Source organism: Eschrichtius robustus, chromosome 9 (assembly GCF_028021215.1).
Source record: "Eschrichtius robustus isolate mEscRob2 chromosome 9, mEscRob2.pri, whole genome shotgun sequence".
Classification (NCBI taxonomy): Eukaryota; Metazoa; Chordata; class Mammalia; order Artiodactyla; family Eschrichtiidae; genus Eschrichtius; species Eschrichtius robustus.
The window spans coordinates 86,770,820-86,842,908 of record NC_090832.1 but is presented as its reverse complement, the minus strand read 5'-3'; positions in this window follow the sequence as shown (position 1 = coordinate 86,842,908).

The window sequence follows — 72,089 nt, the reverse complement described above, 5'->3', positions numbered from 1 at the left end:
TGGTTTTATGCATCACCCCACCTCACCTTTCCCGTTAAGCAGCCATAGTGTGTTTTCTAAACGTGTGACTCTCTTCTGTTTTGTAATTCAGTTCAAGTGTAGTGGTTTTTACTTTCCCTCTATAAGTGATAACTTATGATAAGTTTTTTTTTTTTTTCTGTGTGACTTATTTCACCTAGAATCGTCATACCTAAATCCACTCATCATGCTGCTACGAGCCTTATGACGTAGATTTCATGGCTGAGTGATATTCCATTGTACATAAGGACCACAACTTCTGTATCCATTTTTCTCTTTCCTGGGATATTTAAGGTGTAACGAAGTGGAGATTCTTGCCAACAGAGCAGCCCTAATCTTTGGGGTGCCTGTGTCTTGCTGATTTTTAATTTTCCCAATTTATACGCCCATGAGTGGAAGTGCCCTATGCTCTCTAAGCTGAGTTTTTTAGATGTCTCAGGACACACCGTACACCTCTCCAGAGTGGCTGTTGGCAATTTACATCCCGCCCATCAGCGTAGCAAGGCTCCCGTTTCTCCATGGCCTGTCCTGCATTTCTGGTTTTGACACTTTATTCAGCATGGCCCTTTTGACCGATGGGAAGCGAGACTTCTTTGTAGCGCTGATTTGCCTTTCCAGGTTGCTTGGTTGGCCAAAAAGGGCGTATGCGTTTTTTCCTGACTATATTCAGGAAAAAACGCATACGCGCTTTTTGGCCAAGGGCATCATTGTCGAGGTTTTGCCGCTTTTCCTGTGCTTTAAAGGCGATTCGAATCTCCCTCCTGAAATCTGTTTCCTGCAATTCTGCCTTGCTTTCAAATCCTCTTGGTTGCCTTCCCTCAATATATTTGTGGACGAGAGTTATCATTTATAACTCTGCAGGTTTGTGAATTGCAGTGCCCCTGAGCTCCATTTTTCAACTCGCTTTCTTGGGAGCTGGCCGCAAAAGCGCAGGATTGCTTCAGGCCCTATTCTGCTTCCGGTTGGCAGGCTGAGCCTGTGGTTAATTCTTCTTCCTGATGGGAAAATAGAGTGACCTGTGCCTGTCCCAAGACCTAGAGGTAGTCTGTCATTGGTTCCCCCTCTTCCCGTTCCTCCTCAGGACTAATTGCAACCTGTACGGAACAGGAGGTTAAAGGTGCTGATTCTCCAAGGAGGGAGATTGCTAGGAAAGCGGCTGGAATGGCGAACCCGAGCACAAGGAGATGAGAAATGAGGTGCGTTTTAGAAACCTTTCCTGATCACACGGTGTACCATTTTCTGGGTTTCTCATGCATGTTTTCGATGTAGGAAGATGCCCTTGAACCTGGAGATTTGGGACCCATGGGATGGGTACCACGCAGTATTACTTTCAAGGGTCTGCGTTTGCTCACCCAACCTCACCAAACCTCTCAGCCCCAAGAGTGTCCACCCTTATGTCTCAATCAGCTGTGGGTCTAGATATGGTCAACCCAGGTGGCATCACAGCCTCTGAACGAATTTTGTAAGAATTTCTCTCTCTTTCACTGTCTTTGTTTCACGGGATTTTAAAAGTAATTGATTTTTATAATGGGGTTTAGCTGCTTTTCAATGCTGTGTTTATGCCGCTTTACACCCACTTGACTCACTTACAGAGAGATTTCAATACATAGGTTTTAAGATTCTTACTAGTGAGATATATTCTTGGGCGGTGAATAGGGGGTGTTGAGTCCCGTTCACTGAGCAAGGAGTAGGTCTTGTCTATTACATGTTGGGTTTATGGAACGGTATCTGAGCTAATTTGAAACCCTGGTTTTATGCATCACCCCACCTCACCTTTCCCGTTAAGCAGCCAAAGTGTGTTTTCTAAACGTGTGACTCTCTTCTGTTTTGTAATTCAGTTCAAGTGTAGCGGTTTTTACATTCCCTCTATAAGTGATACCTTATGATAAGTGTCTTTTTCTGTGTGACTTATTTCACGTAGAATCGTCGTACCTAAATCCACTCATCATGCTGCTACGAGCCTTATGACGTAGATTTCATGGCTGAGTGATATTCCATTGTACATAAGGACCACAACTTCTTTATCCATTTTTCTCTTTCCTGGGATATTTAAGGTGTAACGAAGTGGAGGTTCTTGTCAACAGAGCAGCCCTAAAATTGGGGTGCCTGTGTCTTGCTGATTTTTAGTTTTCCCAATTTATACGCCCATGAGTGGAAGTGCCCTATGCTCTCTAAGCTGAGTTTTTTAGATGTTTCAAGACACACCGTACACCTCTCCAGAGTGGCTGTGGGCAATTTACATCCCGCCCATCAGCGTAGCAAGGCTCCCGTTTCTCCATGGCCTGTCCTGCATTTCTGGTTTTGACACTTTTTTCAGCATGGCCCTTTTGACCAATGGGAAGCGAGTCTTCTTTGTAGCGCTGATTTGCATTTCCAGGTTGCTTGCTTGGCCAAAAAGGGCGTATGCGTTTTTTCCTGAATATATTCAAGAAAAAACGCATACGCCCTTTTTGGCCAAGGACATCATTGTCGAGGTTTTGCCGCTTTTCCTGTGCTTTAAAGGCAATTCGAATCTCCCTCCTGAAATCTGTTTCCTGCAATTCTGCCTTGCTTTCAAATCCTCTTCGTTGCCTTCCCTCAGTATACTTGTGGACGAGAGTTATCATTTATAACTCTGCAGGTTTGTGAATTGCAGTGCCCCTGGGCTCCATTTTTCAACTCGCTTTCTTGGGAGCTGGCCGCAAAAGCGCAGGATTGCTTCAGGCCCTATTCTCCTTCCGGGCGGCAGGCTGAGCCTGTGGTTAATTCTTCTTCCTGATGGGAAAATAGAGTGAGCTGTGCCTGTCCCAAGACCTAGAGCTACTCTCTCATTGGTTCCCCCTCTTCCCGTTCCTCCTTTGGACAAATTGCAACCTGTACGGAACAGGAGGTTAAAGGTGCTGATTCTCCAAGGAGGGAGATTGCTAGGAAAGCGGCTGGAATGGCGAACCCGAGCACAAGGAGATGAGAAATGAGGTGCGTTTTAGAAACCTTTCCCGATCACACGGTGTACCATCTTCTGGGTTTCTCATGCATGTTTTCGATGTAGGAAGGTGCCCTTGAACCTGGAGATTTGGGACCCATGGGATGGGTACCACGCAGTATTACTATAAAGGGTCTGCGTTTGCTCACCCAACCTCACCAAACCTCTCAGCCCCAAAAGTGTCCACCCTTATGTCTCAATCAGCTGTGGGTCTAGATATGGTCAATCCAGGTGGCATCACAGCCCCTGAACGAATTTTGTAAGAATTTCTCTCTCTTTCACTGTCTTTGCTTCACGGGTTTTTAAAAGTAATTGATTTTTATAATGGGGTTTAGCTGCTTTTCACTGCTGTGTTTATGCCGTTTTACACCCACTTGACTCCCTTACAGAGAGATATCAACACATAGGTTTTAAGATTCTTACTAGTCAGATATATTCTTGGCCGGTGAATAGGGGGTGTTGAGTCCCGTTCACTGAGCAAGGAGTAGGTCTTGTCTATTACATATTGGGTTTATGGAACGGTATCTGAGCTAATTTGAAACCCTGGTTTTATGCATCACCCCACCTCACCTTTCCCGTTAAGCAGCCATAGTGTGTTTTCTAAACGTGTGACTCTCTTCTGTTTTGTAATTTAGTTCAGGTGTAGCGGTTTTTACATTCCCTCTATAAGTGATATCTTATGATAAGTGACTTTTTCTGTGTGACTTATTTCACGTAGAATCGTCGTACCTAAATCCACTCATCATGCTGCTATGAGCCTTATGACGTAGATTTCATGGCTGAGTGATATTCCATTGTACATAAGGGCCACAACTTCTTTATCCATTTTTCTCTTTCCTGGGATATTTAAGGTGTAACGAAGTGGAGGGTCTTGTCAACAGAGCAGCCCTAAACTTTGGGGTGCCTGTGTCTTGCTGATTTTTAGTTTTCCCAATTTATACGCCCATGAGTGGAAGTGCCCTATGCTCTCTAAGCTGAGTTTTTTAGATGTTTCAAGACAAACCGTACCCCTCTCCAGATTGGCTGTGGGCAATTTACATCCCGCCCATCAGCGTAGCAAGGCTCCCGTTTCTCCATGGCCTGTCCTGCATTTCTGGTTTTGACACTTTTTTCAGCATGGCCCTTTTGACCAATGGGAAGCGAGTCTTCTTTGTAGCGCTGATTTGCCTTTCCAGGTTGCTTGGTTGGCCAAAAAGGGCGTATGCGTTTTTTCCTGAATATATTCAGGAAAAAACGCATACGCCCTTTTTGGCCAAGGGCATCATTGTCGAGGTTTTGCCGCTTTTCCTGTGCTTTAAAGGCAATTCGAATCTCCCTCCTGAAATCTGTTTCCTGCAATTCTGCCTTGCTTTCAAATCCTCTTCGTTGCCTTTCCTCAGTATATTTGTGGACGAGAGTTATCATTTATAACTCTGCAGGTTTGTGAATTGCAGTGCCCCTGAGCTCCATTTTTCAACTCGCTTTCTTGGGAGCTGGCCGCAAAAGCGCAGGATTGCTTCAGGCCCTAATCTCCTTCCGGGCGGCAGGCTGAGCCTGTGGTTAATTCTTCTTCCTGTTGGGAAAATAGAGTGACCTGTGCCTGTCCCAAGACCTAGAGCTAGTCTCTCATTGGTTCCCCCTCTTCCCGTTCCTCCTCAGGACAAATTGCAACCTGTACGGAACAGGAGGTTAAAGGTGCTGATTCTCCAAGGAGGGAGATTGCTAGGAAAGCGGCTGGAATGGCGAACCCGAGCACAAGGAGATGAGAAATGAGGTGCGTTTTAGAAACCTTTCCCGATCACACGGTGTACCATCTTCTGGGTTTCTCATGCATGTTTTCGATGTAGGAAGATGCCTTTGAACCTGGAGATTTGGGACCCATGGGATGGGTACCACGCAGTATTACTTTAAAGGGTCTGCATTTGCTCACCCAACCTCACCAAACCTCTCAGCCCCAAGAGTGTCCAACCCTATGTCTCAATCAGCTGTGGGTCTAGATATGGTCAATCCTGGTGGCATCACAGCCTCTGAACGAATTTTGTAAGAATTTCTCTCTCTTTCACTGTCTTTGTTTCACGGGTGTTTAAAAGTAATTGATTTTTATAATGGGGTTTAGCTGCTTTTCAGTGCTGTGTTTATGCCGCTTTACACCCACTTGACTCACTTACAGAGAGATTGCAATACATAGGTTTTAAGATTCTTACTAGTCAGATATATTCTTGGGCGGTGAATAGGGGGTGTTGGGTCCCGTTCAATGAGCAAAGAGTAGGTCTTGTCTATTACATATTGGGTTTATGGAACGGTATCTGAGCTAATTTGTAACCCTTGTTTTATGCATCACCCCACCTCACCTTTCCCGTTAAGGAGCCATAGTGTGTTTTCTAAACGTGTGACTCTCTTCTGTTTTGTAATTCAGTTCAAGTGTAGCGGTTTTTACATTCCCTCTATAAGTGATATCTTATGATAAGTTTTTTTTTTCTGTGTGAATTATTTCACGTAGAATCGTCGTACCTAAATCCACTCATCATGCTGCTACGAGCCTTATGACGTAGATGTCATGGCTCAGTGATATTCCATTGTACATAAGGACCACAACTTCTTTATCCATTTTTCTCTTTCCTGGGATATTTAAGGTGTAACGAAGTGGATCTTCTTGTCAACAGAGCAGCCCTAAACTTTGGGGTGCCTGTGTCTTGCTGATTTTTAGTTTTCCCAATTTATACGCCCATGAGTGGAAGTGCCCTATGCTCTCTAAGCTGAGTTTTTTAGATGTTTCAAGACACACCGTACACCTCTCCAGAGTGGCTGTTGGCAATTTACATCTCGTCCATCAGCGTAGCAAGGCTCCCGTTTCTCCATGGCCTGTCCGGCATTTCTGGTTTTGACATTTTATTCAGCATGGCCCTTTTGACCGATGGGAAGCGAGACTTCTTTGTGGCGCTGATTTGCCTTTCCAGGTTGCTTGGTTGGCCAAAAAGGGCGTATGCGTTTTTTCCTGAATATATTCAGGAAAAAACGCATACGCCCTTTTTGGCCCAGGGCATCATTGTCGAGGTTTTGCCGCTTTTCCTGTGCTTTAAAGGCGATTCGAATCTCCCTCCTGAAATCTGTTTCCTGCAATTCTGCCTTGCTTTCAAATCCTCTTCGTTGCCTTCCCTCAATATATTTGTGGACGAGAGTTATCATTTATAACTCTGCAGGTTTGTGAATCGCAGTGCCCCTGAGCTCCATTTTTCAACTCGCTTTCTTGGGAGCTGGCCGCAAAAGCGCAGGATTGCTTCAGGCCCTATTCTGCTTCCGGGTGGCAGGCTGAGCCTGTGGTTAATTCTTCTTCCTGATGGGAAAATAGAGTGACCTGTGCCTGTCCCAAAACCTAGAGCTAGTCTCTCATTGATTCCCCCTCTTCCCTTTCATCCTCAGGACAAATTGCAACCTGTACGGAACAGGAGGTTAAAGGTGCTGATTCTCCAAGGGGGGAGATGGCTAGGAAAGCGGCTGGAATGGCGAACCCGAGAACAAGGAGATGAGAAATGAGGTGCGTTTTAGAAACCTTTTCCGATCACACGGTGTACCATTTTTTGGGTTTCTCATGCATGTTTTCGATGTAGGAAAATGCCCTTGAACCTGGAGATTTGGGACCCATGGGATGGGTACCACGCAGTATTACTTTAAAGGGTCTGCATTTGCTCACCCAACCTCAGCAAACCTCTCAGCCCCAAGAGTGTCCACCCTTATGTCTCAATCAGCTGTGGGTCTAGATATGGTCAACCCAGGTGGCATCACAGCCTCTGAACGAATTTTGTAAGAATTTCTCTCTCTTTCACTGTCTTTGTTTCACGGGTTTTTAAAAGTAATTGATTTTTATAATGGGGTTTAGCTGCTTTTCAGTGCTGTGTTTATGATGCTTTACACGCACTTGACTCACTTACAGAGAGATTTCAATACATAGGTTTTAAGATTGTTACTTGTCAGATATATTCTTGGTCGGTGAATAGGGGGTGTTGTGTCCCGTTCACTGAGTAAGGAGTAGGTCTTGTCTATTACATATTGGGTTTATGGAACGCTATCTGAGCTAATTTGTAACCCTGGTTTTATGCATCACCCCACCTCACCTTTCCCGTTAAGCAGCCATAGTGTGTTTTCTAAACGTGTGACTCTCTTCTGTTTTGTAATTCAGTTCAAGTGTAGTGGTTTTTACTTTCCCTCTATAAGTGATAACTTATGATAAGTTTTTTTTTTTTTCTGTGTGACTTATTTCACCTAGAATCGTCATACCTAAATCCACTCATCATGCTGCTACGAGCCTTATGACGTAGATTTCATGGCTGAGTGATATTCCATTGTACATAAGGACCACAACTTCTGTATCCATTTTTCTCTTTCCTGGGATATTTAAGGTGTAACGAAGTGGAGATTCTTGCCAACAGAGCAGCCCTAATCTTTGGGGTGCCTGTGTCTTGCTGATTTTTAATTTTCCCAATTTATACGCCCATGAGTGGAAGTGCCCTATGCTCTCTAAGCTGAGTTTTTTAGATGTCTCAGGACACACCGTACACCTCTCCAGAGTGGCTGTTGGCAATTTACATCCCGCCCATCAGCGTAGCAAGGCTCCCGTTTCTCCATGGCCTGTCCTGCATTTCTGGTTTTGACACTTTATTCAGCATGGCCCTTTTGACCGATGGGAAGCGAGACTTCTTTGTAGCGCTGATTTGCCTTTCCAGGTTGCTTGGTTGGCCAAAAAGGGCGTATGCGTTTTTTCCTGAATATATTCAGGAAAAAACGCATACGCGCTTTTTGGCCAAGGGCATCATTGTCGAGGTTTTGCCGCTTTTCCTGTGCTTTAAAGGCGATTCGAATCTCCCTCCTGAAATCTGTTTCCTGCAATTCTGCCTTGCTTTCAAATCCTCTTGGTTGCCTTCCCTCAATATATTTGTGGACGAGAGTTATCATTTATAACTCTGCAGGTTTGTGAATTGCAGTGCCCCTGAGCTCCATTTTTCAACTCGCTTTCTTGGGAGCTGGCCGCAAAAGCGCAGGATTGCTTCAGGACCTATTCTGCTTCCGGGTGGCAGGCTGAGCCTGTGGTTAATTCTTCTTCCTGACGGGAAAATAGAGTGACCTGTGCCTGTCCCAAGACCTAGAGCTAGTCTCTCATTGGTTCCCCCTCTTCCCGTTCCTCCTCAGGACTAATTGCAACCTGTACGGAACAGGAGGTTAAAGGTGCTGATTCTCCAAGGAGGGAGATTGCTAGGAAAGCGGCTGGAATGGCGAACCCGAGCACAAGGAGATGAGAAATGAGGTGCGTTTTAGAAACCTTTCCTGATCACACGGTGTACCATTTTCTGGGTTTCTCATGCATGTTTTCGATGTAGGAAGATGCCCTTGAACCTGGAGATTTCGGACCCATGGGATGGGTACCACGCAGTATTACTTTCAAGGGTCTGCGTTTGCTCACCCAACCTCACCAAACCTCTCAGCCCCAAGAGTGTCCACCCTTATGTCTCAATCAGCTGTGGGTCTAGATATGGTCAACCCAGGTGTCATCACAGCCTCTGAACGAATTTTGTAAGAATTTCTCTCTCTTTCACTGTCTTTGTTTCACGGGATTTTAAAAGTAATTGATTTTTATAATGGGGTTTAGCTGCTTTTCAATGCTGTGTTTATGCCGCTTTACACCCACTTGACTCACTTACAGAGAGATTTCAATACATAGGTTTTAAGATTCTTACTAGTGAGATATATTCTTGGGCGGTGAATAGGGGGTGTTGAGTCCCGTTCACTGAGCAAGGAGTAGGTCTTGTCTATTACATGTTGGGTTTATGGAACGGTATCTGAGCTAATTTGAAACCCTGGTTTTATGCATCACCCCACCTCACCTTTCCCGTTAAGCAGCCATAGTGTGTTTTCTAAACGTGTGACTCTCTTCTGTTTTGTAATTCAGTTCAAGTGTAGCGGTTTTTACATTCCCTCTATAAGTGATACCTTATGATAAGTGTCTTTTTCTGTGTGACTTATTTCACGTAGAATCGTCGTACCTAAATCCACTCATCATGCTGCTACGAGCCTTATGACGTAGATTTCATGGCTGAGTGATATTCCATTGTACATAAGGACCACAACTTCTTTATCCATTTTTCTCTTTCCTGGGATATTTAAGGTGTAACGAAGTGGAGGTTCTTGTCAACAGAGCAGCCCTAAAATTGGGGTGCCTGTGTCTTGCTGATTTTTAGTTTTCCCAATTTATACGCCCATGAGTGGAAGTGCCCTATGCTCTCTAAGCTGAGTTTTTTAGATGTTTCAAGACACACCGTACACCTCTCCAGAGTGGCTGTGGGCAATTTACATCCCGCCCATCAGCGTAGCAAGGCTCCCGTTTCTCCATGGCCTGTCCTGCATTTCTGGTTTTGACACTTTTTTCAGCATGGCCCTTTTGACCAATGGGAAGCGAGTCTTCTTTGTAGCGCTGATTTGCATTTCCAGGTTGCTTGCTTGGCCAAAAAGGGCGTATGCGTTTTTTCCTGAATATATTCAAGAAAAAACGCATACGCCCTTTTTGGCCAAGGACATCATTGTCGAGGTTTTGCCGCTTTTCCTGTGCTTTAAAGGCAATTCGAATCTCCCTCCTGAAATCTGTTTCCTGCAATTCTGCCTTGCTTTCAAATCCTCTTCGTTGCCTTCCCTCAGTATACTTGTGGACGAGAGTTATCATTTATAACTCTGCAGGTTTGTGAATTGCAGTGCCCCTGGGCTCCATTTTTCAACTCGCTTTCTTGGGAGCTGGCCGCAAAAGCGCAGGATTGCTTCAGGCCCTATTCTCCTTCCGGGCGGCAGGCTGAGCCTGTGGTTAATTCTTCTTCCTGATGGGAAAATAGAGTGAGCTGTGCCTGTCCCAAGACCTAGAGCTACTCTCTCATTGGTTCCCCCTCTTCCCGTTCCTCCTTTGGACAAATTGCAACCTGTACGGAACAGGAGGTTAAAGGTGCTGATTCTCCAAGGAGGGAGATTGCTAGGAAAGCGGCTGGAATGGCGAACCCGAGCACAAGGAGATGAGAAATGAGGTGCGTTTTAGAAACCTTTCCCGATCACACGGTGTACCATCTTCTGGGTTTCTCATGCATGTTTTCGATTTAGGAAGGTGCCCTTGAACCTGGAGATTTGGGACCCATGGGATGGGTACCACGCAGTATTACTATAAAGGGTCTGCGTTTGCTCACCCAACCTCACCAAACCTCTCAGCCCCAAAAGTGTCCACCCTTATGTCTCAATCAGCTGTGGGTCTAGATATGGTCAATCCAGGTGGCATCACAGCCCCTGAACGAATTTTGTAAGAATTTCTCTCTCTTTCACTGTCTTTGCTTCACGGGTTTTTAAAAGTAATTGATTTTTATAATGAGGTTTAGCTGCTTTTCACTGCTGTGTTTATGCCGTTTTACACCCACTTGACTCCCTTACAGAGAGATATCAACACATAGGTTTTAAGATTCTTACTAGTCAGATATATTCTTGGCCGGTGAATAGGGGGTGTTGAGTCCCGTTCACTGAGCAAGGAGTAGGTCTTGTCTATTACATATTGGGTTTATGGAACGGTATCTGAGCTAATTTGAAACCCTGGTTTTATGCATCACCCCACCTCACCTTTCCCGTTAAGCAGCCATAGTGTGTTTTCTAAACGTGTGACTCTCTTCTGTTTTGTAATTTAGTTCAGGTGTAGCGGTTTTTACATTCCCTCTATAAGTGATATCTTATGATAAGTGACTTTTTCTGTGTGACTTATTTCACGTAGAATCGTCGTACCTAAATCCACTCATCATGCTGCTACGAGCCTTATGACGTAGATGTCATGGCTCAGTGATATTCCATTGTACATAAGGACCACAACTTCTTTATCCATTTTTCTCTTTCCTGGGATATTTAAGGTGTAACGAAGTGGATCTTCTTGTCAACAGAGCAGCCCTAAACTTTGGGGTGCCTGTGTCTTGCTGATTTTTAGTTTTCCCAATTTATACGCCCATGAGTGGAAGTGCCCTATGCTCTCTAAGCTGAGTTTTTTAGATGTTTCAAGACACACCGTACACCTCTCCAGAGTGGCTGTTGGCAATTTACATCTCGTCCATCAGCGTAGCAAGGCTCCCGTTTCTCCATGGCCTGTCCGGCATTTCTGGTTTTGACACTTTATTCAGCATGGCCCTTTTGACCGATGGGAAGCGAGACTTCTTTGTGGCGCTGATTTGCCTTTCCAGGTTGCTTGGTTGGCCAAAAAGGGCGTATGCGTTTTTTCCTGAATATATTCAGGAAAAAACGCATACGCCCTTTTTGGCCCAGGGCATCATTGTCGAGGTTTTGCCGCTTTTCCTGTGCTTTAAAGGCGATTCGAATCTCCCTCCTGAAATCTGTTTCCTGCAATTCTGCCTTGCTTTCAAATCCTCTTCGTTGCCTTCCCTCAATATATTTGTGGACGAGAGTTATCATTTATAACTCTGCAGGTTTGTGAATCGCAGTGCCCCTGAGCTCCATTTTTCAACTCGCTTTCTTGGGAGCTGGCCGCAAAAGCGCAGGATTGCTTCAGGCCCTATTCTGCTTCCGGGTGGCAGGCTGAGCCTGTGGTTAATTCTTCTTCCTGATGGGAAAATAGAGTGACCTGTGCCTGTCCCAAAACCTAGAGCTAGTCTCTCATTGGTTCCCCCTCTTCCCTTTCATCCTCAGGACAAATTGCAACCTGTACGGAACAGGAGGTTAAAGGTGCTGATTCTCCAAGGGGGGAGATGGCTAGGAAAGCGGCTGGAATGGCGAACCCGAGAACAAGGAGATGAGAAATGAGGTGCGTTTTAGAAACCTTTTCCGATCACACGGTGTACCATTTTTTGGGTTTCTCATGCATGTTTTCGATGTAGGAAAATGCCCTTGAACCTGGAGATTTGGGACCCATGGGATGGGTACCACGCAGTATTACTTTAAAGGGTCTGCATTTGCTCACCCAACCTCAGCAAACCTCTCAGCCCCAAGAGTGTCCACCCTTATGTCTCAATCAGCTGTGGGTCTAGATATGGTCAACCCAGGTGGCATCACAGCCTCTGAACGAATTTTGTAAGAATTTCTCTCTCTTTCACTGTCTTTGTTTCACGGGTTTTTAAAAGTAATTGATTTTTATAATGGGGTTTAGCTGCTTTTCAGTGCTGTGTTTATGATGCTTTACACGCACTTGACTCACTTACAGAGAGATTTCAATACATAGGTTTTAAGATTGTTACTTGTCAGATATATTCTTGGTCGGTGAATAGGGGGTGTTGTGTCCCGTTCACTGAGTAAGGAGTAGGTCTTGTCTATTACATATTGGGTTTATGGAACGCTATCTGAGCTAATTTGTAACCCTGGTTTTATGCATCACCCCACCTCACCTTTCCCGTTAAGCAGCCATAGTGTGTTTTCTAAACGTGTGACTCTCTTCTGTTTTGTAATTCAGTTCAAGTGTAGTGGTTTTTACTTTCCCTCTATAAGTGATAACTTATGATAAGTTTTTTTTTTTTTTTCTGTGTGACTTATTTCACCTAGAATCGTCATACCTAAATCCACTCATCATGCTGCTATGAGCCTTATGACGTAGATTTCATGGCTGAGTGATATTCCATTGTACATAAGGACCACAACTTCTGTATCCATTTTTCTCTTTCCTGGGATATTTAAGGTGTAACGAAGTGGAGATTCTTGCCAACAGAGCAGCCCTAATCTTTGGGGTGCCTGTGTCTTGCTGATTTTTAATTTTCCCAATTTATACGCCCATGAGTGGAAGTGCCCTATGCTCTCTAAGCTGAGTTTTTTAGATGTCTCAGGACACACCGTACACCTCTCCAGAGTGGCTGTTGGCAATTTACATCCCGCCCATCAGCGTAGCAAGGCTCCCGTTTCTCCATGGCCTGTCCTGCATTTCTGGTTTTGACACTTTATTCAGCATGGCCCTTTTGACCGATGGGAAGCGAGACTTCTTTGTAGCGCTGATTTGCCTTTCCAGGTTGCTTGGTTGGCCAAAAAGGCCGTATGCGTTTTTTCCTGAATATATTCAGCAAAAAACGCATACAACCTTTTTGGCCAAGGGCATCATTGTCGAGGTTTTGCCGCTTTTCCTTTGCTTTAACGGCGATTCGAATCTCCCTCCTGAAATCTGTTTCCTGCAATTCTGCCTTGCTTTCAAATCCTCTTCGTTGCCTTCCCTCAATATATTTGTGGACGAGAGTTATCATTTATAACTCTGCAGGTTTGTGAATCGCAGTGCCCCTGAGCTCCATTTTTCAACTCGCTTTCTTGGGAGCTGGCCGCAAAAGCGCAGGATTGCTTCAGGCCCTATTCTGCTTCCGGGTGGCAGGCTGAGCCTGTGGTTAATTCTTCTTCCTGATGGGAAAATAGAGTGACCTGTGCCTGTCCCAAAACCTAGAGCTAGTCTCTCATTGGTTCCCCCTCTTCCCTTTCATCCTCAGGACAAATTGCAACCTGTACGGAACAGGAGGTTAAAGGTGCTGATTCTCCAATGGGGGAGATGGCTAGGAAAGCGGCTGGAATGGCGAACCCGAGAACAAGGAGATGAGAAATGAGGTGCGTTATAGAAACCTTTTCCGATCACACGGTGTACCATTTTTTGGGTTTCTCATGCATGTTTTCGATGTAGGAAAATGCCCTTGAACCTGGAGATTTGGGACCCATGGGATGGGTACCACGCAGTATTACTTTAAAGGGTCTGCATTTGCTCACCCAACCTCAGCAAACCTCTCAGCCCCAAGAGTGTCCACCCTTATGTCTCAATCAGCTGTGGGTCTAGATATGGTCAACCCAGGTGGCATCACAGCCTCTGAACGAATTTTGTAAGAATTTCTCTCTCTTTCACTGTCTTTGTTTCACGGGTTTTTAAAAGTAATTGATTTTTATAATGGGGTTTAGCTGCTTTTCAGTGCTGTGTTTATGATGCTTTACACGCACTTGACTCACTTACAGAGAGATTTCAATACATAGGTTTTAAGATTGTTACTTGTCAGATATATTCTTGGTCGGTGAATAGGGGGTGTTGTGTCCCGTTCACTGAGTAAGGAGTAGGTCTTGTCTATTACATATTGGGTTTATGGAACGCTATCTGAGCTAATTTGTAACCCTGGTTTTATGCATCACCCCACCTCACCTTTCCCGTTAAGCAGCCATAGTGTGTTTTCTAAACGTGTGACTCTCTTCTGTTTTGTAATTCAGTTCAAGTGTAGTGGTTTTTACTTTCCCTCTATAAGTGATAACTTATGATAAGTTTTTTTTTTTTTTTTCTGTGTGACTTATTTCACCTAGAATCGTCATACCTAAATCCACTCATCATGCTGCTACGAGCCTTATGACGTAGATTTCATGGCTGAGTGATATTCCATTGTACATAAGGACCACAACTTCTGTATCCATTTTTCTCTTTCCTGGGATATTTAAGGTGTAACGAAGTGGAGATTCTTGCCAACAGAGCAGCCCTAATCTTTGGGGTGCCTGTGTCTTGCTGATTTTTAATTTTCCCAATTTATACGCCCATGAGTGGAAGTGCCCTATGCTCTCTAAGCTGAGTTTTTTAGATGTCTCAGGACACACCGTACACCTCTCCAGAGTGGCTGTTGGCAATTTACATCCCGCCCATCAGCGTAGCAAGGCTCCCGTTTCTCCATGGCCTGTCCTGCATTTCTGGTTTTGACACTTTATTCAGCATGGCCCTTTTGACCGATGGGAAGCGAGACTTCTTTGTAGCGCTGATTTGCCTTTCCAGGTTGCTTGGTTGGCCAAAAAGGGCGTATGCGTTTTTTCCTGAATATATTCAGGAAAAAACGCATACGCGCTTTTTGGCCAAGGGCATCATTGTCGAGGTTTTGCCGCTTTTCCTGTGCTTTAAAGGCGATTCGAATCTCCCTCCTGAAATCTGTTTCCTGCAATTCTGCCTTGCTTTCAAATCCTCTTGGTTGCCTTCCCTCAATATATTTGTGGACGAGAGTTATCATTTATAACTCTGCAGGTTTGTGAATTGCAGTGCCCCTGAGCTCCATTTTTCAACTCGCTTTCTTGGGAGCTGGCCGCAAAAGCGCAGGATTGCTTCAGGCCCTATTCTGCTTCCGGGTGGCAGGCTGAGCCTGTGGTTAATTCTTCTTCCTGATGGGAAAATAGAGTGACCTGTGCCTGTCCCAAGACCTAGAGCTAGTCTCTCATTGGTTCCCCCTCTTCCCGTTCCTCCTCAGGACTAATTGCAACCTGTACGGAACAGGAGGTTAAAGGTGCTGATTCTCCAAGGAGGGAGATTGCTAGGAAAGCGGCTGGAATGGCGAACCCGAGCACAAGGAGATGAGAAATGAGGTGCGTTTTAGAAACCTTTCCTGATCACACGGTGTACCATTTTCTGGGTTTCTCATGCATGTTTTCGATGTAGGAAGATGCCCTTGAACCTGGAGATTTGGGACCCATGGGATGGGTACCACGCAGTATTACTTTCAAGGGTCTGCGTTTGCTCACCCAACCTCACCAAACCTCTCAGCCCCAAGAGTGTCCACCCTTATGTCTCAATCAGCTGTGGGTCTAGATATGGTCAACCCAGGTGTCATCACAGCCTCTGAACGAATTTTGTAAGAATTTCTCTCTCTTTCACTGTCTTTGTTTCACGGGATTTTAAAAGTAATTGATTTTTATAATGGGGTTTAGCTGCTTTTCAATGCTGTGTTTATGCCGCTTTACACCCACTTGACTCACTTACAGAGACATTTCAATACATAGGTTTTAAGATTCTTACTAGTGAGATATATTCTTGGGCGGTGAATAGGGGGTGTTGAGTCCCGTTCACTGAGCAAGGAGTAGGTCTTGTCTATTACATGTTGGGTTTATGGAACGGTATCTGAGCTAATTTGAAACCCTGGTTTTATGCATCACCCCACCTCACCTTTCCCGTTAAGCAGCCAAAGTGTGTTTTCTAAACGTGTGACTCTCTTCTGTTTTGTAATTCAGTTCAAGTGTAGCGGTTTTTACATTCCCTCTATAAGTGATACCTTATGATAAGTGTCTTTTTCTGTGTGACTTATTTCACGTAGAATCGTCGTACCTAAATCCACTCATCATGCTGCTAGGAGCCTTATGACGTAGATATCATGGCTGAGTGATATTCCATTGTACATAAGGGCCACAACTTCTTTATCCATTTTTCTCTTTCCTGGGATATTTAAGGTGTAACGAAGTGGACGTTCTTGTCAACAGAGCAGCCCTAATCTTTGGGGTGCCTGTGTCTTGCTGATATTTAGTTTTCCCAATTTATACGCCCATGAGTGGAAGTGCCCTATGCTCTCTAAGCTGAGTTTTTTAGATGTTTCAAGACACACTGTACACTTCTCCAGAGTGGCTGTGGGCAATTTACATCCCGCCCATCAGCGTAGCAAGGCTCCCATTTCTCCATGGCCTGTCCTGCATTTCTGGTTTTGACACTTTATTCAGCATGGTCCTTTTGACCGATGGGAAGCGAGACTTCTTTGTAGCGCTGATTTGCATTTGCAGGTTGCTTGGTTGGCCAAAAAGGGCGTATGCGTTTTTTCCTGAATATATTCAGGAAAAAATGCATACGCCCTTATTGGCCAAGGGCATCATTTTCGAAGTTTTGCCGCTTTTCCTGTGCTTTAAAGGCGATTCGAATGTCCCTCCTGAAACGTGTTTCCTGCAATTCTGCCTTGCTTTCAAATCCTCTTCGTTGCCTTCCCTCAGTATATTTGTGGACGAGAGTTATCATTTATAACTCTGCAGGTTTGTGAATTGCAGTGACCCTGAGCTCCATTTTTCAACTCGCTTCCTTGGGAGCTGGCCGCAAATGCGCAGGAATGCTTCAGGCCCTATTCGGCTTCCGGCTGGCAGGCTGAGCCTGTGGTTAATTCTTCTTCCTGATGGGAAAATAGTGTGACCTGTGCCTGTCCCAAGACCTAGAGCTAGTCTCCCATTGGTTCCCCCTCTTCCCATTCCTCCTCAGGACCAATTGCAACCTGTACGGAACAGGAGGTTAAAGGTGCTGATTCTCCAAGGAGGGAGATTGCTAGGAAAGCGGCTGGAATGGCGAACCCGAGCACAAGGAGATGAGAAATGAGGTGCGTTTTAGAAACCTTTCCCGATCACACGGTGTACCATCTTCTGGGTTTCTCATGCATGTTTTCGATGTAGGAAGGTGCCCTTGAACCTGGAGATTTGGGACCCATGGGATGGGTACCACGCAGTATTACTTGAAAGGGTCTGCGTTTGCTCACCCAACCTCACCAAATCTCTCAGCCCCAGGAGTGTCCACCCTTATGTCTCAATCAGCTGTGGGTCTAGATATGGTCAATCCAGGTGGCATCACAGCCCCTGAACGAATTTTGTAAGAATTTCTCTCTCTTTCACTGTCTTTGCTTCACGGGTTTTTAAAAGTAATTGATTTTTATAATGGGGTTTAGCTGCTTTTCAGAGCTGTGTGTATGCCGCTTTACACCTACTTGCCTCACTTACAGAGAGGTATCAACACATAGGTTTTAAGATTCTTACTAGTCAGATATATTCTTGGACGGTGAATAGGGGGTGCTGAGTCCCGTTCACTGAGCAAGGAGTAGGTCTTGTCTATTATATATTGGGTTTATGGGACGGTATCTGAGCTAATTTGAAACCCTTGTTTTATGCATCACCCCACCTCACCTTTCCCATTAAGCAGCCATAGTGTGTTTTCTAAACGTGTGACTCTCTTCTGTTTTGTAATTCATTCAAGTGTAGCGGTTTTTACATTCCCTCTATAAGTGATATCTTATGATAAGTGTCTTTTTCTGTGTGACTTATTTCATGTAGAATCGTCGTACCTAAATCCACTCATCATGCTGCTAGGAGCCTTATGACGTAGATTTCATGGCTGAGTGATATTCCATTGTACATAAGGGCCACAACTTCTTTATCCATTTTTCTCTTTCCTGGGATATTTAAGGTGTAACGAAGTGGAGGTTCTTGTCAACAGAGCAGCCCTAATCTTTGGGGTGCCTGTGTCTTGCTGATATTTAGTTTTCCCAATTTATACGCCCATGAGTGGACGTGCCCTATGCTCTCTAAGCTGAGTTTTTTAGATGTTTCAAGACACACCGTACACTTCTCCAGAGTGGCTGTGTGCAATTTACATCCCGCCCATCAGCATAGCAAGGCTCCCATTTCTCCATGGCCTGTCCTGCATTTCTGGTTTTGACACTTTATTCAGCATGGTCCTTTTGACCGATGGGAAGCGAGACTTCTTTGTAGCGCTGATTTGCCTTTGCAGGTTGCTTGGTTGGCCAAAAAGGGCGTATGCGTTTTTTCCTGAATATATTCAGGAAAAAACGCATACGCCCTTTTTGGCCAAGGGCATCATTTTCGAAGTTTTGTCGCTTTTCCTGTGCTTTAAAGGCGATTCGAATCTCCCTCCTGAAACCTGTTTCCTGCAATTCTGCCTTGCTTTCAAATCCTCTTCGTTGCCTTCCCTCAGTATATTTGTGGACGAGAGTTATCATTTATAACTCTGCAGGTTTGTGAATTGCAGTGCCCCTGAGCTCCATTTTTCAACTCGCTTCCTTGGGAGCTGGCCGCAAAAGCGCAGGATTGCTTCAGGCCCTATTCAGCTTCCGGCTGGCAGGCTGAGCCTGTGGTTAATTCTTCTTCCTGACGGGAAAATAGAGTGAGCTGTGCCTGTCCCAAGACCTAGAGCTAGTCTCCCATTGGTTCCCCCTCTTCCCATTCCTCCTCAGGACCAATTGCAACCTGTACGGAACAGGAGGTTAAAGGTGCTGATTCTCCAAGGAGGGAGATTGCTAGGAAAGCGGCTGGAATGGCGAACCCGAGCACAAGGAGATGAGAAATGAGGTGCGTTTTAGAAACCTTTCCCGATCACACGGTGTACCATCTTCTGGGTTTCTCATGCATGTTTTCCATGTAGGAAGGTGCCCTTGAACCTGGAGATTTGGGACCCATGGGATGGGTACCACGCAGTATTACTTGAAAGGGTCTGCGTTTGCTCACCCAACCTCACCAAATCTCTCAGCCCCAGGAGTGTCCACCCTTATGTCTCAATCAGCTGTGGGTCTAGATATGGTCAATCCAGGTGTCATCAGAGCCCCTGAACGAATTTTTTAAGAATTTCTCTCTCTTTCACTGTCTTTGCTTCACGGGTTTTTAAAAGTAATTGATTTTTATAATGGGGTTTAGCTGCTTTTCAGAGCTGTGTGTGTGCCGCTTTACACCCACTTGAGTCACTTACAGAGAGATATCAACACATAGGTTTTAAGATTCTTACTAGTCAGATATATTCTTGGGCGGTGAATAGGGGGTGCTGAGTCCCGTTCACTGAACAAGGAGTAGGTCTTGTCTATTATATATTGGGTTTATGGGACGGTATCTGAGCTAAATTGAAACCCTTGTTTTATGCATCACCCCACCTCACCTTTCCCGTTAAGCAGCCATAGTGTGTTTTCTAAACGTGTGACTCTCTTCTGTTTTGTAATTCATTCAAGTGTAGCGGTTTTTACATTCCCTCTATAAGTGATATCTTATGATAAGTGTCTTTTTCTGTGTGACTTATTTCTTGTAGAATCGTCGTACCTAAATCCACTCATCATGCTGCTACGAGCCTTATGACGTAGATTTCATGGCTGAGTGATATTCCATTGTACATAAGGACCACAACTTCTTTATCCATTTTTCTCTTTCCTGGGATATTTAAGGTGTAACGAAGTGGAGGTTCTTGTCAACAGAGCAGCCCTAAACTTTGGGGTGCCTGTGTCTTGCTGATTTTTAGTTTTCCCAATTTATACGCCCACGAGTGGAAGTTCCCTATGCTCTCTAAGCTGAGTTTTTTAGATGTTTCAAGACACACCGTACACCTCTCCAGAGTGGCTGTTGGCAATTTACATCCCGCCCAACAGCGTAGCAAGGCTCCCGTTTCTCCATGGCCTGTCCTGCATTTCTGGTTTTGACACTTTATTCAGCATGGCCCTTTTGACCGATGGGAAGCGAGACTTCTTTGTAGCGCTGATTTGCCTTTCCAGGTTGCTTGGTTGGCCAAAAAGGGCGTATTCGTTTTTTCCTGAATATATTCATGAAAAAACGCATACGCCCTTTTTGGCCAAGGGCATCATTGTCGAGGTTTTGCCGCTTTTCGTGTGCTTTAAAGGCGATTCGAATCTCCCTCCTGAAACCTGTTTCCTGCAATTCTGCCTTGCTTTCAAATCCTCTTCATTGCCTTTCCTCAGTATATTTGTGGACGAGAGTTATCATTTATAACTCTGCAGGTTTGTGAATTGCAGTGCCCCTGAGCTCCATTTTTCAACTCGCTTTCTTGGGAGCTGGCCGCAAAAGCGCAGGATTGCTTCAGGCCCTATTCTCCTTCCGGGCGGCAGGCTGAGCCTGTGGTTAATTCTTCTTCCTGATGGGAAAATAGAGTGACCTGTGCCTGTCCCAAGACCTAGAGCTAGTCTCTCATTGGTTCCCCCTCTTCCCTTTCATCCTCAGGACAAATTGCAACCTGTACGGAACAGGAGGTTAAAGGTGCTGATTCTCCAAGGAGGGAGATTGCTAGGAAAGCGGCTGGAATGGCGAATCCAAGCACAATTAGATGAGAAATGAGGTGCGTTTTAGAAACCTTTCCCGATCACACGGTGTACCATCTTCTGGGTTTCTCATGCATGTTTTCGATGTAGGAAGATGCCCTTGAACCTGGAGATTTGGGACCCATGGGATGGGTACCACGCAGTATTACTTTAAAGTGTCTGCGTTTGCTCACCCAACCTCACCAAACCTCTCAGCCTCAAAAGTGTCCACCCTTATGTCTCAATCAGCTGTGGGTCTAGATATGGTCAATCCAGGTGGCATCACAGCCCCTGAACGAATTTTGTAAGAATTTCTCTCTCTTTCACTGTCTTTGCTTCACGGGTTTTTAAAAGTAATTGATTTTTATAATGGGGTTTAGCTGCTTTTCAGTGCTGTGTTTATGATGCTTTACACGCACTTGACTCACTTACAGAGAGATTTCAATACATAGGTTATAAGATTGTTACTTGTCAGATATATTCTTGGTCGGTGAATAGGGGGTGTTGGGTCCCGTTCACTGAGTAAGGAGTAGGTCTTGTCTATTACATATTGGGTTTATGGAACGCTATCTGAGCTAATTTGTAACCCTGGTTTTATGCATCACCCCACCTCACCTTTCCCGTTAAGCAGCCATAGTGTGTTTTCTAAACGTGTGACTCTCTTCTGTTTTGTAATTCAGTTCAAGTGTAGTGGTTTTTACTTTCCCTCTATAAGTGATATCTTATGATAAGTTTTTTTTTTTTCTGTGTGACTTATTTCACCTAGAATCGTCATACCTAAATCCACTCATCATGCTGCTTCGAGCCTTATGACGTAGATTTCATGGCTGAGTGATATTCCATTGTACATAAGGACCACAACTTCTGTATCCATTTTTCTCTTTCCTGGGATATTTAAGGTGTAACGAAGTGGAGATTCTTGCCAACAGAGCAGCCCTAAACTTTGGGGTGCCTGTGTCTTGCTGATTTTTAGTTTTCCCAATTTATACGCCCATGAGTGGAAGTGCCCTATGCTCTCTAAGCTGAGTTTTTTAGATGTCTCAGGACACACCGTACACCTCTGCAGAGTGGCTGTTGGCAATTTACATCCCGCCCATCAGCGTAGCAAGGCTCCCGTTTCTCCATGGCCTGTCCTGCATTTCTGGTTTTGACACTTTATTCAGCATGGCCCTTTTGACCGATGGGAAGCGAGACTTCTTTGTAGCGCTGATTTGCCTTTCCAGGTTGGTTGGTTGGCCAAAAAGGGCGTATGCGTTTTTTCCTGAATATATTCAGGGAAAAACGCATACAACCTTTTTGGCCAAGGGCATCATTGTCGAGGTTTTGCCGCTTTTCCTGTGCTTTAACGGCGATTCGAATCTCCCTCCTGAAATCTGTTTCCTGCAATTCTGCCTTGCTTTCAAATCCTCTTCGTTGCCTTCCCTCAATATATTTGTGGACGAGAGTTATCATTTATAACTCTGCAGGTTTGTGAATTGCAGTGCCCCTGAGCTCCATTTCTCAACTCGCTTTCTTGGGAGCTGGCCGCAAAAGCGCAGGATTGCTTCAGGCCCTATTCTGTTTCCGGGCGGTAGGCTGAGCCTTTGGTTAATTCTTCTTTCTGATGGGAAAATAGCGTGACCTGTTCTTGTCCCAACACCTAGAGCTAGTCTCTCATTGGTTCCCCGTCTTCCCGTTCATCCTCAGGACCAATTGCAACCTGTACGGAACAGGAGGTTAAAGGTGCTGATACTCCAAGGAGGGAGATTGCTAGGAAAGCGGCTGGAATGGCGAACCCAAGCAGAAGGAGATGAGAAATGGGGTGCGTTTTAGAAACCTTTCCCGATCACATGGTGTACCATCTTCTGGGTTTCTCATGCATGTTTTCGATGTAGGAAGATGCCCTTGAACCTGGAGATTTGGGACCCATGGGATGGGTACCACGCAGTATTACTTTAAAGGGTCTGCATTTGCTCACCCAACCTCACCAAACCTCTCAGCCCCAAGAGTGTCCACCCCTATGTCTCAATCAGCTGTGGGTCTAGTTATGGTCAATCCTGGTGGCATCACAGCCTCTGAACGAATTTTGTAAGAATTTCTCTCTCTTTCACTGTCTTTGTTTCACGGGTTTTTAAAAGTAATTGATTTTTATAATGGGGTATAGCTGCTTTTCAATGCTGTGTTTATGCCGCTTTACACCCACTTGACTCACTTACAGAGAGATTTCAATACATAGGTTTTAAGATTCTTACTGGTCAGATATATTCTTGGGCGGTAAATAGGGGGTGTTGAGTCCCGTTCACTGAGCAAGGAGTAGGTCTTGTCTGTTACATGTTGGGTTTATGGAACGGTATCTGAGCTAATTTGAAACCCTGGTTTTATGCATCACCCCACCTCACATTTCCCGTTAAGCAGCCATAGTGTGTTTTCTAAACGTGTGACTCTCTTCTGTTTTGTAATTCAGTTCAAGTGTAGCGGTTTTTACATTCCCTCTATAAGTGATATCTTATGATAAGTTTTTTTTTTTCTGTGTGACTTATTTCACGTAGAATCGTCGTATCTAAATCCACTCATCATGCTGCTACGAGCCTTATGACGTAGATTTCGTGGCTGAGTGATATTCCATTGTACATAAGGACCACAACTTCTGTATCCATTTTTCACTTTCCTGGGATATTTAAGGTGTAACGAAGTGGAGATTCTTGCCAACAGAGCAGCCCTAAACTTTGGGGTGCCTGTGTCTTGCTGATTTTTAGTTTTCCCAATTTATACGCCCATGAGTGGAAGTGCCCTATGCTCTCTAAGCTGAGTTTTTTAGATGTCTCAGGACACACCGTACACCTCTCCAGAGTGGCTGTTGGCAATTTACATCCCACCCATCAGCGTAGCAAGGCTCCCGTATCTCCATGGCCTGTCCTGCATTTCTGGTTTTGACACTTTATTCAGCATGGCCCTTTTGACCGATGGGAAGCGAGACTTCTTTGTAGCGCTGATTTGCCTTTGCAGGTTGCTTGGTTGGCCAAAAAGGGCGTATGCGTTTTTTCTGAATATATTCAGGAAAAAACGCATACAACCTTTTTGGCCAAGGGCATCATTGTCGAGGTTTTGCCGCTTTTCCTGTGCTTTAACGGCGATTCGAATCTCCCTCCTGAAATCTGTTTCCTGCAATTCTGCCTTGCTTTCAAATCCTCTTCGTTGCCTTCCCTCAGTATATTTGTGGACGAGAGTTATCATTTATAACTCTGCAGGTTTGTGAATTGCAGTGCCCCTGAGCTCCATTTTTCAACTCGCTTCCTTGGGAGCTGGCCGCAAAAGCGCAGGAATGCTTCAGGCCCTATTCGGCTTCCGGCTGGCAGGCTGAGCCTGTGGTTAATTCTTCTTCCTGACGGGAAAATAGAGTGAGCTGTGCCTGTCCCAAGCCCTAGAGCTAGTCTCCCATTGGTTCCCCCTCTTCCCGTTCCTCCTCAGGACAAATTGCAACCTGTACGGAACAGGAGGTTAAAGGTGCTGATTCTCCAAGGAGGGAGATTTCTAGGAAAGCGGCTGGAATGGCGAACCCGAGCACAAGGAGATGAGAAATGAGGTGCGTTTTAGAAACCTTTCCCGATCACACGGTGTACCATCTTCTGGGTTTCTCATGCATGTTTTCGATGTAGGAAGGTGCCCTTGAACCTGGAGATTTGGGACCCATGGGATGGGTACCACGCAGTATTACTTGAAAGGGTCTGCGTTTGCTCACCCAACCTCACCAAACCTCTCAGCCCCAGGAGTGTCCACCCTTATGTCTCAATCAGCTGTGGGTCTAGATATGGTCAACCCAGGTGGCATCACAGCCCCTGAACGAATTTTGTAAGAATTTCTCTCTCTTTCACTGTCTTTGCTTCACGGGTTTTTAAAAGTAATTGATTTTTATAATGGGGTTTAGCTGCTTTTCAGAGCTGTGTGTATGCCGCTTTACACCCACTTGCCTCACTTACAGAGAGATATCAACACATAGGTTTTAAGATTCTTACTAGTCAGATATATTCTTGGGCGGTGAATAGGTGGTGTTGAGTCCCGTTCACTGAGCAAGGAGTAGGTCTTGTCTATTACATATTGGGTTTATGGAACGGTATCTGAGCTAATTTGAAACCCTGGTTTTATGCATCACCCCAACTCACCTTTCCCGTTAAGCAGCCATAGTGTGTTTTATAAACGTGTGACTCTCTTCTGTTTTGTAATTCAGTTCAAGTGTAGCGGTTTTTACATTTCCTCTATAAGTGATATCTTATGATAAGTGTCTTTTTCTGTGTGACTGATTTCACGTAGAATCGTCGTACCTAAATCCACTCATCATGCTGCTAGGAGCCTTATGACCTAGATTTCATGGCTGAGTGATATTCCATTGTACATAAGGACCACAGCTTCTGTATCCATTTTTCTCTTTCCTGGGATATTTAAGGTGTAACGAAGTGGAGATTCTTGCCAACAGAGCAGCCCTAAACTTTGGGGTGCCTGTATCTTGCTGATTTTTAGTTTTCCCAATTTATACGCCCATGAGTGGAAGTGCCCTATGCTCTCTAAGCTGAGTTTTTTAGATGTTTCAAGACACACCGTACACCTCTCCAGAGTGGCTGTTGGCAATTTACATCCCGCCCATCAGCGTAGCAAGGCTCCCGTTTCTCCATGGCCTGTCCTGCATTTCTGGTTTTGACACTTTATTCAGCATGGCCCTTTTGACCAATGGGAAGCGAGACTTCTTTGTAGCGCTGATTTGCATTTGCAGGTTGCTTGGTTGGCCAAAAAGGGCGTATGCGTTTTTTCCTGAATATATTCAGGAAAAACGCATACGCCCTTTTTGGCCAAGGGCATCATTGTCGAGGTTTTGCCGCTTTTCCTGTGCTCTAAAGGCGATTCGAATCTCCCTCCTGAAACCTGTTTCCTGCAATTTTGCCTTGCTTTCAAATCCTCTTCGTTGCCTTCCCACAGTATATTTGTGGACGAGAGTTATCATTTATAACTCTGCAGGTTTGTGAATTGCAGTCCCCCTGAAGTACATTTTTCAACTCGCTTTCTTGGGAGCTGGCCGCAAAAGCTCAGGATTGCTTCAGGCCCTATTCGGCTTCCGGCTGGCAGGCTGACCCTGTGGTTAATTCTTCTTCCTAATGGGAAAATAGAGTGAGCTGTGCCTGTCCCAAGACCTAGAGCTAGTCTCTCATTGGTTCCCCCTCTTCCCGTTCCTCCTCAGGACAAATAGCAACCTGTACGGGACAGGAGGTTAAAGGTGCTGATTCTCCAAGGAGGGAGATTGCTAGGAAAGCGGCTGGAATGGCGAACCCGAGCACTAGGAGATGAGAAATGAGGTGCGTTTTAGAAACCTTTCCCGATCACACGGTGTACCATCTTCTGGGTTTCTCATGCATGTTTTCAATGTAGGAAGGTGCCCTTGAACCTGGAGATTTGGGACCCATGGGATGGGTACCACGCAGTATTACTTTAAAGGGTCTGCGTTTGCTCACCCAACCTCACCAAACCTCTCAGCCCCAAAAGTGTCCACCCTTATGTCTCAATCAGCTGTGGGTCTAGATATGGTCAATCCAGGTGGCATCACAGCCCCTGAACGAATTTTGTAAGAATTTCTCTCTCTTTCACTGTCTTTGCTTCACGGGTTTTTAAAAGTAATTGATTTTTATAATGGGGTTTAGCTGCTTTTCAGAGCTGTGTGTATGCCGCTTTACACGCACTTGCCTCACTTACAGAGAGATATCAACACATAGGTTTTAAGATTCTTACTAGTCAGATATATTCTTGGGCGGTGAATAGGTGGTGTTGAGTCCCGTTCACTGAGCAAGGAGTAGGTCTTGTCTATTACATATTGGGTTTATGGAACGGTACCTGAGCTAATTTGAAACCCTTGTTTTATGCATCACCCCACCTCACCTTTCCCGTTAAGCAGCCATAGTGTGTTTTCTAAACGTGTGACTCTCTTCTGTTTTGTAATTCAGTTCAAGTGTAGCGGTTTTTACATTCACTCTATAAGTGATATCTTATGATAAGTGTCTTTTTCTGTGTGACTGATTTCACGTAGAATCGTCGTACCTAAATCCACTCATCATGCTGCTAAGAGCATTATGACCTAGATTTCATGGCTGAGTGATATTCCATTGTACATAAGGACCACAACTTCTTTATCCATTTTTCTCTTTCCTGGGATATTTAAGGTGTAACGAAGTGGAGGTTGTTGTCAACAGAGCAGCCCTAAACTTTGGGGTGCCTGTGTCTTGCTGATTTTTAGTTTTCCCAATTTATATGTCCACGAGTGGAAGGGCCCTATGCTCTCTAAGCTGAGTTTTTTAGGTGTTTCAAGACACACAGTACACCTCTCCAGAGTGGCTGTTGGCAATTTACATCCCGCCCATCAGCGTAGCAAGGCTCCCGTTTCTCCATGGCCTGTCCTGCATTTCTGGTTTTGACACTTTATTCAGAATGGCCCTTTTGACCGATGGGAAGCGAGACTTCTTTGTAGCGCTGATTTGCCTTTGCAAGTTGCTTGGTTGGCCAAAAAGGGCGTATGCGTTTTTTCCTGAATATATTCAGGAAAAACGCATACGCCCTTTTTAGCCAAGGGCATCATTGTCGAGGTTTTGCCGCTTTTCCTGTGCTTTAAAGGCAATTCGAATCTCCCTCCTGAAACCTGTTTCCTGCAATTCTGCCTTGCTTTCAAATCCTCTTCGTTGCCTTCCCACAGTATATTTGTGGACGAGAGTTATCATTTATAACTCTGCAGGTTTGTGAATTGCAGTGCCCCTGAGCTCCATTTTTCACCTCGCTTTCTTGGGAGCTGGCTTCAAAAGCGCAGGATTGCTTCAGGCCCTATTCGGCTTCCGGCTGGCAGGCTGAGTCTGTGGTTAATTCTTCTTCCTGATGGGAAAATAGACTGAGCTGTGCCTGTCCCAAGACCTAGAGCTAGTCTCTCATTGGTTCCCCCTCTTCCCGTTCCTCCTCAGGACAAATAGCAACCTGTACGGAACAGGAGGTTAAAGGTGCTGATTCTCCAAGGAGGGAGATTGCTAGGAAAGTGGCTGGAATGGCGAACCCGAGCACAAGGAGATGAGAAATGAGGTGCGTTTTAGAAACCTTTCCCGATCACACGGTGTACCATCTTCTGGGTTTCTCATGCATGTTTTCGATGTAGGAAGGTGCCCTTGAACCTGGAGATTTGGGACCCATGGGATGGGTACCACGCAGTATTACTTTAAAGGGTCTGCGTTTGCTCACCCAACCTCACCAAACCTCTCAGCCCCAGGAGTGTCCACCCTTATGTCTCAATCAGCTGTGGGTCTAGATATGGTCAACCCAGGTGGCATCACAGCCCCTGAACGAATTTTGTAAGAATTTCTCTCTCTTTCACTGTCTTTGCTTCACGGGTTTTTAAAAGTAATTGATTTTTATAATGGGGTTTAGCTGCTCTTCAGAGCTGTATGTATGCCGCTTTACACCCACTTGCCTCACTTACAGAGAGATATGAACACATAGGTTTTAAGTTTCTTACTAGTCAGATATATTCTTGGGCGGTGAATAGGTGGTGCTTAGTCCCGTTCACTGAGCAAGGAGTAGGTCTTGTCTATTACATATTGGGTTTATGGAACGGTATCTGAGCTAATTTGAAACCCTGGTTTTATGCATCACCCCAACTCACCTTTCCCGTTAAGCAGCCATAGTGTGTTTTCTAAACGTGTGACTCTCTTCTGTTTTGTAATTCAGTTCAAGTGTAGCGGTTTTTACATTCCCTCTATAAGTGATATCTTATGATAAGTGTCTTTTTCTGTGTGACTGATTTCACGTAGAATCGTCGTACCTAAATCCACTCATCATGCTGCTAAGAGCCTTATGACGTAGATTTCATGGCTGAGTGATATTCCATTGTACATAAGGACCACAACTTCTTTATCCATTTTTCTCTTTCCTGGGATATTTAAGGTGTAACGAAGTGGAGGTTCTTGTCAACAGAGCAGCCCTAAACTTTGGGGTGCCTGTGTCTTGCTGATTTTTAGTTTTCCCAATTTATAGGCCCACGAGTGGAAGTGCCCTATGCTCTCTAAGCTGAGTTTTTTAGATGTTTCAAGACACACCGTACACCTGTCCAGAGTGGCTGTTGGCAATTTACATCCCGCCCATCAGCGTAGCAAGGCTCCCGTTTCTCCATGGCCTGTCCTGCATTTCTGGTTTTGACACTTTATTCAGCATGGCCCTTTTGACCGATGGGAAGCGAGACTTCTTTGTAGCGCTGATTTGCCTTTGCAGGTTGCTTGGTTGGCCAAAAAGGGCGTATGCGTTTTTTCCTGAATATATTCAGGAAAAAACGCATACGCCCTTTTTGGCCAAGGGCATCATTGTCGAGGTTTTGCCGCTTTTCCTGTGCTTTAAAGGCGATTCGAATCTCCCTCCTGAAATCTGTTTCCTACAATTCTGCCTTGCTTTCAAATCCTCTTCGTTGCCTTCCCTCAATATATTTGTGGACGAGAGTTATCATTTATAACTCTGCAGGTTTGTGAATTGCAGTGCCCCTGAAGTCCATTTTTCAACTCGCTTTCTTGGGAGCTGGCCGCAAAAGCTCAGGATTGCTTCAGGCCCTATTCGGCTTCCGGCTGGCAGGCTGAGCCTGTGGTTAATTCTTCTTCCTAATGGGAAAATAGAGTGAGCTGTGCCTGTCCCAAGACCTAGAGCTAGTCTCTCATTGGTTCCCCCTCTTTCCGTTCCTCCTCAGGACAAATAGCAACCTGTACGGAACAGGAGGTTAAAGGTGCTGATTCTCCAAGGAGGGAGATTGCTAGGAAAGCGGCTGGAATGGCGAACCCGAGCACAAGGAGATGAGAAATGAGGTGCGTTTTAGAAACCTTTCCCGATCACACGGTGTACCATCTTCTGGGTTTCTCATGCATGTTTTCGATGTAGGAAGGTGCCCTTGAACCTGGAGATTTGGGACCCATGGGATGGGTACCACGCAGTATTACTTTAAAGGGTCTGCGTTTGCTCACCCAACCTCACCAAACCTCTCAGCCCCAGGAGTGTCCACCCTTATGTCTCAATCAGCTGTGGGTCTAGATATGGTCAACCCAGGTGGCATCACAGCACCTGAACGAATTTTGTAAGAATTTCTCTCTCTTTCACTGTCTTTGCTTCACGGGTTTTTAAAAGTAATTGATTTTTATAATGGGGTTTAGCTGCTCTTCAGAGCTGTGTGTATGCCGCTTTACACCCACTTGCCTCACTTACAGAGAGATATCAACACATAGGTTTTAAGTTTCTTACTAGTCAGATATATTCTTGGGCGGTGAATAGGTGGTGCTGAGTCCCGTTCACTGAGCAAGGAGTAGGTCTTGTCTATTACATATTGGGATTATGGAACGGTATCTGAGCTAATTTGAAACCCTGGTTTTATGCATCACCCCAACTCACCTTTCCCGTTAAGCAGCCATAGTGTGTTTTCTAAACGTGTGACTCTCTTCTGTTTTGTAATTCAGTTCAAGTGTAGCGGTTTTTACATTCCCTCTATAAGTGATATCTTATGATAAGTGTCTTTTTCTGTGTGACTTATTTCACGTAGAATCGTCGTACCTAAATCCACTCATCATGTTGCTAGGAGCCTTATGACCTAGATTTCATGGCTGAGTGATATTCCATTGTACATAAGGACCACAACTTCTTTATCCATTTTTCTCTTTCCTGGGATATTTAAGGTGTAACGAAGTGGAGGTTCTTGTCAACAAAGCAGCCCTAAACTTTGGGGTGCCAGTGTCTTGCTGATTTTTAGTTTTCCCAATTTATACGCCCACGAGTGGAAGTGCCCTATGCTCTCTAAGCTGAGTTTTTTAGATGTTTCAAGACACACCGTACACCTCTCCAGAGTGGCTGTTGGCAATTTACATCCCGCCCATCAGCGTAGCAAGGCTCCCGTTTCTCCATGGCCTGTCCTGCATTTCTGGTTTTGACACTTTATTCAGCATGGCCCTTTTGACCGATGGGAAGCGAGACTTCTTTGTAGCGCTGATTTGCCTTTGCAGGTTGCTTGGTTGGCCAAAAAGGGCGTATGCGTTTTTTCCTGAATATATTCAGGAAAAAACGCATACGCCCTTTTTGGCCAAGGGCATCATTGTCGAGGTTTTGCCGCTTTTCCTGTGCTTTAAAGGCGATTCGAATCTCCCTCCTGAAACCTGTTTCCTGCAATTCTGCCTTGCTTTCAAATCCTCTTCGTTGCCATCCCACAGTATATTTGTGGACGAGAGTTATCATTTATAACTCTGCAGGTTTGTGAATTGCAGTGCCCCTGAGGTCCATTTTTCAACTCGCTTTCTTGGGAGCTGGCCGCAAAAGCTCAGGATTGCTTCAGGCCCTATTCGGCTTCCGGCTGGCAGGCTGAGCCTGTGGTTAATTCTTCTTCCTGATGGGAAAATAGAGTGAGCTGTGCCTGTCCCAAGACCTAGAGCTAGTCTCTCATTGGTTCCCCCTCTTCCCGTTCCACCTCAGGACAAATAGCAACCTGTACGGGACAGGAGGTTAAAGGTGCTGATTCTCCAAGGAGGGAGATTGCTAGGAAAGCGGCTGGAATGGCGAACCCGAGCACTAGGAGATGAGAAATGAGGTGCGTTTTAGAAACCTTTCCCGATCACACGGTGTACCATCTTCTGGGTTTCTCATGCATGTTTTCAATGTAGGAAGGTGCCCTTGAACCTGGAGATTTGGGACCCATGGGATGGGTACCACGCAGTATTACTTTAAAGGGTCTGCGTTTGCTCACCCAACCTCACCAAACCTCTCAGCCCCAAAAGTGTCCACCCTTATGTCTCAATCAGCTGTGGGTCTAGATATGGTCAATCCAGGTGGCATCACAGCCCCTGAACGAATTTTGTAAGAATTTCTCTCTCTTTCACTGTCTTTGCTTCACGGGTTTTTAAAAGTAATTGATTTTTATAATGGGGTTTAGCTGCTTTTCAGAGCTGTGTGTATGCCGCTTTACACGCACTTGCCTCACTTACAGAGAGATATCAACACATAGGTTTTAAGATTCTTACTAGTCAGATATATTCTTGGGCGGTGAATAGGTGGTGTTGAGTCCCGTTCACTGAGCAAGGAGTAGGTCTTGTCTATTACATATTGGGTTTATGGAACGGTACCTGAGCTAATTTGAAACCCTTGTTTTATGCATCACCCCACCTCACCTTTCCCGTTAAGCAGCCATAGTGTGTTTTCTAAACGTGTGACTCTCTTCTGTTTTGTAATTCAGTTCAAGTGTAGCGGTTTTTACATTCACTCTATAAGTGATATCTTATGATAAGTGTCTTTTTCTGTGTGACTGATTTCACGTAGAATCGTCGTACCTAAATCCACTCATCATGCTGCTAAGAGCATTATGACCTAGATTTCATGGCTGAGTGATATTCCATTGTACATAAGGACCACAACTTCTTTATCCATTTTTCTCTTTCCTGGGATATTTAAGGTGTAACGAAGTGGAGGTTGTTGTCAACAGAGCAGCCCTAAACTTTGGGGTGCCTGTGTCTTGCTGATTTTTAGTTTTCCCAATTTATATGTCCACGAGTGGAAGGGCCCTATGCTCTCTAAGCTGAGTTTTTTAGGTGTTTCAAGACACACAGTACACCTCTCCAGAGTGGCTGTTGGCAATTTACATCCCGCCCATCAGCGTAGCAAGGCTCCCGTTTCTCCATGGCCTGTCCTGCATTTCTGGTTTTGACACTTTATTCAGAATGGCCCTTTTGACCGATGGGAAGCGAGACTTCTTTGTAGCGCTGATTTGCCTTTGCAAGTTGCTTGGTTGGCCAAAAAGGGCGTATGCGTTTTTTCCTGAATATATTCAGGAAAAACGCATACGCCCTTTTTAGCCAAGGGCATCATTGTCGAGGTTTTGCCGCTTTTCCTGTGCTTTAAAGGCAATTCGAATCTCCCTCCTGAAACCTGTTTCCTGCAATTCTGCCTTGCTTTCAAATCCTCTTCGTTGCCTTCCCACAGTATATTTGTGGACGAGAGTTATCATTTATAACTCTGCAGGTTTGTGAATTGCAGTGCCCCTGAGCTCCATTTTTCACCTCGCTTTCTTGGGAGCTGGCTTCAAAAGCGCAGGATTGCTTCAGGCCCTATTCGGCTTCCGGCTGGCAGGCTGAGTCTGTGGTTAATTCTTCTTCCTGATGGGAAAATAGACTGAGCTGTGCCTGTCCCAAGACCTAGAGCTAGTCTCTCATTGGTTCCCCCTCTTCCCGTTCCTCCTCAGGACAAATAGCAACCTGTACGGAACAGGAGGTTAAAGGTGCTGATTCTCCAAGGAGGGAGATTGCTAGGAAAGCGGCTGGAATGGCGAACCCTAGCACAAGGAGATGAGAAATGAGGTGCGTTTTAGAAACCTTTCCCGATCACACGGTGTACCATCTTCTGGGTTTCTCATGCATGTTTTCGATGTAGGAAGGTGCCCTTGAACCTGGAGATTTGGGACCCATGGGATGGGTACCACGCAGTATTACTTTAAAGGGTCTGCGTTTGCTCACCCAACCTCACCAAACCTCTCAGCCCCAGGAGTGTCCACCCTTATGTCTCAATCAGCTGTGGGTCTAGATATGGTCAACCCAGGTGGCATCACAGCCCCTGAACGAATTTTGTAAGAATTTCTCTCTCTTTCACTGTCTTTGCTTCACGGGTTTTTAAAAGTAATTGATTTTTATAATGGGGTTTAGCTGCTTTTCAGAGCTGTGTGTGTGCCGCTTTACACCCACTTGAGTCACTTACAGAGAGATATCAACACATAGGTTTTAAGATTCTTACTAGTCAGATATATTCTTGGACGGTGAATAGGGGGTGCTGAGTCCCGTTCACTGAGCAAGGAGTAGGTCTTGTCTATTATATATTGGGTTTATGGGACGGTATCTGAGCTAATTTGAAACCCTTGTTTTATGCATCACCCCACCTCACCTTTCCCATTAAGCAGCCATAGTGTGTTTTCTAAACGTGTGACTCTCTTCTGTTTTGTAATTCATTCAAGTGTAGCGGTTTTTACATTCCCTCTATAAGTGATATCTTATGATAAGTGTCTTTTTCTGTGTGACTTATTTCATGTAGAATCGTCGTACCTAAATCCACTCATCATGCTGCTAGGAGCCTTATGACGTAGATTTCATGGCTGAGTGATATTCCATTGTACATAAGGGCCACAACTTCTTTATCCATTTTTCTCTTTCCTGGGATATTTAAGGTGTAACGAAGTGGAGGTTCTTGTCAACAGAGCAGCCCTAATCTTTGGGGTGCCTGTGTCTTGCTGATATTTAGTTTTCCCAATTTATACGCCCATGAGTGGACGTGCCCTATGCTCTCTAAGCTGAGTTTTTTAGATGTTTCAAGACACACCGTACACTTCTCCAGAGTGGCTGTGTGCAATTTACATCCCGCCCATCAGCATAGCAAGGCTCCCATTTCTCCATGGCCTGTCCTGCATTTCTGGTTTTGACACTTTATTCAGCATGGTCCTTTTGACCGATGGGAAGCGAGACTTCTTTGTAGCGCTGATTTGCCTTTGCAGGTTGCTTGGTTGGCCAAAAAGGGCGTATGCGTTTTTTCCTGAATATATTCAGGAAAAAACGCATACGCCCTTTTTGGCCAAGGGCATCATTTTCGAGGTTTTGCCGCTTTTCCTGTGCTTTAAAGGCGATTCGAATCTCCCTCCTGAAACCTGTTTCCTGCAATTCTGCCTTGCTTTCAAATCCTCTTCGTTGCCTTCCCTCAGTATATTTGTGGACGAGAGTTATCATTTATAACTCTGCAGGTTTGTGAATTGCAGTGCCCCTGAGCTCCATTTTTCAACTCGCTTCCTTGGGAGCTGGCCGCAAAAGCGCAGGATTGCTTCAGGCCCTATTCGGCTTCCGGCTGGCAGGCTGAGCCTGTGGTTAATTCTTCTTCCTGACGGGAAAATAGAGTGAGCTGTGCCTGTCCCAAGACCTAGAGCTAGTCTCCCATTGGTTCCCCCTCTTCCCGTTCCTCCTCAGGACCAATTGCAACCTGTACGGAACAGGAGGTTAAAGGTGCTGATTCTCCAAGGAGGGAGATTGCTAGGAAAGCGGCTGGAATGGCGAACCCTAGCACAAGGAGATGAGAAATGAGGTGCGTTTTAGAAACCTTTCCCGATCACACGGTGTACCATCTTCTGGGTTTCTCATGCATGTTTTCCATGTAGGAAGGTGCCCTTGAACCTGGAGATTTGGGACCCATGGGATGGGTACCACGCAGTATTACTTGAAAGGGTCTGCGTTTGCTCACCCAACCTCACCAAATCTCTCAGCCCCAGGAGTGTCCACCCTTATGTCTCAATCAGCTGTGGGTCTAGATATGGTCAATCCAGGTGTCATCAGAGCCCCTGAACGAATTTTTTAAGAATTTCTCTCTCTTTCACTGTCTTTGCTTCACGGGTTTTTAAAAGTAATTGATTTTTATAATGGGGTTTAGCTGCTTTTCAGAGCTGTGTGTGTGCCGCTTTACACCCACTTGAGTCACTTACAGAGAGATATCAACACATAGGTTTTAAGATTCTTACTAGTCAGATATATTCTTGGGCGGTGAATAGGGGGTGCTGAGTCCCGTTCACTGAACAAGGAGTAGGTCTTGTCTATTATATATTGGGTTTATGGGACGGTATCTGAGCTAAATTGAAACCCTTGTTTTATGCATCACCCCACCTCACCTTTCCCGTTAAGCAGCCATAGTGTGTTTTCTAAACGTGTGACTCTCTTCTGTTTTGTAATTCATTCAAGTGTAGCGGTTTTTACATTCCCTCTATAAGTGATATCTTATGATAAGTGTCTTTTTCTGTGTGACTTATTTCTTGTAGAATCGTCGTACCTAAATCCACTCATCATGCTGCTACGAGCCTTATGACGTAGATTTCATGGCTGAGTGATATTCCATTGTACATAAGGACCACAACTTCTTTATCCATTTTTCTCTTTCCTGGGATATTTAAGGTGTAACGAAGTGGAGGTTCTTGTCAACAGAGCAGCCCTAAACTTTGGGGTGCCTGTGTCTTGCTGATTTTTAGTTTTCCCAATTTATACGCCCACGAGTGGAAGTTCCCTATGCTCTCTAAGCTGAGTTTTTTAGATGTTTCAAGACACACCGTACACCTCTCCAGAGTGGCTGTTGGCAATTTACATCCCGCCCAACAGCGTAGCAAGGCTCCCGTTTCTCCATGGCCTGTCCTGCATTTCTGGTTTTGACACTTTATTCAGCATGGCCCTTTTGACCGATGGGAAGCGAGACTTCTTTGTAGCGCTGATTTGCCTTTCCAGGTTGCTTGGTTGGCCAAAAAGGGCGTATTCGTTTTTTCCTGAATATATTCATGAAAAAACGCATACGCCCTTTTTGGCCAAGGGCATCATTGTCGAGGTTTTGCCGCTTTTCGTGTGCTTTAAAGGCGATTCGAATCTCCCTCCTGAAACCTGTTTCCTGCAATTCTGCCTTGCTTTCAAATCCTCTTCATTGCCTTTCCTCAGTATATTTGTGGACGAGAGTTATCATTTATAACTCTGCAGGTTTGTGAATTGCAGTGCCCCTGAGCTCCATTTTTCAACTCGCTTTCTTGGGAGCTGGCCGCAAAAGCGCAGGATTGCTTCAGGCCCTATTCTCCTTCCGGGCGGCAGGCTGAGCCTGTGGTTAATTCTTCTTCCTGATGGGAAAATAGAGTGACCTGTGCCTGTCCCAAGACCTAGAGCTAGTCTCTCATTGGTTCCCCCTCTTCCCTTTCATCCTCAGGACAAATTGCAACCTGTACGGAACAGGAGGTTAAAGGTGCTGATTCTCCAAGGAGGGAGATTGCTAGGAAAGCGGCTGGAATGGCGAATCCAAGCACAATTAGATGAGAAATGAGGTGCGTTTTAGAAACCTTTCCCGATCACACGGTGTACCATCTTCTGGGTTTCTCATGCATGTTTTCGATGTAGGAAGATGCCCTTGAACCTGGAGATTTGGGACCCATGGGATGGGTACCACGCAGTATTACTTTAAAGTGTCTGCGTTTGCTCACCCAACCTCACCAAACCTCTCAGCCTCAAAAGTGTCCACCCTTATGTCTCAATCAGCTGTGGGTCTAGATATGGTCAATCCAGGTGGCATCACAGCCCCTGAACGAATTTTGTAAGAATTTCTCTCTCTTTCACTGTCTTTGCTTCACGGGTTTTTAAACGTAATTGATTTTTATAATGGGGTTTAGCTGCTTTTCAGTGCTGTGTTTATGATGCTTTACACGCACTTGACTCACTTACAGAGAGATTTCAATACATAGGTTATAAGATTGTTACTTGTCAGATATATTCTTGGTCGGTGAATAGGGGGTGTTGGGTCCCGTTCACTGAGTAAGGAGTAGGTCTTGTCTATTACATATTGGGTTTATGGAACGCTATCTGAGCTAATTTGTAACCCTGGTTTTATGCATCACCCCACCTCACCTTTCCCGTTAAGCAGCCATAGTGTGTTTTCTAAACGTGTGACTCTCTTCTGTTTTGTAATTCAGTTCAAGTGTAGTGGTTTTTACTTTCCCTCTATAAGTGATATCTTATGATAAGTTTTTTTTTTTTTCTGTGTGACTTATTTCACCTAGAATCGTCATACCTAAATCCACTCATCATGCTGCTTCGAGCCTTATGACGTAGATTTCATGGCTGAGTGATATTCCATTGTACATAAGGACCACAACTTCTGTATCCATTTTTCTCTTTCCTGGGATATTTAAGGTGTAACGAAGTGGAGATTCTTGCCAACAGAGCAGCCCTAAACTTTGGGGTGCCTGTGTCTTGCTGATTTTTAGTTTTCCCAATTTATACGCCCATGAGTGGAAGTGCCCTATGCTCTCTAAGCTGAGTTTTTTAGATGTCTCAGGACACACCGTACACCTCTGCAGAGTGGCTGTTGGCAATTTACATCCCGCCCATCAGCGTAGCAAGGCTCCCGTTTCTCCATGGCCTGTCCTGCATTTCTGGTTTTGACAATTTATTCAGCATGGCCCTTTTGACCGATGGGAAGCGAGACTTCTTTGTAGCGCTGATTTGCCTTTCCAGGTTGGTTGGTTGGCCAAAAAGGGCGTATGCGTTTTTTCCTGAATATATTCAGGGAAAAACGCATACAACCTTTTTGGCCAAGGGCATCATTGTCGAGGTTTTGCCGCTTTTCCTGTGCTTTAACGGCGATTCGAATCTCCCTCCTGAAATCTGTTTCCTGCAATTCTGCCTTGCTTTCAAATCCTCTTCGTTGCCTTCCCTCAATATATTTGTGGACGAGAGTTATCATTTATAACTCTGCAGGTTTGTGAATTGCAGTGCCCCTGAGCTCCATTTCTCAACTCGCTTTCTTGGGAGCTGGCCGCAAAAGCGCAGGATTGCTTCAGGCCCTATTCTGTTTCCGGGCGGTAGGCTGAGCCTTTGGTTAATTCTTCTTTCTGATGGGAAAATAGCGTGACCTGTTCTTGTCCCAACACCTAGAGCTAGTCTCTCATTGGTTCCCCGTCTTCCCGTTCATCCTCAGGACCAATTGCAACCTGTACGGAACAGGAGGTTAAAGGTGCTGATACTCCAAGGAGGGAGATTGCTAGGAAAGCGGCTGGAATGGCGAACCCAAGCAGAAGGAGATGAGAAATGAGGTGCGTTTTAGAAACCTTTCCCGATCACATGGTGTACCATCTTCTGGGTTTCTCATGCATGTTTTCGATGTAGGAAGATGCCCTTGAACCTGGAGATTTGGGACCCATGGGATGGGTACCACGCAGTATTACTTTAAAGGGTCTGCATTTGCTCACCCAACCTCACCAAACCTCTCAGCCCCAAGAGTGTCCACCCCTATGTCTCAATCAGCTGTGGGTCTAGTTATGGTCAATCCTGGTGGCATCACAGCCTCTGAACGAATTTTGTAAGAATTTCTCTCTCTTTCACTGTCTTTGTTTCACGGGTTTTTAAAAGTAATTGATTTTTATAATGGGGTATAGCTGCTTTTCAATGCTGTGTTTATGCCGCTTTACACCCACTTGACTCACTTACAGAGAGATTTCAATACATAGGTTTTAAGATTCTTACTGGTCAGATATATTCTTGGGCGGTAAATAGGGGGTGTTGAGTCCCGTTCACTGAGCAAGGAGTAGGTCTTGTCTGTTACATGTTGGGTTTATGGAACGGTATCTGAGCTAATTTGAAACCCTGGTTTTATGCATCACCCCACCTCACATTTCCCGTTAAGCAGCCATAGTGTGTTTTCTAAACGTGTGACTCTCTTCTGTTTTGTAATTCAGTTCAAGTGTAGCGGTTTTTACATTCCCTCTATAAGTGATATCTTATGATAAGTTTTTTTTTTTCTGTGTGACTTATTTCACGTAGAATCGTCGTATCTAAATCCACTCATCATGCTGCTACGAGCCTTATGACGTAGATTTCGTGGCTGAGTGATATTCCATTGTACATAAGGACCACAACTTCTGTATCCATTTTTCACTTTCCTGGGATATTTAAGGTGTAACGAAGTGGAGATTCTTGCCAACAGAGCAGCCCTAAACTTTGGGGTGCCTGTGTCTTGCTGATTTTTAGTTTTCCCAATTTATACGCCCATGAGTGGAAGTGCCCTATGCTCTCTAAGCTGAGTTTTTTAGATGTCTCAGGACACACCGTACACCTCTCCAGAGTGGCTGTTGGCAATTTACATCCCACCCATCAGCGTAGCAAGGCTCCCGTATCTCCATGGCCTGTCCTGCATTTCTGGTTTTGACACTTTATTCAGCATGGCCCTTTTGACCGATGGGAAGCGAGACTTCTTTGTAGCGCTGATTTGCCTTTGCAGGTTGCTTGGTTGGCCAAAAAGGGCGTATGCGTTTTTTCTGAATATATTCAGGAAAAAACGCATACAACCTTTTTGGCCAAGGGCATCATTGTCGAGGTTTTGCCGCTTTTCCTGTGCTTTAACGGCGATTCGAATCTCCCTCCTGAAATCTGTTTCCTGCAATTCTGCCTTGCTTTCAAATCCTCTTCGTTGCCTTCCCTCAGTATATTTGTGGACGAGAGTTATCATTTATAACTCTGCAGGTTTGTGAATTGCAGTGCCCCTGAGCTCCATTTTTCAACTCGCTTCCTTGGGAGCTGGCCGCAAAAGCGCAGGAATGCTTCAGGCCCTATTCGGCTTCCGGCTGGCAGGCTGAGCCTGTGGTTAATTCTTCTTCCTGACGGGAAAATAGAGTGAGCTGTGCCTGTCCCAAGCCCTAGAGCTAGTCTCCCATTGGTTCCCCCTCTTCCCGTTCCTCCTCAGGACAAATTGCAACCTGTACGGAACAGGAGGTTAAAGGTGCTGATTCTCCAAGGAGGGAGATTTCTAGGAAAGCGGCTGGAATGGCGAACCCGAGCACAAGGAGATGAGAAATGAGGTGCGTTTTAGAAACCTTTCCCGATCACACGGTGTACCATCTTCTGGGTTTCTCATGCATGTTTTCGATGTAGGAAGGTGCCCTTGAACCTGGAGATTTGGGACCCATGGGATGGGTACCACGCAGTATTACTTTAAAGGGTCTGCGTTTGCTCACCCAACCTCACCAAACCTCTCAGCCCCAGGAGTGTCCACCCTTATGTCTCAATCAGCTGTGGGTCTAGATATGGTCAACCCAGGTGGCATCACAGCCCCTGAACGAATTTTGTAAGAATTTCTCTCTCTTTCACTGTCTTTGCTTCACGGGTTTTTAAAAGTAATTGATTTTTATAATGGGGTTTAGCTGCTTTTCAGAGCTGTGTGTATGCCGCTTTACACCCACTTGCCTCACTTACAGAGAGATATCAACACATAGGTTTTAAGATTCTTACTAGTCAGATATATTCTTGGGCGGTGAATAGGTGGTGTTGAGTCCCGTTCACTGAGCAAGGAGTAGGTCTTGTCTATTACATATTGGGTTTATGGAACGGTATCTGAGCTAATTTGAAACCCTGGTTTTATGCATCACCCCAACTCACCTTTCCCGTTAAGCAGCCATAGTGTGTTTTATAAACGTGTGACTCTCTTCTGTTTTGTAATTCAGTTCAAGTGTAGCGGTTTTTACATTTCCTCTATAAGTGATATCTTATGATAAGTGTCTTTTTCTGTGTGACTGATTTCACGTAGAATCGTCGTACCTAAATCCACTCATCATGCTGCTAGGAGCCTTATGACCTAGATTTCATGGCTGAGTGATATTCCATTGTACATAAGGACCACAGCTTCTGTATCCATTTTTCTCTTTCCTGGGATATTTAAGGTGTAACGAAGTGGAGATTCTTGCCAACAGAGCAGCCCTAAACTTTGGGGTGCCTGTATCTTGCTGATTTTTAGTTTTCCCAATTTATACGCCCATGAGTGGAAGTGCCCTATGCTCTCTAAGCTGAGTTTTTTAGATGTTTCAAGACACACCGTACACCTCTCCAGAGTGGCTGTTGGCAATTTACATCCCGCCCATCAGCGTAGCAAGGCTCCCGTTTCTCCATGGCCTGTCCTGCATTTCTGGTTTTGACACTTTATTCAGCATGGCCCTTTTGACCAATGGGAAGCGAGACTTCTTTGTAGCGCTGATTTGCATTTGCAGGTTGCTTGGTTGGCCAAAAAGGGCGTATGCGTTTTTTCCTGAATATATTCAGGAAAAACGCATACGCCCTTTTTGGCCAAGGGCATCATTGTCGAGGTTTTGCCGCTTTTCCTGTGCTTTAAAGGCGATTCGAATCTCCCTCCTGAAACCTGTTTCCTGCAATTTTGCCTTGCTTTCAAATCCTCTTCGTTGCCTTCCCACAGTATATTTGTGGACGAGAGTTATCATTTATAACTCTGCAGGTTTGTGAATTGCAGTCCCCCTGAAGTCCATTTTTCAACTCGCTTTCTTGGGAGCTGGCCGCAAAAGCTCAGGATTGCTTCAGGCCCTATTCGGCTTCCGGCTGGCAGGCTGACCCTGTGGTTAATTCTTCTTCCTAATGGGAAAATAGAGTGAGCTGTGCCTGTCCCAAGACCTAGAGCTAGTCTCTCATTGGTTCCCCCTCTTCCCGTTCCTCCTCAGGACAAATAGCAACCTGTACGGGACAGGAGGTTAAAGGTGCTGATTCTCCAAGGAGGGAGATTGCTAGGAAAGCGGCTGGAATGGCGAACCCGAGCACTAGGAGATGAGAAATGAGGTGCGTTTTAGAAACCTTTCCCGATCACACGGTGTACCATCTTCTGGGTTTCTCATGCATGTTTTCAATGTAGGAAGGTGCCCTTGAACCTGGAGATTTGGGACCCATGGGATGGGTACCACGCAGTATTACTTTAAAGGGTCTGCGTTTGCTCACCCAACCTCACCAAACCTCTCAGCCCCAAAAGTGTCCACCCTTATGTCTCAATCAGCTGTGGGTCTAGATATGGTCAATCCAGGTGGCATCACAGCCCCTGAACGAATTTTGTAAGAATTTCTCTCTCTTTCACTGTCTTTGCTTCACGGGTTTTTAAAAGTAATTGATTTTTATAATGGGGTTTAGCTGCTTTTCAGAGCTGTGTGTATGCCGCTTTACACGCACTTGCCTCACTTACAGAGAGATATCAACACATAGGTTTTAAGATTCTTACTAGTCAGATATATTCTTGGGCGGTGAATAGGTGGTGTTGAGTCCCGTTCACTGAGCAAGGAGTAGGTCTTGTCTATTACATATTGGGTTTATGGAACGGTACCTGAGCTAATTTGAAACCCTTGTTTTATGCATCACCCCACCTCACCTTTCCCGTTAAGCAGCCATAGTGTGTTTTCTAAACGTGTGACTCTCTTCTGTTTTGTAATTCAGTTCAAGTGTAGCGGTTTTTACATTCACTCTATAAGTGATATCTTATGATAAGTGTCTTTTTCTGTGTGACTGATTTCACGTAGAATCGTCGTACCTAAATCCACTCATCATGCTGCTAAGAGCATTATGACCTAGATTTCATGGCTGAGTGATATTCCATTGTACATAAGGACCACAACTTCTTTATCCATTTTTCTCTTTCCTGGGATATTTAAGGTGTAACGAAGTGGAGGTTGTTGTCAACAGAGCAGCCCTAAACTTTGGGGTGCCTGTGTCTTGCTGATTTTTAGTTTTCCCAATTTATATGTCCACGAGTGGAAGGGCCCTATGCTCTCTAAGCTGAGTTTTTTAGGTGTTTCAAGACACACAGTACACCTCTCCAGAGTGGCTGTTGGCAATTTACATCCCGCCCATCAGCGTAGCAAGGCTCCCGTTTCTCCATGGCCTGTCCTGCATTTCTGGTTTTGACACTTTATTCAGAATGGCCCTTTTGACCGATGGGAAGCGAGACTTCTTTGTAGCGCTGATTTGCCTTTGCAAGTTGCTTGGTTGGCCAAAAAGGGCGTATGCGTTTTTTCCTGAATATATTCAGGAAAAACGCATACGCCCTTTTTAGCCAAGGGCATCATTGTCGAGGTTTTGCCGCTTTTCCTGTGCTTTAAAGGCAATTCGAATCTCCCTCCTGAAACCTGTTTCCTGCAATTCTGCCTTGCTTTCAAATCCTCTTCGTTGCCTTCCCACAGTATATTTGTGGACGAGAGTTATCATTTATAACTCTGCAGGTTTGTGAATTGCAGTGCCCCTGAGCTCCATTTTTCACCTCGCTTTCTTGGGAGCTGGCTTCAAAAGCGCAGGATTGCTTCAGGCCCTATTCGGCTTCCGGCTGGCAGGCTGAGTCTGTGGTTAATTCTTCTTCCTGATGGGAAAATAGACTGAGCTGTGCCTGTCCCAAGACCTAGAGCTAGTCTCTCATTGGTTCCCCCTCTTCCCGTTCCTCCTCAGGACAAATAGCAACCTGTACGGAACAGGAGGTTAAAGGTGCTGATTCTCCAAGGAGGGAGATTGCTAGGAAAGCGGCTGGAATGGCGAACCCGAGCACAAGGAGATGAGAAATGAGGTGCGTTTTAGAAACCTTTCCCGATCACACGGTGTACCATCTTCTGGGTTTCTCATGCATGTTTTCGATGTAGGAAGGTGCCCTTGAACCTGGAGATTTGGGACCCATGGGATGGGTACCACGCAGTATTACTTTAAAGGGTCTGCGTTTGCTCACCCAACCTCACCAAACCTCTCAGCCCCAGGAGTGTCCACCCTTATGTCTCAATCAGCTGTGGGTCTAGATATGGTCAACCCAGGTGGCATCACAGCCCCTGAACGAATTTTGTAAGAATTTCTCTCTCTTTCACTGTCTTTGCTTCACGGGTTTTTAAAAGTAATTGATTTTTATAATGGGGTTTAGCTGCTCTTCAGAGCTGTATGTATGCCGCTTTACACCCACTTGCCTCACTTACAGAGAGATATGAACACATAGGTTTTAAGTTTCTTACTAGTCAGATATATTCTTGGGCGGTGAATAGGTGGTGCTTAGTCCCGTTCACTGAGCAAGGAGTAGGTCTTGTCTATTACATATTGGGTTTATGGAACGGTATCTGAGCTAATTTGAAACCCTGGTTTTATGCATCACCCCAACTCACCTTTCCCGTTAAGCAGCCATAGTGTGTTTTCTAAACGTGTGACTCTCTTCTGTTTTGTAATTCAGTTCAAGTGTAGCGGTTTTTACATTCCCTCTATAAGTGATATCTTATGATAAGTGTCTTTTTCTGTGTGACTGATTTCACGTAGAATCGTCGTACCTAAATCCACTCATCATGCTGCTAAGAGCCTTATGACGTAGATTTCATGGCTGAGTGATATTCCATTGTACATAAGGACCACAACTTCTTTATCCATTTTTCTCTTTCCTGGGATATTTAAGGTGTAACGAAGTGGAGGTTCTTGTCAACAGAGCAGCCCTAAACTTTGGGGTGCCTGTGTCTTGCTGATTTTTAGTTTTCCCAATTTATAGGCCCACGAGTGGAAGTGCCCTATGCTCTCTAAGCTGAGTTTTTTAGATGTTTCAAGACACACCGTACACCTGTCCAGAGTGGCTGTTGGCAATTTACATCCCGCCCATCAGCGTAGCAAGGCTCCCATTTCTCCATGGCCTGTCCTGCATTTCTGGTTTTGACACTTTATTCAGCATGGCCCTTTTGACCGATGGGAAGCGAGACTTCTTTGTAGCGCTGATTTGCCTTTGCAGGTTGCTTGGTTGGCCAAAAAGGGCGTATGCGTTTTTTCCTGAATATATTCAGGAAAAAACGCATACGCCCTTTTTGGCCAAGGGCATCATTGTCGAGGTTTTGCCGCTTTTCCTGTGCTTTAAAGGCGATTCGAATCTCCCTCCTGAAATCTGTTTCCTACAATTCTGCCTTGCTTTCAAATCCTCTTCGTTGCCTTCCCTCAATATATTTGTGGACGAGAGTTATCATTTATAACTCTGCAGGTTTGTGAATTGCAGTGCCCCTGAAGTCCATTTTTCAACTCGCTTTCTTGGGAGCTGGCCGCAAAAGCTCAGGATTGCTTCAGGCCCTATTCGGCTTCCGGCTGGCAGGCTGAGCCTGTGGTTAATTCTTCTTCCTAATGGGAAAATAGAGTGAGCTGTGCCTGTCCCAAGACCTAGAGCTAGTCTCTCATTGGTTCCCCCTCTTTCCGTTCCTCCTCAGGACAAATAGCAACCTGTACGGAACAGGAGGTTAAAGGTGCTGATTCTCCAAGGAGGGAGATTGCTAGGAAAGCGGCTGGAATGGCGAACCCGAGCACAAGGAGATGAGAAATGAGGTGCGTTTTAGAAACCTTTCCCGATCACACGGTGTACCATCTTCTGGGTTTCTCATGCATGTTTTCGATGTAGGAAGGTGCCCTTGAACCTGGAGATTTGGGACCCATGGGATGGGTACCACGCAGTATTACTTTAAAGGGTCTGCGTTTGCTCACCCAACCTCACCAAACCTCTCAGCCCCAGGAGTGTCCACCCTTATGTCTCAATCAGCTGTGGGTCTAGATATGGTCAACCCAGGTGGCATCACAGCACCTGAACGAATTTTGTAAGAATTTCTCTCTCTTTCACTGTCTTTGCTTCACGGGTTTTTAAAAGTAATTGATTTTTATAATGGGGTTTAGCTGCTCTTCAGAGCTGTGTGTATGCCGCTTTACACCCACTTGCCTCACTTACAGAGAGATATCAACACATAGGTTTTAAGTTTCTTACTAGTCAGATATATTCTTGGGCGGTGAATAGGTGGTGCTGAGTCCCGTTCACTGAGCAAGGAGTAGGTCTTGTCTATTACATATTGGGATTATGGAACGGTATCTGAGCTAATTTGAAACCCTGGTTTTATGCATCACCCCAACTCACCTTTCCCGTTAAGCAGCCATAGTGTGTTTTCTAAACGTGTGACTCTCTTCTGTTTTGTAATTCAGTTCAAGTGTAGCGGTTTTTACATTCCCTCTATAAGTGATATCTTATGATAAGTGTCTTTTTCTGTGTGACTTATTTCACGTAGAATCGTCGTACCTAAATCCACTCATCATGTTGCTAGGAGCCTTATGACCTAGATTTCATGGCTGAGTGATATTCCATTGTACATAAGGACCACAACTTCTTTATCCATTTTTCTCTTTCCTGGGATATTTAAGGTGTAACGAAGTGGAGGTTCTTGTCAACAAAGCAGCCCTAAACTTTGGGGTGCCAGTGTCTTGCTGATTTTTAGTTTTCCCAATTTATACGCCCACGAGTGGAAGTGCCCTATGCTCTCTAAGCTGAGTTTTTTAGATGTTTCAAGACACACCGTACACCTCTCCAGAGTGGCTGTTGGCAATTTACATCCCGCCCATCAGCGTAGCAAGGCTCCCGTTTCTCCATGGCCTGTCCTGCATTTCTGGTTTTGACACTTTATTCAGCATGGCCCTTTTGACCGATGGGAAGCGAGACTTCTTTGTAGCGCTGATTTGCCTTTGCAGGTTGCTTGGTTGGCCAAAAAGGGCGTATGCGTTTTTTCCTGAATATATTCAGGAAAAAACGCATACGCCCTTTTTGGCCAAGGGCATCATTGTCGAGGTTTTGCCGCTTTTCCTGTGCTTTAAAGGCGATTCGAATCTCCCTCCTGAAACCTGTTTCCTGCAATTCTGCCTTGCTTTCAAATCCTCTTCGTTGCCATCCCACAGTATATTTGTGGACGAGAGTTATCATTTATAACTCTGCAGGTTTGTGAATTGCAGTGCCCCTGAGGTCCATTTTTCAACTCGCTTTCTTGGGAGCTGGCCGCAAAAGCTCAGGATTGCTTCAGGCCCTATTCGGCTTCCGGCTGGCAGGCTGAGCCTGTGGTTAATTCTTCTTCCTGATGGGAAAATAGAGTGAGCTGTGCCTGTCCCAAGACCTAGAGCTAGTCTCTCATTGGTTCCCCCTCTTCCCGTTCCACCTCAGGACAAATAGCAACCTGTACGGGACAGGAGGTTAAAGGTGCTGATTCTCCAAGGAGGGAGATTGCTAGGAAAGCGGCTGGAATGGCGAACCCGAGCACTAGGAGATGAGAAATGAGGTGCGTTTTAGAAACCTTTCCCGATCACACGGTGTACCATCTTCTGGGTTTCTCATGCATGTTTTCAATGTAGGAAGGTGCCCTTGAACCTGGAGATTTGGGACCCATGGGATGGGTACCACGCAGTATTACTTTAAAGGGTCTGCGTTTGCTCACCCAACCTCACCAAACCTCTCAGCCCCAAAAGTGTCCACCCTTATGTCTCAATCAGCTGTGGGTCTAGATATGGTCAATCCAGGTGGCATCACAGCCCCTGAACGAATTTTGTAAGAATTTCTCTCTCTTTCACTGTCTTTGCTTCACGGGTTTTTAAAAGTAATTGATTTTTATAATGGGGTTTAGCTGCTTTTCAGAGCTGTGTGTATGCCGCTTTACACGCACTTGCCTCACTTACAGAGAGATATCAACACATAGGTTTTAAGATTCTTACTAGTCAGATATATTCTTGGGCGGTGAATAGGTGGTGTTGAGTCCCGTTCACTGAGCAAGGAGTAGGTCTTGTCTATTACATATTGGGTTTATGGAACGGTACCTGAGCTAATTTGAAACCCTTGTTTTATGCATCACCCCACCTCACCTTTCCCGTTAAGCAGCCATAGTGTGTTTTCTAAACGTGTGACTCTCTTCTGTTTTGTAATTCAGTTCAAGTGTAGCGGTTTTTACATTCACTCTATAAGTGATATCTTATGATAAGTGTCTTTTTCTGTGTGACTGATTTCACGTAGAATCGTCGTACCTAAATCCACTCATCATGCTGCTAAGAGCATTATGACCTAGATTTCATGGCTGAGTGATATTCCATTGTACATAAGGACCACAACTTCTTTATCCATTTTTCTCTTTCCTGGGATATTTAAGGTGTAACGAAGTGGAGGTTGTTGTCAACAGAGCAGCCCTAAACTTTGGGGTGCCTGTGTCTTGCTGATTTTTAGTTTTCCCAATTTATATGTCCACGAGTGGAAGGGCCCTATGCTCTCTAAGCTGAGTTTTTTAGGTGTTTCAAGACACACAGTACACCTCTCCAGAGTGGCTGTTGGCAATTTACATCCCGCCCATCAGCGTAGCAAGGCTCCCGTTTCTCCATGGCCTGTCCTGCATTTCTGGTTTTGACACTTTATTCAGCATGGCCCTTTTGACCGATGGGAAGCGAGACTTCTTTGTAGCGCTGATTTGCCTTTGCAAGTTGCTTGGTTGGCCAAAAAGGGCGTATGCGTTTTTTCCTGAATATATTCAGGAAAAACGCATACGCCCTTTTTAGCCAAGGGCATCATTGTCGAGGTTTTGCCGCTTTTCCTGTGCTTTAAAGGCAATTCGAATCTCCCTCCTGAAACCTGTTTCCTGCAATTCTGCCTTGCTTTCAAATCCTCTTCGTTGCCTTCCCACAGTATATTTGTGGACGAGAGTTATCATTTATAACTCTGCAGGTTTGTGAATTGCAGTGCCCCTGAGCTCCATTTTTCACCTCGCTTTCTTGGGAGCTGGCTTCAAAAGCGCAGGATTGCTTCAGGCCCTATTCGGCTTCCGGCTGGCAGGCTGAGTCTGTGGTTAATTCTTCTTCCTGATGGGAAAATAGACTGAGCTGTGCCTGTCCCAAGACCTAGAGCTAGTCTCTCATTGGTTCCCCCTCTTCCCGTTCCTCCTCAGGACAAATAGCAACCTGTACGGAACAGGAGGTTAAAGGTGCTGATTCTCCAAGGAGGGAGATTGCTAGGAAAGCGGCTGGAATGGCGAACCCGAGCACAAGGAGATGAGAAATGAGGTGCGTTTTAGAAACCTTTCCCGATCACACGGTGTACCATCTTCTGGGTTTCTCATGCATGTTTTCGATGTAGGAAGGTGCCCTTGAACCTGGAGATTTGGGACCCATGGGATGGGTACCACGCAGTATTACTTTAAAGGGTCTGCGTTTGCTCACCCAACCTCACCAAACCTCTCAGCCCCAGGAGTGTCCACCCTTATGTCTCAATCAGCTGTGGGTCTAGATATGGTCAACCCAGGTGGCATCACAGCCCCTGAACGAATTTTGTAAGAATTTCTCTCTCTTTCACTGTCTTTGCTTCACGGGTTTTTAAAAGTAATTGATTTTTATAATGGGGTTTAGCTGCTCTTCAGAGCTGTATGTATGCCGCTTTACACCCACTTGCCTCACTTACAGAGAGATATGAACACATAGGTTTTAAGTTTCTTACTAGTCAGATATATTCTTGGGCGGTGAATAGGTGGTGCTTAGTCCCGTTCACTGAGCAAGGAGTAGGTCTTGTCTATTACATATTGGGTTTATGGAACGGTATCTGAGCTAATTTGAAACCCTGGTTTTATGCATCACCCCAACTCACCTTTCCCGTTAAGCAGCCATAGTGTGTTTTCTAAACGTGTGACTCTCTTCTGTTTTGTAATTCAGTTCAAGTGTAGCGGTTTTTACATTCCCTCTATAAGTGATATCTTATGATAAGTGTCTTTTTCTGTGTGACTGATTTCACGTAGAATCGTCGTACCTAAATCCACTCATCATGCTGCTAAGAGCCTTATGACGTAGATTTCATGGCTGAGTGATATTCCATTGTACATAAGGACCACAACTTCTTTATCCATTTTTCTCTTTCCTGGGATATTTAAGGTGTAACGAAGTGGAGGTTCTTGTCAACAGAGCAGCCCTAAACTTTGGGGTGCCTGTGTCTTGCTGATTTTTAGTTTTCCCAATTTATAGGCCCACGAGTGGAAGTGCCCTATGCTCTCTAAGCTGAGTTTTTTAGATGTTTCAAGACACACCGTACACCTGTCCAGAGTGGCTGTTGGCAATTTACATCCCGCCCATCAGCGTAGCAAGGCTCCCGTTTCTCCATGGCCTGTCCTGCATTTCTGGTTTTGACACTTTATTCAGCATGGCCCTTTTGACCGATGGGAAGCGAGACTTCTTTGTAGCGCTGATTTGCCTTTGCAGGTTGCTTGGTTGGCCAAAAAGGGCGTATGCGTTTTTTCCTGAATATATTCAGGAAAAAACGCATACGCCCTTTTTGGCCAAGGGCATCATTGTCGAGGTTTTGCCGCTTTTCCTGTGCTTTAAAGGCGATTCGAATCTCCCTCCTGAAATCTGTTTCCTACAATTCTGCCTTGCTTTCAAATCCTCTTCGTTGCCTTCCCTCAATATATTTGTGGACGAGAGTTATCATTTATAACTCTGCAGGTTTGTGAATTGCAGTGCCCCTGAAGTCCATTTTTCAACTCGCTTTCTTGGGAGCTGGCCGCAAAAGCTCAGGATTGCTTCAGGCCCTATTCGGCTTCCGGCTGGCAGGCTGAGCCTGTGGTTAATTCTTCTTCCTAATGGGAAAATAGAGTGAGCTGTGCCTGTCCCAAGACCTAGAGCTAGTCTCTCATTGGTTCCCCCTCTTTCCGTTCCTCCTCAGGACAAATAGCAACCTGTACGGAACAGGAGGTTAAAGGTGCTGATTCTCCAAGGAGGGAGATTGCTAGGAAAGCGGCTGGAATGGCGAACCCGAGCACAAGGAGATGAGAAATGAGGTGCGTTTTAGAAAACTTTCCCGATCACACGGTGTACCATCTTCTGGGTTTCTCATGCATGTTTTCGATGTAGGAAGGTGCCCTTGAACCTGGAGATTTGGGACCCATGGGATGGGTACCACGCAGTATTACTTTAAAGGGTCTGCGTTTGCTCACCCAACCTCACCAAACCTCTCAGCCCCAGGAGTGTCCACCCTTATGTCTCAATCAGCTGTGGGTCTAGATATGGTCAACCCAGGTGGCATCACAGCACCTGAACGAATTTTGTAAGAATTTCTCTCTCTTTCACTGTCTTTGCTTCACGGGTTTTCAAAAGTAATTGATTTTTATAATGGGGTTTAGCTGCTCTTCAGAGCTGTGTGTATGCCGCTTTACACCCACTTGCCTCACTTACAGAGAGATATCAACACATAGGTTTTAAGTTTCTTACTAGTCAGATATATTCTTGGGCGGTGAATAGGTGGTGCTGAGTCCCGTTCACTGAGCAAGGAGTAGGTCTTGTCTATTACATATTGGGATTATGGAACGGTATCTGAGCTAATTTGAAACCCTGGTTTTATGCATCACCCCAACTCACCTTTCCCGTTAAGCAGCCATAGTGTGTTTTCTAAACGTGTGACTCTCTTCTGTTTTGTAATTCAGTTCAAGTGTAGCGGTTTTTACATTCCCTCTATAAGTGATATCTTATGATAAGTGTCTTTTTCTGTGTGACTTATTTCACGTAGAATCGTCGTACCTAAATCCACTCATCATGTTGCTAGGAGCCTTATGACCTAGATTTCATGGCTGAGTGATATTCCATTGTACATAAGGACCACAACTTCTTTATCCATTTTTCTCTTTCCTGGGATATTTAAGGTGTAACGAAGTGGAGGTTCTTGTCAACAAAGCAGCCCTAAACTTTGGGGTGCCAGTGTCTTGCTGATTTTTAGTTTTCCCAATTTATACGCCCACGAGTGGAAGTGCCCTATGCTCTCTAAGCTGAGTTTTTTAGATGTTTCAAGACACACCGTACACCTCTCCAGAGTGGCTGTTGGCAATTTACATCCCGCCCATCAGCGTAGCAAGGCTCCCGTTTCTCCATGGCCTGTCCTGCATTTCTGGTTTTGACACTTTATTCAGCATGGCCCTTTTGACCGATGGGAAGCGAGACTTCTTTGTAGCGCTGATTTGCCTTTGCAGGTTGCTTGGTTGGCCAAAAAGGGCGTATGCGTTTTTTCCTGAATATATTCAGGAAAAAACGCATACGCCCTTTTTGGCCAAGGGCATCATTGTCGAGGTTTTGCCGCTTTTCCTGTGCTTTAAAGGCGATTCGAATCTCCCTCCTGAAACCTGTTTCCTGCAATTCTGCCTTGCTTTCAAATCCTCTTCGTTGCCATCCCACAGTATATTTGTGGACGAGAGTTATCATTTATAACTCTGCAGGTTTGTGAATTGCAGTGCCCCTGAGGTCCATTTTTCAACTCGCTTTCTTGGGAGCTGGCCGCAAAAGCTCAGGATTGCTTCAGGCCCTATTCGGCTTCCGGCTGGCAGGCTGAGCCTGTGGTTAATTCTTCTTCCTGATGGGAAAATAGAGTGAGCTGTGCCTGTCCCAAGACCTAGAGCTAGTCTCTCATTGGTTCCCCCTCTTCCCGTTCCACCTCAGGACAAATAGCAACCTGTACGGAACAGGAGGTTAAAGGTGCTGATTCTCCAAGGAGGGAGATTGCTAGGAAAGCGGCTGGAATGGCGAACCCGAGCACAAGGAGATGAGAAATGAGGTGCGTTTTAGAAACCTTTCCCGATCACACGGTGTACCATCTTCTGGGTTTCTCATGCATGTTTTCGATGTAGGAAGGTGCCCTTGAACCTGGAGATTTGGGACCCATGGGATGGGTACCACGCAGTATTACTTTAAAGGGTCTGCGTTTGCTCACCCAACCTCACCAAACCTCTCAGCCCCAGGAGTGTCCACCCTTATGTCTCAATCAGCTGTGGGTCTAGATATGGTCAACCCAGGTGGCATCACAGCCCCTGAACGAATTTTGTAAGAATTTCTCTCTCTTTCACTGTCTTTGCTTCACGGGTTTATAAAAGTAATTGATTTTTATAATGTTGTTTAGCTGCTTTTCAGAGCTGTGTGTATGCCGCTTTACACCCACTTGCCTCACTTACAGAGAGATATCAACACATAGGTTTTAAGATTCTTACTAGTCAGATATATTCTTTTGCGGTGAATAGGTGGTGTTGAGTCCCGTTCACTGAGCAAGGAGTAGGTCTTGTCTATTACATATTGGGTTTATGGAACGGTATCTGAGCTAATTTGAAACCCTGGTTTTATGCATCACCCCAACTCACCTTTCCCGTTAAGCAGCCATAGTGTGTTTTATAAACGTGTGACTCTCTTCTGTTTTGTAATTCAGTTCAAGTGTAGCGGTTTTTACAATCCCTCTATAAGTGATATCTTATGATAAGTGTCTTTTTCTGTGTGACTTATTTCACGTAGAATCGTCGTACATAAATCCACTCATCATGCTGCTAGGAGCCTTATGACCTAGATTTCTTGGCTGAGTGATATTCCATTGTACATAAGGACCACAACTTCTTTATCCATTTTTCTCTTTCCTGGGATATTTAAGGTGTAACGAAGTGGAGGTTCTTGTCAACAGAGCAGCCCTAAACTTTGGGGTGCCTGTATCTTGCTGATTTTTAGTTTTCCCAATTTATACGCCCATGAGTGGAAGTGCCCTATGCTCTCTAAGCTGAGTTTTTTAGATGTTTCAAGACACACCGTACACCTGTCCAGAGTGGCTGTTGGCAATTTACATCCCGCCCATCAGCGTAGCAAGGCTCCCGTTTCTCCATGGCCTGTCCTGCATTTCTGGTTTTGACACTTTATTCAGCATGGCCCTTTTGACCGATGGGAAGCGAGACTTCTTTGTAGCGCTGATTTGCATTTGCAGGTTGCTTGGTTGGCCAAAAAGGGCGTATGCTTTTTTTCCTGAATATATTCAGGAAAAACGCATACGCCCTTTTTGGCCAAGGGCATCATTGTCGAGGTTTTGCCGCTTTTCCTGTGCTTTAAAGTCGATTCGAATCTCCCTCCTGAAACCTGTTTCCTGCAATTCTGCCTTGCTTTCAAATCCTCTTCGTTGCCATCCCACAGTATATTTGTGGACGAGAATTATCATTTATAACTCTGCAGGTTTGTGAATTGCAGTGCCCCTGAAGTCCATTTTTCAACTCGCTTTCTTGGGAGCTGGCCGCAAAAGCTCAGGATTGCTTCAGGCCCTATTCGGCTTCCGGCTGACAGGCTGAGCCTGTGGTTAATTCTTCTTCCTGATGGGAAAATAGAGTGAGCTGTGCCTGTCCCAAGACCTAGAGCTAGTCTCTCATTGGTTCCCCCTCTTCCCGTTCCTCCTCAGGACAAATAGCAACCTGTACGGAACAGGAGGTTAAAGGTGCTGATTCTCCAAGGAGGGAGATTGCTAGGAAAGCGGCTGGAATGGCGAACCCGAGCACAAGGAGATGAGAAATGAGGTGCGTTTTAGAAACCTTTCCCGATCACACGGTGTACCATCTTCTGGGTTTCTCATGCATGTTTTCGATGTAGGAAGGTGCCCTTGAACCTGGAGATTTGGGACCCATGGGATGGGTACCACGCAGTATTACTTTAAAGGGTCTGCGTTTGCTCACCCAACCTCACCAAACCTCTCAGCCCCAGGAGTGTCCACCCTTATGTCTCAATCAGCTGTGGGTCTAGATATGGTCAACCCCGGTGGCATCACAGCCCCTGAACGAATTTTGTAAGAATTTCTCTCTCTTTCACTGTCTTTGCTTCACGGGTTTTTAAAAGTAATTGATTTTTATAATGGGGTTTAGCTGCTTTTCAGAGCTGTGTGTATGCCGCTTTACACCCACTTGCCTCACTTACAGAGAGATATCAACACATAGGTTTTAAGATTCTTACTAGTCAGATATATTCTTGGGCGGTGAATAGGTGGTGTTGAGTCCCGTTCACTGAGCAAGGAGTAGGTCTTGTCTATTACATATTGGGTTTATGGAACGGTATCTGAGCTAATTTGAAACCCTGGTTTTATGCATCACCCCAACTCACCTTTCCCGTTAAGCAGCCATAGTGTGTTTTCTAAACGTGTGACTCTCTTCTGTTTTGTAATTCAGTTCAAGTGTAGCGGTTTTTACATTCCCTCTATAAGTGATATCTTATGATAAGAGTCTTTTTCTGTGTGACTTATTTCATGTAGAATCGTCGTACCTAAATCCACTCATCATGTTGCTAGGAGCCTTATGACCTAGATTTCATGGCTGAGTGATATTCCATTGTACATAAGGACCACAACTTCTTTATCCATTTTTCTCTTTCCTGGGATATTTAAGGTGTAACGAAGTGGAGGTTGTTGTCAACAGAGCAGCCCTAAACTTTGGGGTGCCTGTGTCTTGCTGATTTTTAGTTTTCCCAATTTCTACGCCCACGAGTGGAAGTGCCCTATGCTCTCTAAGCTGAGTTTTTTAGATGTTTCAAGACACACCGTACACCTCTCCAGAGTGGCTGTTGGCAATTTACATCCCGCCCATCAGCGTAGCAAGGCTCCCGTTTCTCCATGGCCTGTCCTGCATTTCTGGTTTTGACACTTTATTCAGCATGGCCCTTTTGACCGATGGGAAGCGAGACTTCTTTGTAGCGCTGATTTGCCTTTGCAGGTTGCTTGGTTGGCCAAAAAGGGCGTATGCGTTTTTTCCTGAATATATTCAGGAAAAAACGCATACGCCCTTTTTGGCCAAGGGCATCATTGTCGAGGTTTTGCCGCTTTTCCTGTGCTTTAAAGGCGATTCGAATTTCCCTCCTGAAATCTGTTTCCTACAATTCTGCCTTGCTTTCAAATCCTCTTCGTTGCCTTCCCTCAATATATTTGTGGACGACAGTTATCATTTATAATTCTGCAGGTTTGTGAATTGCAGTGCCCGTGAGGTCCATTTTTCAACTCGCTTTCTTGGGAGCTGGCCGCAAAAGCTCAGGATTGCTTCAGGCCCTATTCGGCTTCCGGCTGGCAGGCTGAGCCTGTGGTTAATTCTTCTTCCTGATGGGAAAATAGAGTGAGCTGTGCCTGTCCCAAGACCTAGAGCTAGTCTCTCATTGGTTCCCCCTCTTCCCGTTCCTCCTCAGGACAAATAACAACCTGTACGGAACAGGAGGTTAAAGGTGCTGATTCTCCAAGGAGGGAGATTGCTAGGAAAGCGGCTGGAATGGCGAACACGAGCACAAGGAGATGAGAAATGAGGTGCGTTTTAGAAACCTTTCCCGATCACACGGTGTACCATCTTCTGGGTTTCTCATGCATGTTTTCGATGTAGGAAGGTGCCCTTGAACCTGGAGATTTGGGACCCATGGGATGGGTACCACGCAGTATTACTTTAAAGGGTCTGCGTTTGCTCACCCAACCTCACCAAACCTCTCAGCCCCAGGAGTGTCCACCCTTATGTCTCAATCAGCTGTGGGTCTAGATATGGTCAACCCAGGTGGCATCACAGCCCCTGAACGAATTTTGTAAGAATTTCTCTCTCTTTCACTGTCTTTGCTTCACGGGTTTATAAAAGTAATTGATTTTTATAATGTTGTTTAGCTGCTTTTCAGAGCTGTGTGTATGCCGCTTTACACCCACTTGCCTCACTTACAGAGAGATATCAACACATAGGTTTTAAGATTCTTACTAGTCAGATATATTCTTGGGCGGTGAATAGGTGGTGTTGAGTCCCGTTCACTGAGCAAGGAGTAGGTCTTGTCTATTACATATTGGGTTTATGGAACGGTACCTGAGCTAATTTGAAACCCTTGTTTTATGCATCACCCCACCTCACCTTTCCCGTTAAGCAGCCATAGTGTGTTTTCTAAACGTGTGACTCTCTTCTGTTTTGTAATTCAGTTCAAGTGTAGCGGTTTTTACATTCACTCTATAAGTGATATATTATGATAAGTGTCTTTTTCTGTGTGACTGATTTCACGTAGAATCGTCGTACCTAAATCCACTCATCATGCTCCTACGAGCCTTATGACGTAGATTTCATGGCTGAGTGATATTCCATTGTACATAAGGACCACAACTTCTTTATCCATTTTTCTCTTTCCTGGGATATTTAAGGTGTAACGACGTGGAGGTTGTTGTCAACAGAGCAGCCTTAAACTTTGGGGTGCCTGTGTCTTGCTGATTTTTAGTTTTCCCAATTTATACGCCGACGAGTGGAAGTGCCCTATGCTCTCTAAGCTGAGTTTTTTAGATGTTTCAAGACACACCGTACACCTCTCCAGAGTGGCTGTTGGCAATTTACATCCCGCCCATCAGCGTAGCAAGGCTCCCGTTTCTCCATGGCCTGTCCTGCATTTCTGGTTTTGACACTTTATTCAGCATGGCCCTTTTGACCGATGGGAAGCGAGACTTCTTTGTAGCGCTGATTTGCCTTTGCAGGTTGCTTGGTTGGCCAAAAAGGGCATATGCGTTTTTTCCTGAATATATTCAGGAAAAACGCATACGCCCTTTTTGGCCAAGGGCATCATTGTCGAGGTTTTGCCGCTTTTCCTGTGGTTGAAAGGCGATTCGAATCTCCCTCCTGAAACCTGTTTCCTGCAATTTTGCCTTGCTTTCAAATCCTCTTCGTTGCCTTCCCACAGTATATTTGTGGACGAGAGTTATCATTTATAACTCTGCAGGTTTGTGAATCGCAGTGCCCCTGAGCTCCATTTTTCAACTCGCTTTCTTGGGAGCTGGCCGCAAAAGCGCAGGATTGCTTCAGGCCCTATTCTCCTTCCGGGCGGCAGGCTGAGCCTGTGGTTAATTCTTCTTCCTGATGGGAAAATAGAGTGACCTGTGCCTGTCCCAAAACCTAGAGCTAGTCTCTCATTGGTTCCCCCTCTTCCCTTTCATCCTCAGGACAAATTGCAACCTGTACGGAACAGGAGGTTAAAGGTGCTGATTCTCCAAGGGGGGAGATGGCTAGGAAAGCGGCTGGAATGGCGAACCCGAGAACAAGGAGATGAGAAATGAGGTGCGTTTTAGAAACCTTTTCCGATCACACGGTGTACCATTTTTTGGGTTTCTCATGCATGTTTTCGATGTAGGAAAATGCCCTTGAACCTGGAGATTTGGGACCCATGGGATGGGTACCACGCAGTATTACTTTAAAGAGTCTGCATTTGCTCACCCAACCTCAGCAAACCTCTCAGCCCCAAGAGTGTCCACCCTTATGTCTCAATCAGCTGTGGGTCTAGATATGGTCAACCCAGGTGGCATCACAGCCTCTGAACGAATTTTGTAAGAATTTCTCTCTCTTTCACTGTCTTTGTTTCACGGGTTTTTAAAAGTAATTGATTTTTATAATGGGGTTTAGCTGCTTTTCAGTGCTGTGTTTATGATGCTTTACACGCACTTGACTCACTTACAGAGAGATTTCAATACATAGGTTTTAAGATTGTTACTTGTCAGATATATTCTTGGTCGGTGAATAGGGGGTGTTGTGTCCCGTTCACTGAGTAAGGAGTAGGTCTTGTCTATTACATATTGGGTTTATGGAACGCTATCTGAGCTAATTTGTAACCCTGGTTTTATGCATCACCCCACCTCACCTTTCCCGTTAAGCAGCCATAGTGTGTTTTCTAAACGTGTGACTCTCTTCTGTTTTGTAATTCAGTTCAAGTGTAGTGGTTTTTACTTTCCCTCTATAAGTGATAACTTATGATAAGTTTTTTTTTTTTTCTGTGTGACTTATTTCACCTAGAATCGTCATACCTAAATCCACTCATCATGCTGCTACGAGCCTTATGACGTAGATTTCATGGCTGAGTGATATTCCATTGTACATAAGGACCACAACTTCTGTATCCATTTTTCTCTTTCCTGGGATATTTAAGGTGTAACGAAGTGGAGATTCTTGCCAACAGAGCAGCCCTAATCTTTGGGGTGCCTGTGTCTTGCTGATTTTTAATTTTCCCAATTTATACGCCCATGAGTGGAAGTGCCCTATGCTCTCTAAGCTGAGTTTTTTAGATGTCTCAGGACACACCGTACACCTCTCCAGAGTGGCTGTTGGCAATTTACATCCCGCCCATCAGCGTAGCAAGGCTCCCGTTTCTCCATGGCCTGTCCTGCATTTCTGGTTTTGACACTTTATTCAGCATGGCCCTTTTGACCGATGGGAAGCGAGACTTCTTTGTAGCGCTGATTTGCCTTTGCAGGTTGCTTGGTTGGCCAAAAAGGGCGTATGCGTTTTTTCCTGAATATATTCAGGAAAAAACGCATACGCGCTTTTTGGCCAAGGGCATCATTGTCGAGGTTTTGCCGCTTTTCCTGTGCTTTAAAGGCGATTCGAATCTCCCTCCTGAAATCTGTTTCCTGCAATTCTGCCTTGCTTTCAAATCCTCTTGGTTGCCTTCCCTCAATATATTTGTGGACGAGAGTTATCATTTATAACTCTGCAGGTTTGTGAATTGCAGTGCCCCTGAGCTCCATTTTTCAACTCGCTTTCTTGGGAGCTGGCCGCAAAAGCGCAGGATTGCTTCAGGCCCTATTCTGCTTCCGGGTGGCAGGCTGAGCCTGTGGTTAATTCTTCTTCCTGATGGGAAAATAGAGTGACCTGTGCCTGTCCCAAGACCTAGAGCTAGTCTCTCATTGGTTCCCCCTCTTCCCGTTCCTCCTCAGGACTAATTGCAACCTGTACGGAACAGGAGGTTAAAGGTGCTGATTCTCCAAGGAGGGAGATTGCTAGGAAAGCGGCTGGAATGGCGAACCCGAGCACAAGGAGATGAGAAATGAGGTGCGTTTTAGAAACCTTTCCTGATCACACGGTGTACCATTTTCTGGGTTTCTCATGCATGTTTTCGATGTAGGAAGATGCCCTTGAACCTGGAGATTTGGGACCCATGGGATGGGTACCACGCAGTATTACTTTCAAGGGTCTGCGTTTGCTCACCCAACCTCACCAAACCTCTCAGCCCCAAGAGTGTCCACCCTTATGTCTCAATCAGCTGTGGGTCTAGATATGGTCAACCCAGGTGTCATCACAGCCTCTGAACGAATTTTGTAAGAATTTCTCTCTCTTTCACTGTCTTTGTTTCACGGGATTTTAAAAGTAATTGATTTTTATAATGGGGTTTAGCTGCTTTTCAATGCTGTGTTTATGCCGCTTTACACCCACTTGACTCACTTACAGAGAGATTTCAATACATAGGTTTTAAGATTCTTACTAGTGAGATATATTCTTGGGCGGTGAATAGGGGGTGTTGAGTCCCGTTCACTGAGCAAGGAGTAGGTCTTGTCTATTACATGTTGGGTTTATGGAACGGTATCTGAGCTAATTTGAAACCCTGGTTTTATGCATCACCCCACCTCACCTTTCCCGTTAAGCAGCCAAAGTGTGTTTTCTAAACGTGTGACTCTCTTCTGTTTTGTAATTCAGTTCAAGTGTAGCGGTTTTTACATTCCCTCTATAAGTGATACCTTATGATAAGTGTCTTTTTCTGTGTGACTTATTTCACGTAGAATCGTCGTACCTAAATCCACTCATCATGCTGCTACGAGCCTTATGACGTAGATTTCATGGCTGAGTGATATTCCATTGTACATAAGGACCACAACTTCTTTATCCATTTTTCTCTTTCCTGGGATATTTAAGGTGTAACGAAGTGGAGGTTCTTGTCAACAGAGCAGCCCTAAAATTGGGGTGCCTGTGTCTTGCTGATTTTTAGTTTTCCCAATTTATACGCCCATGAGTGGAAGTGCCCTCTGCTCTCTAAGCTGAGTTTTTTAGATGTTTCAAGACACACCGTACACCTCTCCAGAGTGGCTGTGGGCAATTTACATCCCGCCCATCAGCGTAGCAAGGCTCCCGTTTCTCCATGGCCTGTCCTGCATTTCTGGTTTTGACACTTTTTTCAGCATGGCCCTTTTGACCAATGGGAAGCGAGTCTTCTTTGTAGCGCTGATTTGCATTTCCAGGTTGCTTGCTTGGCCAAAAAGGGCGTATGCGTTTTTTCCTGAATATATTCAAGAAAAAACGCATACGCCCTTTTTGGCCAAGGACATCATTGTCGAGGTTTTGCCGCTTTTCCTGTGCTTTAAAGGCAATTCGAATCTCCCTCCTGAAATCTGTTTCCTGCAATTCTGCCTTGCTTTCAAATCCTCTTCGTTGACTTCCCTCAGTATACTTGTGGACGAGAGTTATCATTTATAACTCTGCAGGTTTGTGAATTGCAGTGCCCCTGGGCTCCATTTTTCAACTCGCTTTCTTGGGAGCTGGCCGCAAAAGCGCAGGATTGCTTCAGGCCCTATTCTCCTTCCGGGCGGCAGGCTGAGCCTGTGGTTAATTCTTCTTCCTGATGGGAAAATAGAGTGAGCTGTGCCTGTCCCAAGACCTAGAGCTACTCTCTCATTGGTTCCCCCTCTTCCCGTTCCTCCTTTGGACAAATTGCAACCTGTACGGAACAGGAGGTTAAAGGTGCTGATTCTCCAAGGAGGGAGATTGCTAGGAAAGCGGCTGGAATGGCGAACCCGAGCACAAGGAGATGAGAAATGAGGTGCGTTTTAGAAACCTTTCCCGATCACACGGTGTACCATCTTCTGGGTTTCTCATGCATGTTTTCGATGTAGGAAGGTGCCCTTGAACCTGGAGATTTGGGACCCATGGGATGGGTACCACGCAGTATTACTATAAAGGGTCTGCGTTTGCTCACCCAACCTCACCAAACCTCTCAGCCCCAAAAGTGTCCACCCTTATGTCTCAATCAGCTGTGGGTCTAGATATGGTCAATCCAGGTGGCATCACAGCCCCTGAACGAATTTTGTAAGAATTTCTCTCTCTTTCACTGTCTTTGCTTCACGGGTTTTTAAAAGTAATTGATTTTTATAATGAGGTTTAGCTGCTTTTCACTGCTGTGTTTATGCCGTTTTACACCCACTTGACTCCCTTACAGAGAGATATCAACACATAGGTTTTAAGATTCTTACTAGTCAGATATATTCTTGGCCGGTGAATAGGGGGTGTTGAGTCCCGTTCACTGAGCAAGGAGTAGGTCTTGTCTATTACATATTGGGTTTATGGAACGGTATCTGAGCTAATTTGAAACCCTGGTTTTATGCATCACCCCACCTCACCTTTCCCGTTAAGCAGCCATAGTGTGTTTTCTAAACGTGTGACTCTCTTCTGTTTTGTAATTTAGTTCAGGTGTAGCGGTTTTTACATTCCCTCTATAAGTGATATCTTATGATAAGTGACTTTTTCTGTGTGACTTATTTCACGTAGAATCGTCGTACCTAAATCCACTCATCATGCTGCTATGAGCCTTATGACGTAGATTTCATGGCTGAGTGATATTCCATTGTACATAAGGACCACAACTTCTTTATCCATTTTTCTCTTTCCTGGGATATTTAAGGTGTAACGAAGTGGAGGGTCTTGTCAACAGAGCAGCCCTAAACTTTGGGGTGCCTGTGTCTTGCTGATTTTTAGTTTTCCCAATTTATACGCCCATGAGTGGAAGTGCCCTATGCTCTCTAAGCTGAGTTTTTTAGATGTTTCAAGACAAACCGTACCCCTCTCCAGATTGGCTGTGGGCAATTTACATCCCGCCCATCAGCGTAGCAAGGCTCCCGTTTCTCCATGGCCTGTCCTGCATTTCTGGTTTTGACACTTTTTTCAGCATGGCCCTTTTGACCAATGGGAAGCGAGTCTTCTTTGTAGCGCTGATTTGCCTTTCCAGGTTGCTTGCTTGGCCAAAAAGGGCGTATGCGTTTTTTCCTGAATATATTCAGGAAAAAACGCATACGCCCTTTTTGGCCAAGGGCATCATTGTCGAGGTTTTGCCGCTTTTCCTGTGCTTTAAAGGCAATTCGAATCTCCCTCCTGAAATCTGTTTCCTGCAATTCTGCCTTGCTTTCAAATCCTCTTCGTTGCCTTTCCTCAGTATATTTGTGGACGAGAGTTATCATTTATAACTCTGCAGGTTTGTGAATTGCAGTGCCCCTGAGCTCCATTTTTCAACTCGCTTTCTTGGGAGCTGGCCGCAAAAGCGCAGGATTGCTTCAGGCCCTAATCTCCTTCCGGGCGGCAGGCTGAGCCTGTGGTTAATTCTTCTTCCTGTTGGGAAAATAGAGTGACCTGTGCCTGTCCCAAGACCTAGAGCTAGTCTCTCATTGGTTCCCCCTCTTCCCGTTCCTCCTCAGGACAAATTGCAACCTGTACGGAACAGGAGGTTAAAGGTGCTGATTCTCCAAGGAGGGAGATTGCTAGGAAAGCGGCTGGAATGGCGAACCCGAGCACAAGGAGATGAGAAATGAGGTGCGTTTTAGAAACCTTTCCCGATCACACGGTGTACCATCTTCTGGGTTTCTCATGCATGTTTTCGATGTAGGAAGATGCCCTTGAACCTGGAGATTTGGGACCCATGGGATGGGTACCACGCAGTATTACTTAAAGGGTCTGCATTTGCTCACCCAACCTCACCAAACCTCTCAGCCCCAAGAGTGTCCACCCCTATGTCTCAATCAGCTGTGGGTCTAGATATGGTCAATCCTGGTGGCATCACAGCCTCTGAACGAATTTTGTAAGAATTTCTCTCTCTTTCACTGTCTTTGTTTCACGGGTGTTTAAAAGTAATTGATTTTTATAATGGGGTTTAGCTGCTTTTCAGTGCTGTGTTTATGCCGCTTTACACCCACTTGACTCACTTACAGAGAGATTGCAATACATAGGTTTTAAGATTCTTACTAGTCAGATATATTCTTGGGCGGTGAATAGGGGGTGTTGGGTCCCGTTCAATGAGCAAGGAGTAGGTCTTGTCTATTACATATTGGGTTTATGGAACGGTATCTGAGCTAATTTGTAACCCTTGTTTTATGCATCACCCCACCTCACCTTTCCCGTTAAGGAGCCATAGTGTGTTTCCTAAACGTGTGACTCTCTTCTGTTTTGTAATTCAGTTCAAGTGTAGCGGTTTTTACATTCCCTCTATAAGTGATATCTTATGATAAGTTTTTTTTTTTCTGTGTGAATTATTTCACGTAGAATCGTCGTACCTAAATCCACTCATCATGCTGCTACGAGCCTTATGACGTAGATGTCATGGCTCAGTGATATTCCATTGTACATAAGGACCACAACTTCTTTATCCATTTTTCTCTTTCCTGGGATATTTAAGGTGTAACGAAGTGGATCTTCTTGTCAACAGAGCAGCCCTAAACTTTGGGGTGCCTGTGTCTTGCTGATTTTTAGTTTTCCCAATTTATACGCCCATGAGTGGAAGTGCCCTATGCTCTCTAAGCTGAGTTTTTTAGATGTTTCAAGACACACCGTACACCTCTCCAGAGTGGCTGTTGGCAATTTACATCTCGTCCATCAGCGTAGCAAGGCTCCCGTTTCTCCATGGCCTGTCCGGCATTTCTGGTTTTGACACTTTATTCAGCATGGCCCTTTTGACCGATGGGAAGCGAGACTTCTTTGTGGCGCTGATTTGCCTTTGCAGGTTGCTTGGTTGGCCAAAAAGGGCGTATGCGTTTTTTCCTGAATATATTCAGGAAAAAACGCATACGCCCTTTTTGGCCCAGGGCATCATTGTCGAGGTTTTGCCGCTTTTCCTGTGCTTTAAAGGCGATTCGAATCTCCCTCCTGAAATCTGTTTCCTGCAATTCTGCCTTGCTTTCAAATCCTCTTCGTTGCCTTCCCTCAATATATTTGTGGACGAGAGTTATCATTTATAACTCTGCAGGTTTGTGAATCGCAGTGCCCCTGAGCTCCATTTTTCAACTCGCTTTCTTGGGAGCTGGCTTCAAAAGCGCAGGATTGCTTCAGGCCCTATTCGGCTTCCGGCTGGCAGGCTGAGTCTGTGGTTAATTCTTCTTCCTGATGGGAAAATAGACTGAGCTGTGCCTGTCCCAAGACCTAGAGCTAGTCTCTCATTGGTTCCCCCTCTTCCCGTTCCTCCTCAGGACAAATAGCAACCTGTACGGAACAGGAGGTTAAAGGTGCTGATTCTCCAAGGAGGGAGATTGCTAGGAAAGCGGCTGGAATGGCGAACCCGAGCACAAGGAGATGAGAAATGAGGTGCGTTTTAGAAACCTTTCCCGATCACACGGTGTACCATCTTCTGGGTTTCTCATGCATGTTTTCGATGTAGGAAGGTGCCCTTGAACCTGGAGATTTGGGACCCATGGGATGGGTACCACGCAGTATTACTTTAAAGGGTCTGCGTTTGCTCACCCAACCTCACCAAACCTCTCAGCCCCAGGAGTGTCCACCCTTATGTCTCAATCAGCTGTGGGTCTAGATATGGTCAACCCAGGTGGCATCACAGCCCCTGAACGAATTTTGTAAGAATTTCTCTCTCTTTCACTGTCTTTGCTTCACGGGTTTTTAAAAGTAATTGATTTTTATAATGGGGTTTAGCTGCTCTTCAGAGCTGTATGTATGCCGCTTTACACCCACTTGCCTCACTTACAGAGAGATATGAACACATAGGTTTTAAGTTTCTTACTAGTCAGATATATTCTTGGGCGGTGAATAGGTGGTGCTTAGTCCCGTTCACTGAGCAAGGAGTAGGTCTTGTCTATTACATATTGGGTTTATGGAACGGTATCTGAGCTAATTTGAAACCCTGGTTTTATGCATCACCCCAACTCACCTTTCCCGTTAAGCAGCCATAGTGTGTTTTCTAAACGTGTGACTCTCTTCTGTTTTGTAATTCAGTTCAAGTGTAGCGGTTTTTACATTCCCTCTATAAGTGATATCTTATGATAAGTGTCTTTTTCTGTGTGACTGATTTCACGTAGAATCGTCGTACCTAAATCCACTCATCATGCTGCTAAGAGCCTTATGACGTAGATTTCATGGCTGAGTGATATTCCATTGTACATAAGGACCACAACTTCTTTATCCATTTTTCTCTTTCCTGGGATATTTAAGGTGTAACGAAGTGGAGGTTCTTGTCAACAGAGCAGCCCTAAACTTTGGGGTGCCTGTGTCTTGCTGATTTTTAGTTTTCCCAATTTATAGGCCCACGAGTGGAAGTGCCCTATGCTCTCTAAGCTGAGTTTTTTAGATGTTTCAAGACACACCGTACACCTGTCCAGAGTGGCTGTTGGCAATTTACATCCCGCCCATCAGCGTAGCAAGGCTCCCGTTTCTCCATGGCCTGTCCTGCATTTCTGGTTTTGACACTTTATTCAGCATGGCCCTTTTGACCGATGGGAAGCGAGACTTCTTTGTAGCGCTGATTTGCCTTTGCAGGTTGCTTGGTTGGCCAAAAAGGGCGTATGCGTTTTTTCCTGAATATATTCAGGAAAAAACGCATACGCCCTTTTTGGCCAAGGGCATCATTGTCGAGGTTTTGCCGCTTTTCCTGTGCTTTAAAGGCGATTCGAATCTCCCTCCTGAAATCTGTTTCCTACAATTCTGCCTTGCTTTCAAATCCTCTTCGTTGCCTTCCCTCAATATATTTGTGGACGAGAGTTATCATTTATAACTCTGCAGGTTTGTGAATTGCAGTGCCCCTGAAGTCCATTTTTCAACTCGCTTTCTTGGGAGCTGGCCGCAAAAGCTCAGGATTGCTTCAGGCCCTATTCGGCTTCCGGCTGGCAGGCTGAGCCTGTGGTTAATTCTTCTTCCTAATGGGAAAATAGAGTGAGCTGTGCCTGTCCCAAGACCTAGAGCTAGTCTCTCATTGGTTCCCCCTCTTTCCGTTCCTCCTCAGGACAAATAGCAACCTGTACGGAACAGGAGGTTAAAGGTGCTGATTCTCCAAGGAGGGAGATTGCTAGGAAAGCGGCTGGAATGGCGAACCCGAGCACAAGGAGATGAGAAATGAGGTGCGTTTTAGAAAACTTTCCCGATCACACGGTGTACCATCTTCTGGGTTTCTCATGCATGTTTTCGATGTAGGAAGGTGCCCTTGAACCTGGAGATTTGGGACCCATGGGATGGGTACCACGCAGTATTACTTTAAAGGGTCTGCGTTTGCTCACCCAACCTCACCAAACCTCTCAGCCCCAGGAGTGTCCACCCTTATGTCTCAATCAGCTGTGGGTCTAGATATGGTCAACCCAGGTGGCATCACAGGACCTGAACGAATTTTGTAAGAATTTCTCTCTCTTTCACTGTCTTTGCTTCACGGGTTTTTAAAAGTAATTGATTTTTATAATGGGGTTTAGCTGCTCTTCAGAGCTGTGTGTATGCCGCTTTACACCCACTTGCCTCACTTACAGAGAGATATCAACACATAGGTTTTAAGTTTCTTACTAGTCAGATATATTCTTGGGCGGTGAATAGGTGGTGCTGAGTCCCGTTCACTGAGCAAGGAGTAGGTCTTGTCTATTACATATTGGGATTATGGAACGGTATCTGAGCTAATTTGAAACCCTGGTTTTATGCATCACCCCAACTCACCTTTCCCGTTAAGCAGCCATAGTGTGTTTTCTAAACGTGTGACTCTCTTCTGTTTTGTAATTCAGTTCAATTGTAGCGGTTTTTACATTCCCTCTATAAGTGATATCTTATGATAAGTGTCTTTTTCTGTGTGACTTATTTCACGTAGAATCGTCGTACCTAAATCCACTCATCATGTTGCTAGGAGCCTTATGACCTAGATTTCATGGCTGAGTGATATTCCATTGTACATAAGGACCACAACTTCTTTATCCATTTTTCTCTTTCCTGGGATATTTAAGGTGTAACGAAGTGGAGGTTCTTGTCAACAAAGCAGCCCTAAACTTTGGGGTTCCAGTGTCTTGCTGATTTTTAGTTTTCCCAATTTATACGCCCACGAGTGGAAGTGCCCTATGCTCTCTAAGCTGAGTTTTTTAGATGTTTCAAGACACACCGTACACCTCTCCAGAGTGGCTGTTGGCAATTTACATCCCGCCCATCAGCGTAGCAAGGCTCCCGTTTCTCCATGGCCTGTCCTGCATTTCTGGTTTTGACACTTTATTCAGCATGGCCCTTTTGACCGATGGGAAGCGAGACTTCTTTGTAGCGCTGATTTGCCTTTGCAGGTTGCTTGGTTGGCCAAAAAGGGCGTATGCGTTTTTTCCTGAATATATTCAGGAAAAAACGCATACGCCCTTTTTGGCCAAGGGCATCATTGTCGAGGTTTTGCCGCTTTTCCTGTGCTTTAAAGGCGATTCGAATCTCCCTCCTGAAACCTGTTTCCTGCAATTCTGCCTTGCTTTCAAATCCTCTTCGTTGCCATCCCACAGTATATTTGTGGACGAGAGTTATCATTTATAACTCTGCAGGTTTGTGAATTGCAGTGCCCCTGAGGTCCATTTTTCAACTCGCTTTCTTGGGAGCTGGCCGCAAAAGCTCAGGATTGCTTCAGGCCCTATTCGGCTTCCGGCTGGCAGGCTGAGCCTGTGGTTAATTCTTCTTCCTGATGGGAAAATAGAGTGAGCTGTGCCTGTCCCAAGACCTAGAGCTACTCTCTCATTGGTTCCCCCTCTTCCCGTTCCACCTCAGGACAAATAGCAACCTGTATGGAACAGGAGGTTAAAGGTGCTGATTCTCCAAGGAGGGAGATTGCTAGGAAAGCGGCTGGAATGGCGAACCCGAGCACAAGGAGATGAGAAATGAGGTGCGTTTTAGAAACCTTTCCCGATCACACGGTGTACCATCTTCTGGGTTTCTCATGCATGTTTTCGATGTAGGAAGGTGCCCTTGAACCTGGAGATTTGGGACCCATGGGATGGGTACCACGCAGTATTACTTTAAAGGGTCTGCGTTTGCTCACCCAACCTCACCAAACCTCTCAGCCCCAGGAGTGTCCACCCTTATGTCTCAATCAGCTGTGGGTCTAGATATGGTCAACCCAGGTGGCATCACAGCCCCTGAACGAATTTTGTAAGAATTTCTCTCTCTTTCACTGTCTTTGCTTCACGGGTTTATAAAAGTAATTGATTTTTATAATGTTGTTTAGCTGCTTTTCAGAGCTGTGTGTATGCCGCTTTACACCCACTTGCCTCACTTACAGAGAGATATCAACACATAGGTTTTAAGATTCTTACTAGTCAGATATATTCTTGGGCGGTGAATAGGTGGTGTTGAGTCCCGTTCACTGAGCAAGGAGTAGGTCTTGTCTATTACATATTGGGTTTATGGAACGGTATCTGAGCTAATTTGAAACCCTGGTTTTATGCATCACCCCAACTCACCTTTCCCGTTAAGCAGCCATAGTGTGTTTTATAAACGTGTGACTCTCTTCTGTTTTGTAATTCAGTTCAAGTGTAGCGGTTTTTACAATCCCTCTATAAGTGATATCTTATGATAAGTGTCTTTTTCTGTGTGACTTATTTCACGTAGAATCGTCGTACCTAAATCCACTCATCATGCTGCTAGGAGCCTTATGACCTAGATTTCTTGGCTGAGTGATATTCCATTGTACATAAGGACCACAACTTCTTTATCCATTTTTCTCTTTCCTGGGATATTTAAGGTGTAACGAAGTGGAGGTTCTTGTCAACAGAGCAGCCCTAAACTTTGGGGTGCCTGTATCTTGCTGATTTTTAGTTTTCCCAATTTATACGCCCATGAGTGGAAGTGCCCTATGCTCTCTAAGCTGAGTTTTTTAGATGTTTCAAGACACACCGTACACCTGTCCAGAGTGGCTGTTGGCAATTTACATCCCGCCCATCAGCGTAGCAAGGCTCCCGTTTCTCCATGGCCTGTCCTGCATTTCTGGTTTTGACACTTTATTCAGCATGGCCCTTTTGACCGATGGGAAGCGAGACTTCTTTGTAGCGCTGATTTGCATTTGCAGGTTGCTTGGTTGGCCAAAAAGGGCGTATGCTTTTTTTCCTGAATATATTCAGGAAAAACGCATACGCCCTTTTTGGCCAAGGGCATCATTGTCGAGGTTTTGCCGCTTTTCCTGTGCTTTAAAGTCGATTCGAATCTCCCTCCTGAAACCTGTTTCCTGCAATTCTGCCTTGCTTTCAAATCCTCTTCGTTGCCATCCCACAGTATATTTGTGGACGAGAATTATCATTTATAACTCTGCAGGTTTGTGAATTGCAGTGCCCCTGAGCTTCATTTTTCAACTCGCTTTCTTGGGAGCTGGCCGCAAAAGCGCAGGATTGCTTCAGGCCCTATTCGGCTTCCGGCTGACAGGCTGAGCCTGTGGTTAATTCTTCTTCCTGATGGGAAAATAGAGTGAGCTGTGCCTGTCCCAAGACCTAGAGCTAGTCTCTCATTGGTTCCCCCTCTTCCCGTTCCTCCTCAGGACAAATAGCAACCTGTACGGAACAGGAGGTTAAAGGTGCTGATTCTCCAAGGAGGGAGATTGCTAGGAAAGCGGCTGGAATGGCGAACCCGAGCACAAGGAGATGAGAAATGAGGTGCGTTTTAGAAACCTTTCCCGATCACACGGTGTACCATCTTCTGGGTTTCTCATGCATGTTTTCGATGTAGGAAGGTGCCCTTGAACCTGGAGATTTGGGACCCATGGGATGGGTACCACGCAGTATTACTTTAAAGGGTCTGCGTTTGCTCACCCAACCTCACCAAACCTCTCAGCCCCAGGAGTGTCCACCCTTATGTCTCAATCAGCTGTGGGTCTAGATATGGTCAACCCCGGTGGCATCACAGCCCCTGAACGAATTTTGTAAGAATTTCTCTCTCTTTCACTGTCTTTGCTTCACGGGTTTTTAAAAGTAATTGATTTTTATAATGGGGTTTAGCTGCTTTTCAGAGCTGTGTGTATGCCGCTTTACACCCACTTGCCTCACTTACAGAGAGATATCAACACATAGGTTTTAAGATTCTTACTAGTCAGATATATTCTTGGGCGGTGAATAGGTGGTGTTGAGTCCCGTTCACTGAGCAAGGAGTAGGTCTTGTCTATTACATATTGGGTTTATGGAACGGTATCTGAGCTAATTTGAAACCCTGGTTTTATGCATCACCCCAACTCACCTTTCCCGTTAAGCAGCCATAGTGTGTTTTCTAAACGTGTGACTCTCTTCTGTTTTGTAATTCAGTTCAAGTGTAGCGGTTTTTACATTCCCTCTATAAGTGATATCTTATGATAAGAGTCTTTTTCTGTGTGACTTATTTCACGTAGAATCGTCGTACCTAAATCCACTCATCATGTTGCTAGGAGCCTTATGACCTAGATTTCATGGCTGAGTGATATTCCATTGTACATAAGGACCACAACTTCTTTATCCATTTTTCTCTTTCCTGGGATATTTAAGGTGTAACGAAGTGGAGGTTGTTGTCAACAGAGCAGCCCTAAACTTTGGGGTGCCTGTGTCTTGCTGATTTTTAGTTTTCCCAATTTCTACGCCCACGAGTGGAAGTGCCCTATGCTCTCTAAGCTGAGTTTTTTAGATGTTTCAAGACACACCGTACACCTCTCCAGAGTGGCTGTTGGCAATTTACATCCCGCCCATCAGCGTAGCAAGGCTCCCGTTTCTCCATGGCCTGTCCTGCATTTCTGGTTTTGACACTTTATTCAGCATGGCCCTTTTGACCGATGGGAAGCGAGACTTCTTTGTAGCGCTGATTTGCCTTTGCAGGTTGCTTGGTTGGCCAAAAAGGGCGTATGCGTTTTTTCCTGAATATATTCAGGAAAAAACGCATACGCCCTTTTTGGCCAAGGGCATCATTGTCGAGGTTTTGCCGCTTTTCCTGTGCTTTAAAGGCGATTCGAATTTCCCTCCTGAAATCTGTTTCCTACAATTCTGCCTTGCTTTCAAATCCTCTTCGTTGCCTTCCCTCAATATATTTGTGGACGACAGTTATCATTTATAATTCTGCAGGTTTGTGAATTGCAGTGCCCGTGAGGTCCATTTTTCAACTCGCTTTCTTGGGAGCTGGCCGCAAAAGCTCAGGATTGCTTCAGGCCCTATTCGGCTTCCGGCTGGCAGGCTGAGCCTGTGGTTAATTCTTCTTCCTGATGGGAAAATAGAGTGAGCTGTGCCTGTCCCAAGACCTAGAGCTAGTCTCTCATTGGTTCCCCCTCTTCCCGTTCCTCCTCAGGACAAATAACAACCTGTACGGAACAGGAGGTTAAAGGTGCTGATTCTCCAAGGAGGGAGATTGCTAGGAAAGCGGCTGGAATGGCGAACACGAGCACAAGGAGATGAGAAATGAGGTGCGTTTTAGAAACCTTTCCCGATCACACGGTGTACCATCTTCTGGGTTTCTCATGCATGTTTTCGATGTAGGAAGGTGCCCTTGAACCTGGAGATTTGGGACCCATGGGATGGGTACCACGCAGTATTACTTTAAAGGGTCTGCGTTTGCTCACCCAACCTCACCAAACCTCTCAGCCCCAGGAGTGTCCACCCTTATGTCTCAATCAGCTGTGGGTCTAGATATGGTCAACCCAGGTGGCATCACAGCCCCTGAACGAATTTTGTAAGAATTTCTCTCTCTTTCACTGTCTTTGCTTCACGGGTTTTTAAAAGTAATTGATTTTTATAATGGGGTTTAGCTGCTTTTCAGAGCTGTGTGTATGCCGCTTTACACACACTTGCCTCACTTACAGAGAGATATCAACACATAGGTTTTAAGATTCTTACTAGTCAGATATATTCTTGGGCGGTGAATA